Source organism: Balaenoptera ricei, chromosome 8 (assembly GCF_028023285.1).
Source record: "Balaenoptera ricei isolate mBalRic1 chromosome 8, mBalRic1.hap2, whole genome shotgun sequence".
Taxonomy (NCBI): domain Eukaryota; kingdom Metazoa; phylum Chordata; class Mammalia; order Artiodactyla; family Balaenopteridae; genus Balaenoptera; species Balaenoptera ricei.
Genome location: NC_082646.1, coordinates 110,014,516 through 110,085,972, shown reverse-complemented (window position 1 = coordinate 110,085,972; position 71,457 = coordinate 110,014,516). Strand labels below are relative to the sequence as shown.

At 52.6% G+C, this 71,457-nt stretch overlaps 1 protein-coding gene across 1 annotated transcript; it reads right to left on the bottom strand.

Annotated features, from left to right (window-relative positions):
• Window positions 1–48,304: 48,304 nt before the first annotated feature.
• Window positions 48,305–48,460, bottom strand: SMIM38 (small integral membrane protein 38). The gene has a single exon (XM_059929850.1). It carries the CDS (start codon window positions 48,458–48,460, stop codon window positions 48,305–48,307), a length of 156 nt encoding a protein of 51 aa, XP_059785833.1.
• Window positions 48,461–71,457: the final 22,997 nt, after the last annotated feature.

The following is a 71,457-nucleotide window of genomic DNA, read 5'->3' as shown; positions in this document are numbered from 1 at the left end:
AGATAGGGCAAGCAGAGGCGCAGCTGGTGAAGCCTCCCTTGTCACTTTGGCCACACGCACCCCCAGCCCAGATGGGGGCATGCTCTTTGACCCAGCAGCGCCACTTTTATGAATTCAAAGAAGTGCACAGAGGTTTGGCTCTGGGGGCCCAGGCACTGAGCCTTATCTGAAGTGCCAGCAGAAGGAGGACGGCTCCTCCCTGCGGTCTCCAGGCACACGTCTGCCCCTCGGCACAGGCAGCCTGGACTTCCAGGAAGCTGTGGACGTGCGCCTCGCGGATGGAGCGTGCGCTCCTGGTCTGGGGGCCGCAGAGATCTGCGTTAGAAGCAGTGCGTGGCAGCCACGGGGAACAGACCACCCATCAGGACGTGCCTTTAGAAGCAGAGAGCCCGGTCCTGGGGGGACCCGAGCAGAAATGTGTCCAGGCTTCCTTCGAACCCTGGGGCTGCTCCTCAGCACAGGGGCCCTCCCCAAAGCAGACTTGTTCCCCCCAGACCAGGGCTGATCCGCCCAGCTATCCCCGGAGCCCCCCACCCCTGGAACAATGAACTCAAATATCAGAACTGGAAGGTTGCGTGGGGAACGCCCTGGTTGACAGATGGGGAAACTGAGGGCAGATGTTCTCCCAAGGTCGTCCCGGCTCAAACCAGAGCTGGAGCCTAAGAGCCCCAGACCCTCCCCACGCTTCCCAAACTGGGTCACCAGAGGCCACGTGTGTCCCTGCTGTGAACGGGTGAGTCTCAGGCGATGGGCTCCTGCCACAGTGGGGCCCTACCCGTCAGTATGAATGTCACTCAGGACCCCTCTCCTTTGTGTCAGCAAGTCCCCAGCACTGCTGGAGAGCTGGGGACATGCAGGGCAGCCAACAGGCTCCTGCCTGCGGAGAGAAGAGGTGGGAAACGGTGTCTGTGTCCAGGCCGGGGGAGCAGGATAAGGGTCTGTCCTGCTCCAGGAGGTCAGAGAGGCCTTCCCTGGGGAGGGGGTGTGGGGCTGCCTTTGAGGGTCAAGGAGGAAGCAGGTCACGGAGACGAGGGCAGAGCTTCCTGGGAAGACACCTGTGAGCCAAACTCCAGGACCAGGCTTCCACTTTCAGGCGATGCCACCTGGCAGGCTTCCCTGCTCTCCTGCTAAGGGTCCCTGTGCCGACCACCCCAGGAGGAACATCCCTGGTCCTCGAATGGCCAACACTATTGCGTTCTTGCTCTGAGCTGGGCACTAGTGACACCTCAGAGCCTTTATCTTATAAGACTCTCATTAGACCCATTTTACAGAGGAGGAGACTGAGGCACAGAAAGGTAAAGAGGTTTTCAAGGGCCACCAGCTGGTAAGGGGGGGAGTCAGGATGTGTCTGGTTCCAGAGGATGTTCTTACCACCCCGACACCCCCTGCCTCGTGGTCCCTGCCCGCCCCCTGCCAGCCTGAGCCATGGTCTATGGACCATCGTTCCCAGGCTCAGACTGGCCTGGAGTGGGTGTGCACCTAGGCCCTTGATCTTCCCCATCACCTTGCTACATCCTTCCCATGCTCCCAGGCCCAGAGAAGGGGACCCCCTCCAGGAAGCCCATCTGGATGTCAGTCATTTGGGCCCCAAGGGTAGAGCAGGCTGAGGATCACCTGGGGCCTTGGGATGACTCGTGGGTGCCTCACCAACAGGCTTTTGACTTTTCCTGTTGAAGTAATTGAGGAACTTGGCGACCCAGGGAGGGGTGGGGAGGCACAGCCGGGAGGGTGGAGTACAGAAGAGTGAAGCAACTAGGCTTGGGGACACAGTAGGCATTTAATAATGGCTCAGTGATTGACTTGAGATATCATCCTGCCTTAAGACAGGGACACATTCGGGGTGTATGTGAATGCAGAGGCACCAGCTGACCGTCCCCATCAGGTAACCACGAAAGGTGCTCGCCCCCGACCCCTCCCTCGGAGGTCAGGGAGGAGCCCGGCCGAGGCCACAGGGTGGAGGTCAGATCCGAAGGCCAGGCTGTGGCCCCAGCTCCAGGTGCTTGTACACAGAAGGCGCTCAGTCCTTGCTTGTCATATGAACAAGTGTGCTGCCTGCAGCTACCCCGCCTCAGCAGAGGATGGCGGTCTGCTCACCGCTGAATCCCCATCCAGTGCCCAGTGCAGGGCCTGGACACAGTGGGCGCCAAAGCTACCCCTGACGGCTGAAGGGCCCCGCTCAGGAGCCTCTGCGCCCAGACCTGCAGCCACAGGTGAAAGGCCTGGGCCTCGTGTGTAGGAGAGGCCCGCCCCCCGCAGCACCATCCACCCAGACACAGGTCTGTGGAAGAGAGTAGTTATTCTAAAAAACAGCCCTGCCATCAACAGATGAACAAAATGTGGCCCAACCGTACAACATAGTAGTTTGGGGTTGGCCAAAAGGTTCCTTCAGGTTTTCCATCAGATGTTATGGAAAAACCCGAATGAAGCTTTTGGCCAACCCAATATTAGGCCTTATAACGGAAAGAGATTCTGACACAGGCTACAACGAGGATGAACCTTGAGGACAGTGTGCTGAGTAAAATAAGCCAGTCACAAAAGGACAAATCCTGTACGAGTCCACTCAGAGGAGTCAAATTCATAGAGACAGAAAGTAGGACTCTGGGTGCCGGGGGCCGGGGGTAGGTACGTCTTAAGGGGTACAGAGTTTTTGTTGGAGACAATGAACATTTTAGGTCCAGGTAGTGATGATGGTTACGTGATAGTGATGACGTTGTGAATGTATGCTCTGCCACTGAGATGCACACTTACAAATGGTTCAAGTGATAAATATTACATCGTGTTCAATTTTACTACAATTAAAAAAAACCCAACTCTGACCTCAAATGGGCCTCCACCAGCTAGAAGCTGTGTGGCCACGGGCAAGTTACTGGCCCTCTCTGTTTTCTGTGTGTCATGTGAGCATCCCCTAAGCTCCTCCCCTGCAGGGCTCCTGTTACCTGAGCAGGTGGGCACTAAGCGTCCACAAGTGGCATCTAGTCTGATGACCTCGGTGGGCCTTCTCTGCTTCCAGGAAGCGTGGGGTGAACCATACCCCGATCTGGGCTCCCAGGGCAGAGGGGCAGTTCTGACCACCCCTCTGGGGCCTGTCACTCTGTGCCTCTGGGCCTCAGTTTCCTTGACTGTCAAATGGGAAGCTTAGCATCTGTGCCATCAAGGTCACGGGAATGGCAAGAGGTACCGGCCTGCTGCCTTGGGTAAGAAGCTCCAAAACCAGGCCCAGGGCCTCCCTCAGGGTTACAGCTCCCCGCTGCCCAAAGGCAGGGACATTTCCCAGCAGGTCGTGACCTCGCTCTTATCTGTCCGGCCCTCTACCTCCTCCCTCAGGCCAGCAGCTCCTTAAGGACAGGCAGCCTGTCTGACCCACCCCTCTCTCCTAGCTCCTGGCTTACACTTGGTGCTTAATAAATGCTTGTTGCATGAACAAATTCCTCTCTTAGTTCAGCCACCCTGACCCTGACTCAGAAACACTGTGAGGTTCAGGCAGAATCCCAGTGTCCCAGCAAAGCAGGTCCCCTCCCTCAACTGGACGGGGGGCCAGAAGGTGCAGAAAGGAAATGTTTCTTGTGCCCCCAAACCCCCACGATGGTCCAAAAGGAGAGGGCGCCCTGTGCTTGTGTCTCCAGATGCAGATGTGGTCGGTGCCCACTGTGCCTCACTTTCCCGTTCTCCTCAGCACAGAGAAACGACGCTCCAAGAGAATGACCCCCCCAAAAGAAAAAAGAAGCAGAAGGTGGGCAGGGAGGGAGGGAGGGAAGAAAGAAGAAAGGAAGAAAGAGAGAGAGGAAAGAAGGAAGGAAGGAGGGGGAAGGAAAGAAAGGAAGAGAGAAAGAGAGAGGAAGGAAGGAAGGAAGGGAGGGAGGGAAGGGAAGAGAGAAAGAAAGAAAAAGAGAGAGGAAGGAAGGAAGGAAACAAAGAGAAAGAGACAGAGAGAGAAAGAAAGAGAGAAAGAAAGAAAGAAGGAAGGAAAGAAAGAAAGGTAGGTAGGTGGGGAGGGAGGAAGAAGGAAAGAGGAAGAGAGAAAAAAAGAAAAAGAGACAGGAAGGAAGAAAAGAAAGAGAGAAAGAGAAAGGGAGAGAGAGAAAGAAAGAAAAAAAGAAAGAAAGAAGAAAGAAAGAAAGGAAGGAAGGAAGGAAAGAGAGAAAGAGAAAGGGAGAGAGAGAAAGAAAGAAAGAAAGAAAGGGAGGGAGGAAGGAAGGAAGGAAGGGAAGAAAGGGAGAGAAAGAGAGAGTTAAAGAAACCAGAATGAACCCAGGGCCCTCCCATCAACATGTGTTTCCCTGTGTCATTAAAACACTTTGTCTTTACAACTCAGAAAATTAAAAAAACTACCAGACCCAGGCCGTCCACATCAGTATTCATGACATCTGTCTTTTCCTATAAAACGCTCTGAATGAAACCTCCCCAGTAGAAACGACTCTCCTCCCGGCCGGCTCTCTCCTTCCCCCCTTCAAAACAGATTGCGAGACAGATGATTGCATTGTCTGGCCGCATTTCCATCTGAAAACTCCCCTTCGTGTTGGCCACTGGGCGCCCCTATTAAGGCCCCGGCGCCACGGGGCCACGTGGGGTGGCAGAGCTGTGTCTCCCGCTCCCTGGGGCCTTTCCATCGGAAGAGGAAAAAGAACCGGGCAGACAAAGGTGCGGGATATAAATTAAGCCCCGGCTTTTTAAGTTCAAACTGAATTTTCTTTATTTTTCCACAGCTGTCAGAGGAACGGGGTAGAAATCCAGTAATGCATGTTTAATGTATTAAAAAAAGGAGGGAAAAAAAAGCAAGGCGTCCACTCCGAATGTTCCGTCCGCCGACTTGCATTGGGGACATTATTTCGGGCCAGTGAGCTCTGAGCAAGTCAAGTGTGGAGACGTGGACCGCGGCCAGGGACCCCCCACCAGTGGCTGTCATATCTGCTGAAAGCCCACTTGTCATCGGCGGCGGGGGCTGGGGGCCGAGGGGGACAAACGGCTCGCAGAGCAGGGGAGCCGCCACCAGATCACCAGCTTCTCCGGGGCCGGCTGGTTGGCGCTGGCCTGGCCCAGACAGCCTGCGGGGCACGGGGACCTGCCGCCAACCCTGGCCACGCTGCGGTCTGGCCATCCCTTCCGGGCGCTTTCTCGGGCCCATGGGGAGGCAGCCAACCCCTCTTGATCCTGGTTCTGATGAGACAGTAGTGCAGGCCTGGCTTACGAGCTGAAGGTCACAGGCTGCAGCTACAGATGAGGAAACTGCGCCAAGAGGGCCAGGGTTCTTGCCACTGTGCCGCACAGGCCCGGGCTCTTCCTTCATGCCAGGGCACCCCGGCCAGCCGGTCCTCACCAAGCACCCAGCCCACTGGGCCCCAAATTTAGCCTCTTTCCTGGGGACAAAAAACACCACCACTTCAATCATGTGTGTTCACCTCCACGGATGAACACACGGACTCAGGGATCAATCCCTCCCTCCCTACATCACGGTGTAGAAGAGGGGCTCTCTCCCACCACGTCCCAGGCAATTTTCCCCACGCAGACTGGTGTCCCCCACCAACACGGTCAAATGATTCTACTAAGGAGAAGAGGCACCCGTCACATGCCAGCGCCGGGCACAGCGCAGAAAGATTTGCCAGCATAAACCCACTCATGGGCGGTTTTATTATCACCCGTCTTTCAGATGTGGGAGCTGAGACTGGGGAAGCTAAGTGACCACCCATGCAGCTGGGTCTGGACTCCGAGGCCTGAGTCCCTGACCGTTTCCTCTGCTGCACCTTCGGCAAATTAGGCGAAACAATTTGCCCCCAACGTCTGTCTGCACCGTCGGAAGTCAATCAGTCCATCCACTGTCATCCCACCCCACAGGGTCATTACAGTTCTAAGTGAGCAAAGCAGAAGTCACTAGAAAATCATCGTGTGACCCAGGTGCAAAGCAGTGCTGTTCCCCCATGCTGACCCCGGAGCACCAAAGAGCAAAAGTCCGTGCACCCCCAGCTGGGCATCTCCGCCCGGGTTCTAACGCAGCCCTGCCTGCAGCCCCAAGACCCAGACAAGCCCTTTTCTCTGTGTCTCCGAGTCTGTGCAGAGGGGTCATTTCTAATGACCCCTCCAGCTCTAAAATTCTGTTTTCCTGTGATTCCAAACCCACTGGAACCCCCAAAGAAGCCACTTGCCGCTGCCTGGGGTCAGTTCCCATGGGATTTGGGGCCGTGGCTGGTTCTATCCAATTTCTATTATGAGTGAGGCATGGTGGCTTTTACCCTTGGGTTGGTCATCCCTCAAAATGCCCAGTGATCTCATCAAGGAGCTTGGGCCAGCAGCCAAAATGGGCAGAGGGCATCTCAAAGAAAAACGAGGGTGACAAAGAGCCCTTCAAGGGAGCTCTGGCCTCAGTCACAATTCCTGGTATAGGTGCCGACCCTGGGGCCACCCAGCCGTTAGGTAACCCTTGCAGCCAAGCCACATTCCTGGATCACGGAACCAGCAGGGGTGAGGAAGGAAATGGCCTTCTGGGGAGTGGATGTGAAAAAAGACACAGCTGTGAAGTCCCACAGATTTGACTTTGATTTTGGTCGGGTTACATGCCTTTCAGTGGCTCCATCTCTTTGTCTGTAAAGTCAGATAATGGTGCCTTTCCTGGTGGCTTCTTGTAAAGATCAGGTGAATAAATGTTTGTAAAAATCCCCAGCATCTATCGCAATCAAGATACAGAATTATCACTACAAACATCTCTCTTATTCTACCCTTTCTAGTTACACCCACTGGTACCTGCCATCCACAATATCTGGCAAACACTATTCTGTTTTCCGTCTCTGTGATTTTGTCATCCAGAATGGAATGGAAATGGAATCCTACAGTATGGGACCTTTTGAGATTGGTTTGATTCACTCAGACTACCACCTGTGAGAGCTGTCAGGGAGGGGCTGAATTGTGTCCCCCCGAGGTTCATGGGGTAGAGTCCTAAACCCCAGTACCTGATCGTGGCTGTTCGGAGATTGGATCTTTTTTTTTGGCCACGCCACACGGCTTGCGGAATCTTAGTTCCCCAACCAGGGATGGAACCCAGGCCCCCTGCCGTGGAAGCACGGAGTCCTAACCACTGGACCACCAGGGAAGTCCTGAGATAGGGTTGTTCAGGAGGTGACTGAGTGAAAATGAGGCTGTTGGACGGGCCCTGGTCCAGTCTGACTTGTGTCCTTAGAAGAAGAGGAAATTTGGACCCACACAGAGATACCGGGGATGTGTGAGCACAGAGGGGCCGTGTGGAGACAGCGAGAGTGTGGCCACCTGCAGCCCAAGGAGAGAGACCTCAGATGAAAACAACCCTGCCGACACCTTGATCTTGGACTTCCAGCCTCCAGAACTGGGAGAAGATGAATTTCTGTCCTCTGAGCCGCCCAGCCTATGGTGGTTTTATGGCAGCCCAAGCAGATGCATACACGATCAGTTCCAGTTGTGTATGTGGATCGTTTATTCCTTTTTACTGCTGAGTAGTATTTCACAGTTTGGATTATCACGTTCTGTTTATTCACCTATTGAGGAATATTTCAGCTATTTCCAGTTTGGGGCCTTTACAAACAAAGCTGCTATGAATAATCACGGGGAAAAATACCCCAGCACAGCGCATACACACATGCACGCACTTGCACACCGTTGCTGCACCTCCCACGGACGGAGGACCCGTTGATGTGCTCCTGGGCTGCTTTCAGCGTATGCTGCGGTTCGCCTCCCAGGGAAGAAATAGCTGGAAGAGAAGGAACACTGCAGGCTTAGCCCCTCATCCACCGAAGCTGACATTCCTCCGGAAAATTCTGCCTGTGCCCCAACTCAGGAAAGAATGTCAGGTCGAAGCCGGGCATTTCCTACAGCGGGTCTGGTTGTAAAAATCGGACACTCAGAATCCTGGTGCTGTTCAAGGCCAGTTCATTGCTTTTCTGAATGACATTTTTAGAGGCCAAGTCCAGGGCCGGGCAGGGGCTGTCGGGATGAATGGGGCCAAATCGGCTCCTTGGGTCCTCCCCAGAGAACAAGAGGGCCCCCAGCCCCAAGCCTCTGCCACTGCCGAGCTGGGAGACCCCCGGGAGGGCCCCCGTGCCCCGAACAATAGCAGCACCTGCCAGGCCCTGCTCTCCCTGGGGAGTCCCCGGCCCGTGCCAGAGGCCGGGCGCCTGGCATGAGACCCATTGTTTGCCTCCCGCCCTTCAGGGTCTCGTCCATGGAGTAACGGGGCAGCCCCAGAGGTCACCTCCGGGGCGCTCACGGGGGGCTCCTGGGCATCTGTCTCAGGCCGTGGGCAGCAGGAGAGGGGCTGGCCCCGGCCTATTGTTTGGGGCCAAGCGGCCCAGCGGCCCATGCAACAGGACAGGGGCCCATTGTCCCAAGGCAATCTGCCACACTCCCTCCTCCCCATTTCTCCAAGAAAAGGGGGGAGACTGCCCACCACAGCCAAGAATCCTCAGTGAGACGTAACACCAGTGCCCAGGCTGCCCGGGCAGGTGGCAGCCCTTGGTCCCTCGCACGCCGCGTTCATGTTTAGATTTGAATACTAACATCCAAGACTCCTAGCCCTTCACAGGCTTGTGGACGGTGTTCCAGCTTGCGAGCGGGCATTGCTAACCATAAATAGGTTGGGACAGAACCACTGCGAAGTTTCGCCTACTTATTCCCACGTGACATGATGTGACATCTCCACCACCCGGCTCCAGATGACTTCTCTTGCCAGGTGGAAAGGCTCCTGGATGGGAGCAGCAAAGGTTCTTTCCTTGTAAGTCTTTAAAATTCCTTTGCAGACAATAAACAAACAAACCGACCAACTTTCATCTTTTTCACAAATACTGCTAACAAGGAGATTAGCCAATCAAGTGTATTCTCAAATGATATCAAGCCAGACCGTCCTGGGCCAAGGATTAAGGCTTCTGGCCACAGACCCAGTCTGGTGTTTCAAAACCATCCGGAAAGTCTGCCAGCAAGAAAAGCCAAAGTGGGTTATTTCTATTTGCATCCTGGTGGGCCTCCACGGCCTGCATCATCACAGGCAAGTGGAACAGACAAAAGGCCAGCTGTACCTGGACACTTGTATTCCTCCTGATCTGGAATGAGTGTAGCTTAATTAAACACAGCAAGCAGAGAGATGAAAGTTAGCTGATTGGCTGCAGAATTGGTTGGGGGGTTATAAAACAAGGGAAAATCTGCACTCCTGGAATATTAAGAACCAAAAGGCAACTCTTCACCTGGAGGTTTACGTAGTGATTACAGGTCAAGCCCTAAGAACTAGAGGGATGAAGGGACGCAGAGATGGAGAGATGGAGGGATGCAGGGGTGGAGGGATGCTAAGGTAGAGGAATGCAGGGATGGAGGGATGCAGGGACAGAGAGATACAGGGATGGAGGGATGGAGGGATACAGGGATGGAGGGATACAGGGATGGAGGGATGCAGGGACGGAGGGATGCAGGGATGGAGGGATGCAGGGATGGATGGAAAGCGTGCTAAGCTCATACATCACTCATTTGTTCCCCCTCCTTTGAGGAACATCCAACTAAAGGCTAGTCCCATCGGAAGCTCAGCTGCAGAAAGGGCCCACTGCACGCAGCTGGCCATGGTGGTGACCTACCTCCCTGATGGCCTCATTCTACCCAGGTCCCTTGTGTACAAGAACCCTCCTGCAATCACGCTGTACTTGGTGCTCCCACCCACATCATCTAGAAAACTCTGCTGCTTGTCCACGCCAGGGGTGCCCCCTCCCTTCCTTGCCAGTAGAGCCCCGATTTTGTCCAGGTGTTTGTTGCTCTGTGTCTCAGGGGCCCCTCCGCAGCCTAGAGGCTGTTAGTCTTAATCCTGCTGTGGCATTAGCCCCGGGCGTGTGCCACAACCCTGACCCGTGAGACACAGGGAAGGCAGCTGAGGTTGGGGAGTGCTCCTGGAAGTTTCCTCACTTACAAAGGAAAAGGGGGAGGTGCCCCTTCCCCGCTTTGGACGTTGTAATGTAGGGGCATCATGCTAGAAGAGGCTGCCACCATCTTGCATCCGGAGGAGGCAATCAGGTCCCACACCTCGTGGAGCTCTTGGGTTAACTGACCCTGGGGCCATCTTCCTCCAGACCTCCAGACCACAGGCCGGGTCTCTGATACCTGCGGCCATGAGCTGCCCACCTTAGTGCTGACTGGGAAGAGCTCCTGGACCTGCCTCGCTCTGCTCAAGTGTCCCCGTGGGTCAGCCCCACTCTGCCTCCCCTGAAGCCACCCAATCTACAAGGTGCAAACAACGTCCCTGTGAATATGGCTGGACTGTGAAGGCATAATGCAGAGTGAAAGAAGCCAGACTCCAAAGACAGCATATTGTGTGATGCTTTTGACATGACATTCTGGAAAAGGCAAAATGAAGGAGACAGAAAACAGATCTGTGGGAACGGGGCCCGGGGTGGGCAGGAATTTTCAGGGGTGATGGAAATACTCTGTATCTTGATTAGGATGATGGCTTGAGGACTCCACACATCTGTCAAAATGCATCCAACTGTACACCTGGAAAGAATGAATTGCACTGTATGTAAATTACACCTCCATTAACCTGACTTCAGAACAAAAGAGGGTAAGGGCCCCCCTTCACCTGGTCGGGGCTCTGGGGCCTGACGGGAGCACTTCCAGGAAGAATGAGGTCCTCCCCACTCATGGAGGAGTAGTAACCCTGAGGTCAGCAAACTGGTTTTGATCAATGAATCTCTTCCTTAAAATGAACTTATTCGCAAAAACCCAAAGTATAAAGGAGAGCAAAAATGCCTTCTCCTCCAACAGAAGATGCTCCCAAGAACCGTGGAATGCTAGCACCAGGCTGAGAGACGTTCCATGCAGCCCTGCCTGCCGGAGGAGGTGAACCTGCGTGCCTGGGAACCACTCAGCCAGACGCAGGAAGGGGACTACACCGGGGGACCCTGCCAGTAGGGACCACGGTGACACAGGGAGGCACACCACCGAGCTGCGAGCATCATGCCATGAACGGACAGCCCTGTGCCCATCAGCAGCCTCCCAGCCACGGTCCGGACACGTGGCCAAGCACGCAGCCTTCCGACTTAGATGCCACCTGCTGGGCAACACTGGGCGGGTCACTCTGCCATTCTGCGCCCAGGTTCCCTCAAGTGTGAAATGGCAATGGCACCTCCCTCGCTGGGCTTTTGTGACCGATCAATGAGAAGATGCATGTCACAAACCCAGCAGGCATCTAACTGACCATCCAGGCGGCGTGGCGGTGGGGGGGGGGGGGGGGGTGAGCAAGGGGCCACGTGGGCGCCCCTCCCCCTCAGTCCAGCGGTTTCATCTGGTTTGTATCGAGGGGTCTACATGTGATTGGGTGTGAAAGAAGAACTCTGATGCTCAATGAAGTTTGAAAGCCCTGGTCCCCAAGGCCCTCCCATCGTTGGCCTGGGACTCTGACCGCCACTTGCCTCGGGCCTGGAAACAAGCCTAATGCTCTCCAGGCGTGCGGAATCAAAGCCCCTCTGTCGAGCACACATTTTCCAGCATTTGGAGGGTCTGGGAGGTCCTGGGAGGTGGCAAGGATGGAGGTTATAATTGGGCCTCCCCTGGGCCAACACCACCTCTTGAGAAGGGGCCACTCAGCGAGGGTTCAATTTCCCAACACAGGGAGGGCATGTGTTTAATTAAGATCCATAAAATCGTAGCCGGCAAAACGAGAGAACTATTTCATCTTTCACCGTCAATACGGGTGTGTGTCTTACCTGGAAAAAGTGGTTTATGCAGAAAGAATTTCCCAAATGGGTTCCATATGCCTCTTTCCCCCAAGCGGGGCCTTCTGCGGGAAAGGGGGCTGGGGCAGGGGGCTGGGACCGAGCCCCCTCCTCCTAGACGCTCGGCCTCAGTGCACACCCTCCGCCGGCTGCCGCTGTTTAAACAGAAGACGTCATGGCCAATGATATACGGTAGATTCCAAAGATTGTTTCATCCAGGGGAAATTGCTCCTGGAGCCAGCTCGTCTCAGGTAGGCCACGGAGAACTGCTGTGATGTGAACCGGCCGACCCTCCCCAGGGCCCTGACCCACAGACGCCCCTCGTGCTTTCCATTTATTGCCAATCACTCCGTGGCGGGTCCAGGCCGTGAGCACAGGCCCAAGATGCTCGGGATCCCAGAGATGAAAGGGGCCGAGTGAGTGTCTGGCTGCATCCCCCGCCCCCCGACAGGTAGAGATGGGACCACCGAGTCCCAGAGAGGGGACAACAGCTAATCCAAGACCACAGCTCTAGTAAGCCACAAAGAATGTCAGAGATGCAGTTTCCCAGCTGAGGGCCAAAACGGGCCAGAAAGGGCATAGAGGGGAAAAAAGGACGGGGGGCTGTCCTTAACACCTATCCCTCCCACTGCACCCAAATGTCACCTCCTCCAAGGGGCCTGCTGGGGTACCCCGCCCATCACATGGCTCTGTAGCTTGTCCCTTCCACACGATTTTATATATTTATCAGTTTACTCAAATATATATTTCTATTTATGTATTTATCGGTTCACAGGCTGTACCCTCGTCAGGATGGATTCCCAGGAGAGAAGGGACCACGTTTGTCTTGTTCACTGTGGTATCCCTGTGCCTAGGACAGACCTTAGAATATAACAAGTGCTCAGTTCATCACCACCACCATCATCATTACCATCATCATCATCGTCACCATCATTACCACCAACACCACCATCACGACCATCAACATCGTTACCACCGTCATCATTACCATCATCATCATCACCACCATCATCCTCATCACCACCACCATCATCACCACCATCATCATCAATCATCACCACCACCATCATCATCATCATCATCATCACCATCACCACCATCATCATCATCATCACCATCACCACCATCATCATCATCATCACCATCATCACCATCACCACCATCATCATCATCATCACCAGCATCACCATCACCACCACCATCATCACCACCATCATCATCATCACCAGCATCACCATCACCATCACCAGCATCACCATCACCATCATCTCCACCACCACCATCATCATCACCATCGTTACTTCCAACACCATCATTACCACCATCACTATCACCATCATAATACCAGCAACAGTTAACCCACATTGAGCACCAACCAGGCACTGTTCCAGGTGGTTTATGTGGATTAACCCATTGCACAGCTTCCCCAAGCCCTATGAAATAGGACTGTTACTGTCCCATTTCACAGGTGAGAACACTGAGACACAGGATTTTAGAAACTTGCCGAGAGTCAGACAGCTCACAGAGGTCAAAGCTGGGGTGGCCCTGAATTGATGGAAACAGCCCCTGGGCTGATGGACCAGCCTCTCTGCATGGCATGGGGGCAGCCCTCTGTCATGGTACTCCATTTCATCTTTCGGTGTGCAATAAAGCAGCTATGGTTCTACAGAGGAAGAAAGCAAGGCTGGTAAAGGTCTGGCCCACAGTCACCAAATTGCATGAGCTCTTAACCACACAACCCTGGTGACGAGATCCCAGCCACTGTGGTCTTAGGGGAGAGTAGTCAGCTGACCACTCGGGCTTGGGGCCTGGACCTGCTGACCAGCTGCCTCTGGCTGCCCTTCTGCACCCTAGTCCTTCCTTTGTCCTCACTCTCCGCATTCTGTGATCTAACTCCAGCCCTGATGGACCCGATTTCTCTCTGAAGGGAGAAGCCCCACCTGCTTGGCAAATAAACCTGCAGGGCCTCTAGGAGTAAGCTTCCCCCATCAGCCACCCGTTCCTTCATTCACTCGACATTGCACTGTTTACATCCTGTAGACTCAGGAATCATCCAGCAGGACCAAAATATTGGGAGGAATTCTGGCTGACATCCGTAAAGAGGCTCTGACTTCAGAATTTGAGGGAGAGGAGGGAAGGCAAGCACTCAGTGTGGTCTTCACAGAGAGAACCTCAGTTAATATCTGAAGACCTGAACTAGACTGAACTGCATTTTCTCTCCACCCCTGAACTGCCTCCGTTTCCCCATCTGTACAAAGTGGTCCATTTCTACCATCACATAGCACCCACACCCCTCACCCCAGGGACTGGCATCTGCAGTGCATGCCTTCAGATTGATGCTTTTAATTCTCAAATGGTCCCAAGAACCCCTTCAAGTATTTGAAACAGAAATACACGGTGAAGGTGTGTGGCGAGGTTTTAAAAACTGGTCCAGGGTTTCCCTGGTGGCCCAGTGGTTAAGAATCTGCCTGCCAATGCAGGGGACACAGGTTCCAGCCCTGGTTCAGGAAGATCCCACATGCCGTGGAGCAACTAAGCCCGGGCTCCACAATTACTGAGCCTGCGCTCTAGAGCCCGTGAGCCACAACTACTGAGCCCGCGTGCCACAACTTCTGAAGCCCACACGCCTAGAGCCCGCGCTGCACAGCGGGAGAAGCCACCGCAGTGAGAAGCCCATGCACCACAACGAAGAGTAGCCCCTGCTCGCCACAACCAGAGAAAAGCCCGCATGCAGCAACGAAGACCTGATGCAGCCAAAAATAAAATAAATAAAATAAAATAAATAAATTTATTTTTTAAAAAAACTGGTCCACTCTGGTGCCTTTCTTCAGGATTTCTGGGCAGACCGCCAGCTTCTCTTTCCAATTAAACGCCCCATTTGGCCAGCTGGTGGGCCCCTGAGCTGGAAGGGAGAGATGCCTGCTACTGCTGCTGTCTGGATGTAATTTGGGGGACAGGAGATTTCATAAGCCGGGGGAGGGGATACATCTGAGATGTGATCACAGCAGAAGCATCCCCTCACCAGTTGCCCGGAAAGGAAGAGAATCCATATGTCCCAGCCCCCAGCGTGGGGTCTTGGGGAAGGACACACTCCACGAATAACTGGGGCTGGGGGCTGGGGGAGGACTGAGAAGGGTCGATGACAGCATCACCCCAGGAGGGGCAAGGAGAGCGGGGACCCTCCAGCTCCAAGGCACCTCTCCAAGAGCTGCTTTATGTGATGCTGGGATCAAGACTTCAGGAGTGGAAAGTACAACGCCACCATCAGAACAAATAGTACCACGAAGGGCTCACTGCACGCAGAACTCTCCCTGAATGCTTTACGTGGATGCACAAGGACCTGAGGCAGAGGCGCTGCGATGCAGGTGGGGAAACTGAGGTTCAGGAAATTGAACGAACAGACAAGGTCAAAGGCTAGCAGGTGAGGAGGCTGGATCTGAACGGGAACTAGAAGCGCTCCAGGCCTTCATCAGCACTGGACCCCACGGCCTCTACCTGGATGGAGAGTCCAGGACAGCATACAGGCAGCCAGCCGGCCAGGAAGTGCCCCGGGCAGGCCAGGGAAGAAGGCCGTGGAGTGCGTGTGCGCACACACACGTGTGCAAGTGCGTGTGGACATTTGCACATGCATGTACAAGTTGGGAAGAGCCTTCGAAGAAAAACCGTAATGAAATGACTGTGAGCAAAGCCAGGTGTCCAGAAAGGAAGTAGAAGGAAGATGAAAGGCAGGAGCGCCCCCAGCCCTACCACCTCCGGAAGTTTCCACGGGGTGGGAGGCCTCCTGATGGCTCCCATTTGTGGAGGCCGGACCGCTGGAGCCACCGCGACGCTGGGCCCGCGTGGCCGAGGGGACACGCTGAGTGGGGGACTAGTGACCTGAAGGCGGCTATCTCAGCCCGCGATCTGATCACCAGATGGGCCCTCTCTCGCTCGCTAAAAAACAGGAAATCCATATGAAAAGCAAGACAAATGGCCATCCCAGCCTTCTTCCCATCTGCCGTGATATGTGAACACGGCGGCTGTCAGCAGCGGCCACTGATTGATTCTGGGTATTTGTAGCTGGGGGTCTGTTATCAGCTGTGCTATCAAAGGCTTCTCTGGGCTGGGCTGACCCCACCAGCCATTTCAATATGCCACTCCTTTGAGACCTAAGTCTTTAATGCAAGGTGACAGCAATACTATTTCATGTCAGGCCCAAAGAGACCACTTCCTGTTTTGCAAAGGACTTGTGCCTGATTTCAAGGCAAAGTAAAGATAAATCAGAAATGTCACACACACACCCCCACCCCAGACACAGGCCAAGGGTGCTGCAGGCTTCACTCTCTGCTTGGTATTTCACCTCCGAGGCCGCACCTCAGATCAGAAAGCTGTTGGGACAGCTGGCCCATCAGTACCCAGAAGACCGCACAGCGTTGAGAAGCAGGATGCCCGTTCTTGTCCCAGTTTGCCACTAAAGCGCTGTGTGACATTGGCTAAGTCACTTGCCCTCTCTGTTTCCCATGTTCTTCAGCTGCGCCACCAGTTCTTCTGTGCTATGATTTAAAAGTTAAATCTCTTCAGCCTGGTCTTCCAAACCCCCAACAACGCTCTATCTTCTTCTCCTTTGCCCCACACCCCCACTGTCCTGAGCACCTTGCTGGTCTCAGAACCAGGCCCACAGCACGGCCAGCAGCCAGCCCCTTGCAGTGCTGTTTCTCTATCCGCAACGCCGCCCCCTACCGCATTTGCTGAGGGATGACCGCTGGCCAGGTCCTCCCTCGCCGTGCACCCCCATTTTACAGACGGGAGGGCTGTGGCTCAGGAGAATTGAGTGAGAGACTGGTGGTGTCAACGATCAGGTTCAGGCTCTGCTCAGTGGCAGACCCTGAGACCCTCCTGAGGGAGTGGGAGAGACCCCAGAGACAGAGGTGTGGCCATGACAGCATCTCACCCCTGGACGGCCAGACAGAGCACAGTGGAGCACCACGGAGGAGCCCACTGCACCCCTGGACATCACAGAGGAGGTCCCAACCTGCAGGGAACGGCAGGGGCCATTTCCAGGTGGAAACAGGAGATAACGTGAGCCTGGGAGTCAGCCCCTGTGTGGCCACCACCCAGGAACCAGCCCCCTCCCCCTGACGCCCTGGTCTCCAGGTGCTCCCACCAGCCCCTCCACCCCTAACACCCTCCTGCCCCCACCCCGGGGCGTCATTGTGTGGCTAAGAGCATCGTTCACCTCTTTCTTCGCAGATGAAGAAACTGAACCTCAGAAAGGCATTGACACCTTCCCAATGGCACATGGCTGGTCAGGGTTGAGACTCAGCTGAGAACCCAATTCCAAGCCATCTGTGTCCACTGGGAGGGACCCTGGACACCCCCAACCCAACCAGAGTACCCCAATTTTTGTTTGTTTTGTGTTTTCTATAAAATATAGACTCCATTCAATGAAAAGTTTCTATAATACATCAATTTAAATTATTATTTTTGTTTACATCTGCAATGACTGTAAATTTACAAGCTTGCAAACTTACGGTAGTAACAACGAAGGTTCTCATATTGGGTTTGCTGGGTACCTCCTACAAAGGCCAGGAGAATACTCACCTTCTCGGCTCCAGCCGCCACCTCAAAGCCCGTGGAAGGGCCGGGGGTTACACAGGTTACCCACAGATACGCACTCCCCTTGACCACACCCCATCCATCCACAAGCATTTAATGAGCACCTACTATGTGCCAGGTGCTAAGCAGGATGGGGACGGCCTTCCCACATACCTCCCCGCACCCAGCCCGTGCTGGGAGCATCACCACCTCCCGAGACGCCTCTGACATCCAGCATCAAGTCCAGCAGCGGCTGGGTCACTGAATCCTCAGGCAAGACCAGAGGGCAGCCTCTGGCCGCAGTAGTGGGCAGCTACCATCACCGGCCTCTTGCCTTCTTTCCACCTGCCCAGGGCTCAGGGACTTGGAGTCCCAGAGAGGACGTCCCTGGTGGGGTTTAGGCCCATGGAGCCCTGTATCCTGACTCTTGAGCTCTGTACCACCCCCCACCCCCAACCCAAGCTTGGAGGCCTGCTTCCATTCCTGCACGAAAGAGGACGGGACCACAGAGTGCTGAAGCTGGCCAGCGCCACCAAGCTTCGTCACACGCCCTTCACTGCTCAGTACTCTCCAAGTGCTAACTCACAGCCTCCATAAGGCAGATACTACAGTCTCCACTTTACAGATGGGAGCACTGAGGCACAGAGAGGTTGAGTCATCAAGATTACCCAAACCATGGGTGCTGGGGCCAGGATTCAAACCCGGGCGGTGGGCTCCTGTAGTCTTGCGCTGCTTGTCAACAGTGTCTCGTGGGGGAAGACACCAGCTCTCCTCGAGGGAGGCAAATAAAGCAAGAGAGAGAATCCAGAGGGTTGGACCGGTTCGTCCACTGCCAAGATGGCGTTGCCCCACCAGCCCCCAGGGGCTTTGCCCCCATAAGTCCTGCCTTTCCCTCCAGGCCCCGTCCCGCGCCAGCCCTTTGCGTCATGGGAAAGAGGGGCTTGAGAGCTGCTAGAGAAATGCTCTGTCCTGATGGGGCCACGCTCCCGGGGCCTTCTCTGGACAGTCCTCTCTGAAGGGGTTATTTTGCTGATGGTGACGATGACGCTATTAGATGACTACCACTTGGGTCCTGGACCCCAGGTCCACTCGTCCACACAGGAGAGTTCTCCTTCAACGTCCCTCACCTCCTTGTGTTAACACCGGCTTCCCTCGACTGGGCGGTTTCCAAGAGCTCACAGACTCCGCATTAGCTTCCTGCTGCTGCTGCTGTAACAAATTGCTACATAAAGTAACACCCATTTATTATCTTACAGTTCCAAAAGCCGGGAGTCTGCCGTCCACAGGGCTGGTCCTTCCAGAGGCTCCGGGGGGAATCTGTCTCCTTGTTTCCAGCTCCTGGAGGTGCCCACTTGCCTCCATCAGCCCCAGCTCCTTCTTCCCAAGCCCTTCCTCCGACCTGAGAGCCGGTACCCACCCCCCCCACCCCCAGGGCTGCTCCGGGGCTTCCCTCCCAGAGCCACCATCTCCATGCTGGTGACCCCCGTGCCCTCCCCAACCTTGGCTCCTCCCCAGGGCACACTGCCCACCCAACTGCCTTGTCAGCTGGCGGGGGCTTCGGGGGGCGGGGGGTGGAGTGGGCAGGGGGAGAGCATAGCAACTGACCGCAGACCTAAGAGAGTGGAAATTTATTCTCTCACCATCTGGAGAGCAGCGTCTGAGATCAACGTGTGGGCGGGGCCGTAGGGGAGGCTCTTCTTGCCTCTTCCAGCTTCTGGGGCTCCAGGTGCCCCTGGCTTGCGGCCATGTCACCAATGTCTGCTTCCGTCAACACGTGGCCTTCTCCCCTCTAATGTGTTCTCTCCTCTTCTGATTAGAACGCTTGCTGCTGGATTTAGGGCCCAGGGTGATCGCATCTCAAGATCCTTCACTTGATTACACCTGCAAAGACCCTTTCTCTCCAAATCAGGTCACATTCCCAGGTACTCGGACATATCTTTTGCAGGGACTCCAATTCAACGGCGGCCTGGGATTTTCCCTCCGAGAGTTCTGAACCATTTATGATCATGAGTGAGCTCTGCGGACAAAGCACTGAAACGTTGCCGTCACCCCTGATGAAGCTGATTTCAGATCACTTGACACACAGATCCGAGGGAAAGTGGCTGCTTCATACTAACCCCCAGATCTGTACAGGCCTACCCACTCTGTGAGGGTCACACCGGCAAACACACAGGGCGACCCCCACCCAGCACGTGGCAGGTAATTAGCAGAAGGCATGCCCCACCCCCATGACAGATCCCAGAGCAGGGCTGGCACCTGCCCGCAGCTCTCCCCCTGTTAGCTCATCCCTGGGGAGGAGTAGTGAGGAACCCACAGAGGCCTAACAGGTGTCCCTAACATGTGTCCCTTCACCCAGACATTTCCTCCTACCTGCGATTTCCATCTGTCCCGGTAATCACCACTTATTATCTCCCGTGGCTCCTGGGGGTCAGGGATTCAGATGGGCACAGTGGGGACAGTTTGCCTGTGCTCCTCTTCACGTGGGGCCTCAGCTAGGCGGCAGAAGGCTGGGGGTGGAGGCTGGTGTTGTCTGGGGCCTGGGGGGGCATCGGGGGGCAGTCTTCGGCCAGAGGCGCACGTGGCCTCTCTGCTACTTGAGCTTCCTCACAACATGGAGGACAGAGCCCCAGGTGAGCCCAAGAGGGAGAGCCGAGCAGAAGCCAAGTTGCCTTTTTCAACCCAGGCTGGGGAGTCACATGGCCTCCCTTTGGCCGCATGCCCCATGGGAGTTACACAGATCTGCCCAAGTTCTCTGCCCAGGGAGGGAACAAGCCCCCTCCCCTCACACTGTAAGAAGAGCAGGTGGGATGGGTGTCACCCTCTTTGGGAAGTGCCACCTTCCCTAGCATCTCAGACTGAAGCTGGCGCGGGCAGAACGCCTGGGTTTTTCCCCTAACCCGGTCTCCTCTTTCTCATCCCCACGGTACTGCAGGGCAGAAGCCTCACACTGTCCAGCGGGTGGCAGGCCACGCAGGTGGGACCCTGGGAGGGAGCTGGGTTCTCCCCGTAGGAAGCCGCCCCGACCGCAGGGACCCGGGCAAGCCGGCAGGCGCTACAGGTCCTGCAGACGGGAGCCAGCAAGGCAACAATCGTCTCCGCCCGACTGTCTCATCCCCCAAAGGGCTCTGATAAATGGAGAGATAGGACCACTAATTCTTGGGCACCGCCGGGGAAGGACGCCCTGTCACTGCGAAAATGGGCCCAGATTCCTTATCATGCGGCCACTCCGCAAATCACCAAAGACAAGCTGACGTCACCCCCTCGGAGGGGCTTCAGAGGGGCTGCTAATCCTAATGGATTTGCCCAAGTGGAGATAAAGAACCTTCTTATTCCTCCTGTATTGGAGTAATTCATTTTACAAATAGATTCAAGGAAAGTGGTTGAGGCAGGGTGTGGAGCTCACTGGTCAGCCGCACAAAGCACCCAGCCTTCCCGGGAGACCACGTTCTGGAACAGTCCCCACAGGGGCGCTGACAGCGCCCTTCCGGGGAGGCCACGGTCAGGTCCAGCTGGTGAGCCCCTCCTACCTGGTCCAGACACATTCTTTGTGGAGCCCTGTGCAAAATGAAAATAGTGAGCCCTTGTTCAAAATTATGGAGAATTTCACAACAGTGACAGAGCATTAAGCCAAGCGTGGGGCCCCCCCAGGAGCATGGCCCTGTGCTGTGCACAGACTGCACAGGTCACAGTCACTTCGAGGGCATAGAAGAGACTAGAGCCATTAGTAGCCCCGCCTGGGCCGGAAGGTCAGAATGGATGCTGGTGGCCCCAGAGCTCCACTTCCAAGGGCCAGAGTTAGCCTATCAAAACCCAGCTCTCCCTGCCTCTGAGCTGTGCCGCCTTATGTGTATCACTTGACCACTCTGAGCCTCGATTTCCTCACCTGTGAAATGGGGTGATAATTGTATCACCTTCCAGCACAGCCGTGAGGCTGAAACGTGACCCCACAGAAGGCCCATAGGAGGGGATTAATAAATGGTGCCCGTTCCTACTGATGGAGATGTTCGCCTCCTTGGTGACAAACCAGGGAGAACACCGTAGCCCTGGGCTGCAGACAGGGGCTCTGGGGCCAGAGCCCTGGGTTCAAATCCCACTTCTACCGTGTAGTGGCTGAGAAGCTCTGGCAAGTGACTTCATGGGGTCCTGCCTCAAATTCCTCACCTGTAACCTGAGGTGCCCATCATCCCGCCCAGCAGGTTGTTATGGGAACTAAGTGAGGGAGGCATGTGAGGGGTTGACCTGTTTGAGGTGGATAAAGAGGGCAGAGGAGGACGGCGTCCAGTCACGGAGAGGGCCACCCCATCCCGTGGGAGGAAGTGGGACATCCTGGGTGGAACCAAACTCCCCCCCCCAGTAAAGAAGAAACCTTGGGTGGGGGGAGCTGAGGAGGAAGGAGTGAGGCCAGATGCCAAGGTGCCTGGAGGTTAAACAATGAAGGAAAGGGGAGTGATCTTTAAGAAAATGAATACAAAATTGCAAATACAAAACTAGATACACGTGAATGTTGATTTAGAATGAGGAAAGAAACAGCAATTCAAAAGTTACAAAGCTCACAAAGATCTCAAACTCCAGGAAACACAGAAAAGTATCAATGTTCTTATTTCTGAACTGACCCATCTCTGTTAACACCATTTTTCTATATTTTGGGTTGTATACTGTTTTATCACCTCTCAATATGACAATACTTTTGTGATTATATGATTTTTTCTATAAAGAGACTAGAAAGATAACTCCATCTTTTTCTGACATGGGGAAATGAAATTTGTTTATCATTGATGGATAAGCACAGTTTGTTTTTTTTTTAAGATTTTGACTATCAGAGTTTTAGTTTCTACTGTGATATAAGAAGAGGGATTTTGCTATTTTGATATTTTGTCAGCCTGCTTCCTTTTGGTTTATATTTTAGGTTTCCACTAGGATACTCCTTCTCATCGTGTTTATTTTTGAAACCATCAATAACTCTAAAAAATACAGAAATGGTGTGAAATTGACAAATACAAAAGCAATTCAAATGAATTTTTTTCTTCATGTCTTTTTTTATTGTGATAAAATACACGTAACATAAAATCTACCATCTTAACCACTTGTAAGTGTACAGTTCAGTGGGATTAAATCCATTCACTTCATACAGCCGTCACCACCATCCATCCCCATAATTCTCTGTATCTTGTAAAACTGAAACTCTGTACCTGTTAAACACTAGTTCCCCATTCTCCTCCCCCCAGACCCTGGCACCCACTTTTCTACTTTCTGTCACTGTGAATTTCCTCTAGGGAACTTCTGTAAGTGGAATCATAGAGTAATTGTCCTTTAGTGTCTGGTTTATTTCACTAAGCATAATGTCCTCAAGGTTCATCCACACTGCAGCCTGTGTCAGAATCCCCTTCCTTTCCAAGGCTGAATAATATTCCATTATATGGATGGACCACATTTTGCTTATTCATCCATCCATCAATGGACACTTGGTTTGCTTCCACGTTTTAGCTATTATGAATAATGTTGCTATGAACACGGTGTACAAGTATCACTTCGAGACCCTGCTTTCAATTCATTTGGGAAAATAGCCAAAGGTGGAATTGCCGGATCACAGGGTAATTCTATGTTTAATTTTTTAAGGACCCTCCATACTATTTTCCACAGTGGCTGCACCATTTTACATTCCCACCAACAGTGCACAAGGCTTCCAATTTCTCTACGTCCTCACCATCACTTGTTTTCTGTTTTCTTGATAGTAGCCATCCTAACAGGTATGAGATGGTTTCTCACTGTGATTTTGATTTGCGTTTCCCTAACTATTCCAATGCATTTTTCAGTGTGTCGCTACATTGTCCTGAGCTGCATGGTTCTGTAAGCTAGCTTGCCTTCTGCACAATGCATTCAGTTCTCCATGTATCTGTGTAGAAGTTCCGTCCTGGTGTCCTCAGGCCATTGTCCTGCACAGGGGCATTTTCTGTTCCCTATTATCTGGAGCCACCAGACTTTGTCAGGACAAGATGCATCTCACTCTCTAAGAGGTGATCTGGTAGCTTGAGACGCAATAAAGCCTGTTTATTCAGGCACAGATCTGTGTTCTCGCTGTTTGTATGCTCTGCTCTGCAAACCCAGGAATCGGGCTAGGGATTTGCCATGACTCCCACCAAAAAAAAAAAAAAAAAAGGACAAAATGTGTATATGGTCGTGTGGTCTATTTATAATGATATGCCTTGTATTATCAAGTCAATTCCTGAAAGAAGAGACCTTTCATTAGGACTGGATTCATTAAGAACTGAATCCCCCGCTCACAACATGACACTTCGGGCGATTGGATGAACTTTCCACAGACTTGCTTCTGACTCCATGACTGTCATGCTTCATTTCTCCTGCCCACACACACTCAGGGCCAGAGGCCAGAAGATGGGCTCACATCACAGCCCATAAGATGGGCTCAGCCCCACCCTTTTACCGGGCACCAGGGGGTCTTCCCAGCGGACTCAGGTGTTTCCCTGGAAGCCAGCCTGTGCTTGGGGCCAGTGATGACTGGAGTCTATATAAAAGGGACCGGAACCACACAAATCCATCCCACCAAACGCACTATCCCTCACCTGGACCCCAGCGACTTTGGCAGCCTCCCCTGCACCCACACACACAACCTGTCCCCAAGGCGAGGGCAAGTCAGAGGGAAGGGACTGCGGCTTGACCTGCTGCTCCTGTGATATCTCACTTTTGCAGATCTAAAGAGCTATGCACGACCGTGTGAGCACCTGGGCGGGCCCTCGCAGCGGAAGCCCTGGAGCTTGAGTCTCATGATGAACCACCAAGGTCAGAAGCACCCCCAGGTCCGGGGTGGATTCCAGTTGGCTGAGTTCTAGGGTGCCTGCTAGTGAACCAAGTGGGTCTGCTGAGAGGCCAGGAGATCCCTCAGGGATGGCAGGTCCCCATCCCAAGCCTCTCGATGACCCTGGGCCAGACCCCTGAGGGGTCAGCCTCAGTGGGGAGAAGTGTGTGGCAGCAACCCACTCCCACCCATCCTGCGGCCCAAATCCAGGGTCACCCCAGATGCCTCATCTCGGCTTCACCTGTCCCGGCTCAAAAGCCCTCTTCCCCTCGGCCGTCCCAGGACCTTGAACAACTTGAGCCAGAAAGGTCACCAAAGGGACCCCTCAGACTCTTCCGTGGATTCACACTGCCCACATCATCTGGCCCTCGATGACCCCAGCCCTCGGCTGTCACCCCTCCACCTGGTTTCCTGAGACTCCCAGCCGAGCAGCTGGGGGGAGATGGGGTGAGAGCTGTGCTGTACCCCCCACCAGTCCCCAGAGGAAACCCCTTTCCTCCACCCCCCCAAATTGTCGGAAACACAATAAAACCATCAAAATCACTTTTCATCAGCCCCAGGGTTACAAAACTTGGGCCAAGGTTCTCTTTGTTCCGTGGCAGTGTGAAAATAGCGGACTCTTCAGTGAGAGAGACATTGAGACAAAAGTAAATCCATGACGTTGGGTCCAACTCAGCCGGCCTTGACCCTCTAGTGTTCCAGCTCAACCCACCGTGTCTCCACCTTCAAGTATTCCTGCAGAGCCCAGCCTGGCCCAGGAGCAAACTGTAGAGCAACCACCAGCTTCTTTATCATCAGTAATTCATCGGGGTCTATCTGGGGTCAACAAAGATTCAGAGAATACCTTTTCAGTTGGAATCCAGCTCAATTTGAAATTTGAGCAAAAAAGTGGTGGACCATGGCCACCACCATTTCCCCTCCAAGGGCAAAAAGTTCAAGGCACGTTTCGGCCTTGGGAAGACTTTCCTTTCGTTTCTGATGGTTGGAAGGTGACTTTATAAAGAAAGGACATCTTTTCCTGTCCCTGCAGCTCATCATACCGGGAACAAAAATTCAGTTATCGGGAAGAGTCGTCTGCAACCCACGGAGCTTCTCATGACCAAAGAAGCTCTGGAAACGATCAGAAAACATTAAAGAAGCAAAATGCATTTGGCGTTGCTGCAATTTGGGAGTGAGCACCCACTTGGCCGTGAGCCGTGGCAGATAAAGCATCTGCTCATTCAATTAGGTCGAGGAAAATGGAAAATAGCTGAAATTCAGAGTCGAAAATATTTCATTTCTTAGCAAACACTGTTCAGTGTTAAAAGGGGGAAATGGTCTGCTCTGTCTGTGAATAAAGGCAATTTGGGGAGATCCTGGGTACCGGAGGGAAAGATAAAAGGGAAGACAGATTTCGACATATGAGTTCACCAGCTGATTCCTGCAAAAACGCAGAGATTTGCAATGAAGTCATGGGCTAACAAAGATTGAGATGTTGCAGGACATCACGGATGACATGATGTGTCCCTGGCTCCGACGGTAATAGGTAATGAGCCCGCCGATAATGCAATCGGAGACCAGCTGTCGGTCTGGGTGGTGAGATGCTCTTGGAAGACGTCTGCGCAGCCAAATCCAAGCTCCCTCCTGGATCGTGAAGGCTGTAGAGATGACAGGACCCACTTGCTGAGGGTTTGGAGAAAATCGACCTGCAGCAAACTAGGAGCCCCGTGGTCTGAAATTTGAGGTCTCAGTTGGGTAAAGGCCACTGTCAGAGAGACGGCCATGCCGCTAAACAGACTGAAAAGTTCATTGGTGTTTTAATGACGTTGAAGAAGCACAAGCCAACGTCCGTGGTTGCTCCAAGTTGGCACCTGCAGCGTTGGGGTGTCTATGTCACGGAGTCTTGTGAAGAAAGGAAAAAGACTCAAGATGCTTTCAGGGGTGTTGCTTCTTTGTGTCTTGGTGTGTGGCCCTGTGCACAGCCGGGCGACTTTCCCCACCACAGTTAGTGGAGCAAAGACCGACCTGAAGGCTGTTGTGTGGATTATACAGAAACCCTTTGGGCTGTGTGTCAGGACACGGGGGAAGCCAGGCTCCCCTGTGATGGAGAAGGGGCGTAGGTGGGACGTGGCAGGGGTGGCCATGGCAGAGGAAGAAGGAGGGATAAGCAGAGGCCAGGAAGGACCTGAGTATTGGGTGAGCCGTGAGGAGCCAGGCTTGGGGGATGAGGAACATGGCTTGGTCAGGCCCAACATCCCCAGGGCCTGCCCTGCTGGTGGGGTGGTCACTGAGAGGACAAAGGGGAAGTGGAACGCCCCCGATACTGACCCAGGCACCAGGACCCCTGAGTCCTGGCTCAAGAGGACTGGTGTCTCTTCTCATAAGGACACAGATCCCATTGGATCAGGGCCCCATTCACGACTTCATCTTATTTGAATTACCCTCTTATTCCAGGTACAACCACACTGCACCTGAGGCTTCAACAGACGAATTTTTGGAGGACACAGTTATTCAGTCCAGAGCAACCCTTAAATATTTCAGGGTGTATTTTTTAATAGCCAGAACATCTTCTTACACAACCACAGTACAATTATTTTTTTAAGAATGAATAGGAATTTTAATGAGGTTTACCACAGTACAATTATTAAATTCAGAAAATTTACCATTGAAAAAATAATGCATGATGTTTATTCCAATTTTTCCAATTGTCCCCATAATGTTCTTCATAGCATTTTGTTTCCAAATAAGATCCATCATTGCATTTAGCATCATGTCCTTTTAAGTTTCCTTATTCTAGATAATTACTCCTTTCTTTATCTTCATGATGTTAACATTTTGAAGAGGACAGGTCACTCCTCTATTTGTGTCAGTCTGGTGTTTCCTGGGGTTCAGATTTGGGGGGGGGGGGGTCACACGGAACAGAGGCTGTGTCCTTTTGGGAACATGCCATCAGGGGGCACATGATGTCACCTGGTCCCCATATTGGTGATGTTGACTTTTACTGCTTCTCCATTTGTCCCTTTGAATGTAATAAATCATCTGTGGAAGGATATTTTAAGACAACATAAATAACCTGTTTCTCATTAAACTTTCACCCAGCCATCTTCACATCCATCCGTGAGTATGATGTGTGCCTCTTTCACTCATTACTCACTCTGATGGTTGCAAAATTGCAATTTTCTAAGCCTATCATTCCATCAGCATTTGTTAGTTGGCATTCTACTGTAAAGAGCTTTCTCTTGTCTGTCGTTTATTTATCTATCTATCTATGAATTCATTATCAGCACAGACTCACATATTCACATTCTGAGGGTTGGATTACAATCCAACCTCCATCACTGGCATTACACACACCATGATCCTCAAATTCCCCAGCATTGTCCGACGGATGGGAGCCCTTCAAGTGACTCCTGTCTCCTGATGTGCCCCTAGATGGGGTTCTTCATCTCTCCTGTATATGTCGTCTTCAGGGAGCCTGGGAACTGCTTAAAATTATACCCATAAGATTACAGGCCTGCGTGTTTTGTAATGGATGAAGGTCCAATAGCATCCATCAGATTCTGCAAGGCACTGTGGCCTCCCCAAAAAGACAAAGAGACTCTGGGACAGAGACTTGGGTGGACCTGTCCATGTGTCCTAGCCACCTCCAACTCACAAACAAGAACACATTTTGCATACAATGGTGGTTCTGGAGTCCCTTAAGCCTCCTGATAAGCCAGCCTTTCTTCCCCATCTCTGCGCGAAGTCAACAAGATGGCAGAAGGAGGCTCTGTCGGGTCACAGGGGAGCTTCCAGAACTGACCGGCAAGACCAGGGGCCGTCAGTCCCTCTGCATGCTGATGTCCAGAGGACTTCACTGCTGAGACCTTGCCATGACACTCATGACGGCTGTCGTGCGGCTGGTTGTGCTGTGGTGTGTCCAGCTCACTCGGTTCTCACTACAAGCTTGGGTGTGGACTAATATCACACCCCATTTTACGCAGGAGGAAACTGAGGCTCTGTCAAGCTTTGCCCAGGGTCCCACAGCTTGTAAGTGACCCAATGGGCCTTGAACACAAATCCACCATTTCCAGCTCCCAAAGCCCCAACCCCACCCACACTGACAAGCACCCTTCAATCAGGGCAGAGTTCAGCTCGAAGCCCGTAGAAAAGGACCATGGTAGACAACAGCATGGTGCCCATTCTTCACTCTTCCCTGCGTCCATGCCCCTTGCCATGGCACCCAGGGAAATGATATCCTCCCCACTAATGGTAGCCTTGGCCACGTGACTCACTTTGAACAATAGAACATTAGCTGACAGGTACAAACAAAAGCTCAAAAGATGCTTTGAGGACTGGGCTTGTCCCCTACACTTCCACCAGTGCTGTGAGAAGCCCACGCCCATGGGGGCCTGCTGGTCTCTGAATCAGCCAAACCCCAGCCAATCCACAGCCTTGCCCCTTGGAGCAGAGCCACCCCACCAACCAGACACTCGAGCAAGAGATAAAGTCTGATGGTTCTGTGCCAATGAGTTTGAGGAAGCTTTGTTACGTGGCATTATTGGGACAATAGCTGACTGATACAGAGATGGTGCTGGGGAGACCTCACCTCTCATTTCACCCTCACTTTTTAAAATCAGTACAATGGTGACACTAGAAATACATCTTCCTTTCTTTCAATCTGTTGTGTGTGCTTCTGCCTCTAAGTGTGAAGCTTCATGGTCTTTTATGGTGGTCCGGGGAGAGTTTGGGGGAAACAACTGGGTGAAAATCTCACCAGTGGAAGAAAGGATGCTCTTCCTCTCTGAGTAACATGTGATTCTGTTTCAGAGCCTGAGGACAGGTTTTCACAGGCGCTGGCAGAGGAAGGGAAGCAGAAGGAGTTGGGCCAGGGAGGGCACGAGTCAGGGGCCCTCCCTGATACATCTTCTATGAAAGCAGCAACCCTGGGCCCGACGTGCAGTAACCGGTGCAGCTGCGGGAGCTGGCCGAGGTGGCTGGGCCTGTTTGTTGGTCTGACTCTAATCGGAGGTCTGGCGGGAAAGTGAGAAGAGAATAGGACAGAAACCCCTGGAACCCTTCTGCCTCTCCTGCTTCCCCTGGAAGGAACTCTTTCCACAGGTCCAGGCCCCATGGGAGGAAGCCAGGACCCTGGCACCAGGCAGACCCAGCTCCAAGCTGCAGCCTCCTGGCACTCGGCAAGACGCTTCTCCTATGAGCCGGAGGTTCTCACTCACAAAAAGTGGGTGGTGGGGTGACACTGCAGCACCAGTGAAGGTCGGACGGGCTGGTCCGTGGACACTCACCCCGTTAGCGTTGCCCTTCTCCATCTCCAGGGGGACTGACTCTAAGTGCAAGTGGGAGTGCTGCCGTGGGCTCTCCTTGGGGTGCCTTGGCTGCCACGCCCCTGCACCGCTCCTCCCTCCTTCAGAGCATGCTCAGTAATGAGGAAGGGTCATGGGCTCACACCGGGGCACGAGTGGCCCTCACCCCAGGGACACTGTGACCTGGGCACCCACGTTGGCCTCCTTGGCATCATGTGGCCACTTTTCAACTCGGGCACCAGAGGGACCATCACACAGGGCTTCTGGTCAACCCCCAACAGGGTGATTCCTAACCATCCACCCATCATTGTTGTGTGCGCCCTACCCCACACCAAGCCCCCTGGGCCTCAGCTCCACAGACCCTGGTGATTCAGGGAAAGATGGTTCAGGCTGAGCCAATGGGACCAACACGCCCAACTCGGAGCCTTGGGAGAAAAATCTTCCTCTCCGAGAGGTCCCAAAATGGCCAGGGGTTTGGATGCGAGGGGAACCCCAGGCCCACAGGGATGGCTGCGAGAGGCAGGGGAGCTGTGATCCGGGCCTGTCGGAGTCTCCTGACCCAGAGCCCGGTGGGAATTCCCAGCCCAGGCCGGCCCTTTGTCTAGAGGATTCTTATCAGCAAAGGCAGACGGCTCTTTTCACAGACATCTGCCAACCCTTGTCCCAGTCTGGAGCTTGGGTTTCCACGGGGAGGCGAAGGCCCGTGTCGGGAGACAGGGCCACGCCAGAGGGGCCAGGCTCTGTTTACACACAGCAGTGGTGGGCGCTGGGTCCCACGGGATCGTGTGTCTCTGTGCACAGGTGGCGGGAGGGCCGCGCTCTGCTCTTGCAGCGCCCGCCTCCCTGCCTCCCTCCTTCCTTCCTTCTTTTCTTCCAGCAGATATTTGGGTGCCTTTTCTGCTCCACACCTGTGTTGTGCAACAGGATTTTAACAGTTAATAAGACTCCCTTCCAGCCCCACAGGCAGCTCCCAGGCCAGAGGGAGGCTCAAACAGGCAATCGCAACGCACAACAGACGATGCAACTGGAGGAGGTACAGGGGCCGTGGGAGCCCATGGGGGGCACCTGACCCAACCCAGGGCCAGGGGCTCCTGGAAGGGTCACCTGTAGGGCCCAATAGCATCCTGGTCACTGCCCTTCCTGAGATGGAGTTACGGCCAGAAGTGCTCCAGAAGCACTGTGGCCTGGCGGGCCCTGGGTCTTTACACCCAGGCCTGGGGATTGACTGCAGTTACGCTTGTATATCCCCAAACATCCCAAACTATTTGACCCCAGAACAACTTTCATCCTTGGCCAACATTTCACGGAACACACTTTTGGAAAGAAAAGTCTCCTTTGTTGTGTCACCATGAAAGTCATCGTTGTGAAAAGCAGACAGTGAGACGAGAAAACAATGTTAAAGGGGGAAAAACAAAAGGTGCTCCTGAAGGCAGGTGACTGATGGGTGTCTAATTCTGCTCCTTCCCAGTACATGACCAATGCCACGGTAAAGGGATTTTGAAGACATAAACACACAAAGATGCAGAGAATGGAAAAGGCACTACAGCAACCATATTTTAGAGGGAGGACAGAAGACTAGGGAGTGAACACTGACTTAGCAGAATGACTTTTAAAAGCTGGGTCCTATGGGTGGCCCCTGGGAAAGTCAAGGAGTCGGGGAAGAGCTGATTTCCACAGCAGAATCCTCCCAGAATCCCTTCTGGAACTGGGATGAAGAGGTCGCCATGATGAAGAGGACTAGGTGAGAGATTCTGAGATACAGTTGGAGCCCCAGACCCCTTCCCAATCCCCACAAGTGGGAGGACCCCCCCCCCCCGCAATTCTGGAAGAAGAATTTTATTTTCTGGACAAATTAATACAGAGGCTTCCAGGCTGGAGGATGCCAGCCCAGTCAAGGGCCTTGATTACCTTGCCAAGACCAGGGAGGCAGGTTGAATGACCCTTTGCATCCTCCCCCTTTACCAACTAGGTTCCAGAACACCAGCAGTCAGACCTTGCCCTCCATGAGACCTGATCCAGCCCAAGAGGAAAGGTCTAAAGGTTCTGACATCAGGGGATCTTCAAAAAACCACAGTGAAGCTTATGTGGCTTCAAGAGTGGTCAAGCTCCACTCTTGAACTTCCAATGATTCTGTGCCCGCCCCGCCCCCGCTACTTAGTCATGAATTGACAGCCAAAGGCTATCAGACATCTGCTAACAGTCTCTTACATGGGAGACAGAAACCAAAACAACCAACAGAAAAATGCAACTCAGAGAAAACTGAGACTGTTCAAGGGAAAGAAAGCTTTCACAACTGTATCAACAACAAGAAGCTGTCTTCAACATCCTCAGAGAGGTAGGACATCACACCCAAGAACAAGAACAGGGTGCTATCAAAAAGGACCATTCAGAGGACAAAAAGGAAAGAGCTTCCAAATTTAAAAATAAAAATCACAGCAGAAGTGATAACTCAATAAAAGAGTTTAAAAATGAAGTGGAGAAGATATCCCAGGAAGTAAAATAAAAAGAGAAGGGGAGGGAAGAAGAAAACAAGAGAGAGGATAAGAAGGATAAAAATATAGAAGATCCAACATCCAAATAGCAGGCACTACAGATGTATCTGAGAGGAACAACAGAAAATACCATCAATGAAATCATTCAAGACAGTTCCCAGCACTGAAGGGCTTTGTTTCCAGATTGAAGAGTCCCATGAAATACCCAGCATAGAAAATAAATATAGACCTGCACCATAGCACATCGTTGTGAAATTTTAGTACACTTGGGACAAAAAGAAGTTTCTACAAGCTTTGGTGGGGGGGGGGGGGGAAGCCGATTACATACAAAAGATCAGTTCTCAGAGTGGTTTCAAGATTCTCAACAGAATTTCTTGGGTGCAAGAAAACAGTGGAGCAATGCCTTCAAAATCCTAAAGGAAAATTATTTCCTATCCAAAATCCTACGGCCAGCCAATGTATCCATCAAGTATAATGATGGAATAAAAACCATTTCAGACATGCAAGGTCTCAAAAAAATTTGCCTGCGAGTTAACAATTTCTCAAGAAGCTACTGAAAGATGTGCTACCCCAATGTGAGAAAATAAACCAAGAAGGAGACTGGAGATGGAAGAGGTAGTTCGTCCACCACGGGTGAGGGGTGAAGGAGGTCCCGGGAAACCTATGAAGGGAGATCCTGGGATAGCAGGGATGCTCTCAGAGTACTGCTGGTCCAGGTGACAGCCACGTGACTCAAGATTTCTGTTGCCACTGTACCACTTTCACCCGAGGCAGGTTGCTGGAGTGAGAATCTTGTCCACTGGCTTATCTTGACCAAATGCTAATGATGTTCCTTCCCTTTCTCCTGCCCAGCAGCCTTCATCAGTCGAGAACTTACGCTTCATCCCCCAGAAGTGTTCTACTCTGACCTATTCCTGAGAGCGGGAAGTTGGCCACAGCAAGCATAGGAGCAGATGGTACAAAGCAATCCACTCTCTCTACCATCCCTTCTACGGTGACCAGACACCCCGGCCGCAGTGAGCCCTGTGCCTACCCCATCCTCGAGGTCAGAAAGGATTTGGGCACACTCAGGCCAGCAAGCAGGCTCTGACCCCAGAGGTTCCCTTCAGCTTGCCATCATATTGTGTATTTTCCTGGGAGCCTTCAACTCTTGGTGAAAATATTGCCTTTTCCTTCCACCATTTGGTTTGTACCTCCTACTCCATTTTTCAGAACTAAACAATGTATTATTGAGGGATTGTGGCAGACACTGGGCAGATGGTCACCACGCCTGTTTCTCCTTCCTTCTGGAGGCCCGCCTAGACCACACACATCACCCAGCCTCCCTCGCAGATAGGTTCAAGTACATCACTGAGCACCACCCAATGATGTACAGCACCTCCAGGCCTGGCCAGAAAAGTCTCCTGCTCCTTTTCTCTGTGTATCCTCTGCCAGCCCAACAAAGGGCACCAAAAGGAGGCTTCCCAGGTTCTGGGGGATGGTACAATCTCTGGGAGGGAGGGTCCTGGGTCCCTGCATGACGGCATGGAGCAGAGCCCCAGCCCAACCTGCACTGCAATGTCATAAATAAGAAATACACATTGTTTGGATTAGGCCACTGTAATTGGGGGGAGGGGGGTGAGGGGTTGGTGGTTACAGCAATTAACATACCCTGATTAATGAGGGACATTTACATAGGTGGTAAAACTGGAGAGAAAAATCTAAGAAAGATTTGTAAGAGCACCGTTTCTGACACAAAGTAGGTAGGTACTTAGTAAACTTTTGCTCAGCGAATCAATGAACAAACAAGTCTGTTCTCTGAAAGGTGGTCTCTGCGTCCTGTCTGCACAGGCGTGCGGCCCAGAGGGAGCATGAAAAGTTTACAGCTGATTTGTTGGTGTGGTGGGGATGTGGGTGATATTTCTCCTGTTATTCTTAGGATAAGATTGTTTTGCAATAAACATGTAGGGAATGTGGGCCCAGCCTCTCCCACATTATATACAGCGTGCGTAAAAACATCTATGCGCACAGCTCTCCAGACAGCTGTTTCTTTGCAAGCAAGAGCTCATTTCTCCTCCAAGCAGGCAGGATCCAGCCACTGGACATCCCCCTTCCAGCAACCCGGCTTTCCAAACCCACCCTCCACTGGCCCCAACACACAAGGTCCGCAGCCCTGCCTTCCCCTAGAAAGCACCCCCTTCCAAACATCCTCTACAGCTTTCGAGGCTGAGTCCAGGTGTCCCCAGGCTGGGACTCCTCACCCCTCCTGTGTCCCCCCAGGACTCTCTGCAGTGGCATTTGTCCACCCACAGTGCCCAGAGAACAGCATGCCAAGGGTAAGGGGCTGGGGCCCACTGTAGTCAGACCGCCTCTGCCCACAGCCCGGATGCTCACTTGCCAAAGGGGTGGGGGGGGCAAATTGCTTCGAGGCCCAGGGATGGTGACAGCTCCTGCCCCAGCGGAGGTTTGTGAAAAATACATGAAAGGATGCACAGAATGTTGTTAGGAAGGTGACTAGCCCCTGTGGGTCATTCAATAAGCCTTGGCCCTGACGTAGAGGCTGCATCTTCGTCCAGCTCCTGCAGTGGCCCCTTAACCCCTCAAGGGCAACACTCACACCCTCCTCGCCGGTAAATGGCCCCATGGGCCATGGGGACAGACCTGCAGGCTTGTCCAGCATCCGAGGAGTGGAGATGAAGCCGTGCCTGCTGATGGAAGCTGCAAGGCTAGAGGCAGGAAGCCCTTGACACTGGCCCCTCCATCGGTCCAGCCTCTCCCAGTTGGCTGGACCAGGAGGGGCTGCGGAACAGGCACCAGCCAGAAGCCAGGCCCCAGGGGGGGATGGATGAAGGAATGGGGACGTGTAGCCAGAGGAGAGTATACGCAGAAGAGCCAGTCAACCCCGAAACGGGGGCTAAGCACCGACTAGGCGCCAGGCGCCATCCTCAAGTGAGCAAAACAGTGACACAGGCAGGCCAACCCCTGCCCTCCGGGGCTTGCACTCCAGACAATCCATTAAATGAAAAGAGGACCCAGAGAAGACAATTAATACATAGAGCAGCATCAGCTGGTCCCAAGTTCTATGGCAGAAAAAGAGGCAGGTAAGCAAGGAGATAGGATGCTGAGTGGGCCAGGGGGGTGGGGGAGTGTCAGGGGAGGCTTTCTCCGTGTGTGACACTCCAGCAGACACTCGCATGAGCCTTATGGGTTTCTGAGTGGTTTGCTCTCAGATCCATTGCAGTCCTGCCCGGGCTCTGTAGGAAACGGGACTACATTTCCCAGAGTCCTTTGCCCTCAGGGTCTGGGTGGCTCGGCCAATGGAGGCCCCAGTGGAGGAGTGGAGGGCGGGATGAGTGAGAGGCTGAGGTACTTCTTCCCTCTCTCCCTCCTCCCTGTTCCCAGCGCCCGCCAGGTGAGCCCCAACATGGCTTGGGGTCTGCTGGATGCCTGCACCTCTGCGCTCTGGTGACATGGCCTCCTGCCTGTGTCCCACCAGCCCTAGGGACACCAGCTCCCTGCTGTTGCTGGTCTCCAGCAAGAGTGACAGAGGAGTGTTTCCCCCATAACCATAACACAAGTGCTGTAAGGGAAAGCAAACTACCATTTCTCCTTGGCTATTTCTTCTTTTCTCTCCTTCCTGAATCTGGGTGGCTTTTTTTCCCCCAGCCTCCTTCTCCTTTGCTCCCTTTGCTCCTTTAAGTGAGAGGCAGCTTTTTGGCTGATCAGGGAAGCTGCCATTTCCCCATCGGCATTTGCCCAAAGCTGTGCCCTTGAAATCACTCTTATCACCGGGTCCTCACGCATCTGACAACCTCATTTGCTTCTTTTCCAAACTTGACACCTCTGGTTAAAACAATAAATCGATGGCAATGTCTCATGTCCGCCTGGTCAACAGTCTAGTTGGAGAATCTCAGATGTCCCTAAGATGCACACCAGCCCTGGAGATGGACTGTGGCCAAGGGGAAGTGGGCTTATCCCTCCTCCATGAGAACCGTGCCATGACCCCCTTGAGTGCTTTCTTGAGTTGCACCTGGTGGCCCTGCCCAATCAGTACACGACTGCACTTGTAGAGATGGGGGACAACGCTGACCGTCATCGGGATGGTTAATTTTATGTGTCAACTTGGCTGGACCACAGGGTGCTCGGATAATTGATCAAACATTATTCTGGATGTGTCTGGGAGGGTGTTTTTAGATGGGGATAACATGTGAGTTGGTAGACCCCATTATGGACCACACTACCGGTGTGGTGGGCCTCGTCCAATCAGTTGAAGACCTGACTAGAAGAAAAAGCCCAGCCTCCTCTGAGCAAGAGAGCCTTCTCCAGCAGACGGCCTTCAGGCTTCATCTGCAAAATCAGCTCTTCCTGGTTCTACAGCAGACTGTTTTCAGACTCTAACTGAACATTGGGACTTCTGGGTCTCCAGCCTGGAAAGTCTGTATTTGCCAGCCTCCATAATCATGTGAGCCAATTCCGTATAATAAATCTCTTTTTATATATATACACACCCTGTTGGTTCTGTTTGTCCGGAAAACCTTGGCTAATACAATCACCAAATGTCCCAGTAATGTTTAGGTGAAGCCCCTTGTGACAAATTTCTTTTACAAATAAGTGCTAGGGAACATTTACTGTTCCTGAGGAGTGGCATATTTTCTCCAATGGCCGTGCAAATTCTAAACCTTTCACTCTTTCCCTGCTCCCTTTGGCTGCCAGGAATTTGTAGCTTGGCCACAGCAACCACAGAGGGAGCCTGTTTCCTACCCCACCTCGTCCTTGGATTCACCTTCCTTGTTTAACGTCTATTTTCCCATGATCCTCACTTCTCATTTTTGGTGTGTGTTACTCTTCCATTGCTTGTTCTTCCTACAAAGTGCTGGGAGCTGAGGATGGATCGAAGTGTTTTCTTTCCCTCTCCGCTGGTCCCTGCCCAATCCGCTGGGAAGGAGTGGGTTGTCAGGCATGTGCTCAGGGTGGGGTGAGACCACAATCAGACAGCTGTCCACACCGCTGTGGTGAGCGCTCACCAGATACCTTGGGGGCCCCGGGGATGTGGGTGAAGACAGCCGGGGAAGGGGGGGAAGAGCTCCCATGGGCATCTTGCGGAAACTGCCATTGACAGACCATCCATCTGCCTGCCTATCCCCAAGATCAGCTAGAGACAGCTCACTCAATCCCAAGACCTTGGGGCTCTAAGAAAACGTCCTCACCTGCCCCCAGCCCACAGCAGTTCCAGAAATGGACGAGCCCACCTCGGCCGGCTTCAAATTCCCAAAGCACAAGGCTTTGCCAAACAGATTCCAAAATGTGAGGCTACCCACCACACACCAAATCCAGAAGATCCCAGCACATACTCCTGCCAAGGCTGCCCCCATCGTTATCAAAGGTGAGAAGAAGCGGGTGGGAGAGGGTGGCCGTTTCTCTCTGATTCTCCTGCTAATTTCTGTCTCTCTGAGGTCATGACAAGAATAGCTGACATCCAAAGGGTTTGTTCTCCTGACAGGCAGCAAATGCTTCTTAGGAGGATGAAAATGGGGCATCGTGTTAGGCCATCGTCATGGGTCCTGGCCTCAAAGGCTTACAGGGAAGTGAAGAGAAGGCAAGCCTTAGAGAAAAGGGCAGCACAAAGGTGTTCTGTGTGTCCTGACACTTCCTGGCCCTCTGTGCTGTAGGCCAGGCAGTCAGGGTCTCTTTTACGAATGAGGAGGTTGAATGTAGCAGGTTTACTGAAAGGGTGTACCAGTTAGGATATGGACCAAGCTGTATAACTAACAGCCCCAGAACAGACAATAGCTTTGTCTCCCTCCATCCACGCCTTCACACATGCCCAGTGACCTCTCCTTCACCATCCCTTCCTGATGTTTCGAGTATGATCCCCAGAGCTTGTCAGTCATTTTCTTGTATGAGACCATAATTATGATTCATTCTGTCATTAAGACTCATTTTGGGGGTATCAATGAATCCAATCAAGTCCAAATCAGCTCCGTGTTCTCACATCTAATTCAACATTCTTTTACCTTGTCTCCCCTAAGTTCAGCCCTGTCCCATGGCTCAGGTAGTGGGGGGGATCTCAATCTGTCCCTTTTCTCTCCTTTCCATCTCCCCCTCTCTAGGAATTGGGGGCTGAAAGGAGGGGTGGGGGCAGAGGAGACATTTCTACCTGATTGGGATGATTATAATCCAGCCCATGTGGCAAAAGCAAGATGCTGGCCCTCCGTCTGGAACCTCTGTGGGTTCTTTGGGGACGCACGTGAGTGCTGTCTGGCTGACCTCTTGTGACCTTCCAAGCCCTCCTCATCTCCTGCCCCCAAATGTCTACCCCACAGACTCTAACTTCTGGGGGTCGTCTCCTCCAGCAGGCTGCCTGCAGGAGCGGTGTCCCTGAAGGTTGGCTCCAGCCTTCCACCCACTGCCTTCCTCAGTTTCCCTTGGTCCACAAGGAAGTTGTCATCCCTGTTGTATTAGTCAGGGCACAGGCAAAGCTGCTGTAACAAAGAGCCCCAAAATACAACAGCACACATAAGATGGACTTTCAACTCTCTTGTGACAATCTAGAGTTTGAGGGTGGTCCAAGACAGGCCAGGTGCTCCACGCTATGAGGCTGCCCAAGGAACTGGGTTCATTCCATTGCGTCGCTCATCCACACCCAAGGGAATCACTTCCTTTTCAAGAGTGTAGCTGACAGCTTCATCCATCCCTTTCTTGCACGTCCTGTTGACCACAACCCAATCTCATGGCATACCTGCCACAAGGAGAGCTGGGGAAGTGGCCTCTAGCTGGTGACCCTGCTCAGCTGAGCCTCAGGGGTCCTATCAGTAAGGATGATGGGGGCAATGACTCAACCCTACGGGAAAATTCAGAGTCTCTGCCACACTTACCCATAACTAAGGGGTTCCGTGCAGGTGGCCCCACTGCCTCTCTCTTCATTCTGCCCCGGGGGCAGCTCCAGCCAGCCTCCAGTCCCCTGAGTCTACAGGAGAGAAGCAGGTACCAGTGACTACGTTCATGTGTGACCCCCAGGTCCAGGGAATCCCAGACGAGCTCTCCCAGCCTTTACCCTCCCACCACTTTCTGAGCCCCCAGCGACCCTCAGCCACGATCCCACATCACAGAAATCATCACCCTTTGCTCCCTGCAGGCGCCCCAGGCTCTGAGTAGTTTTATGGGGACCTCCCAACTTTGGCTTGGCCAGAAGAGACAGAATCACCTGCAATGCCATGGCACCCACTAACCGATGACCCCCAGGCACCCATTTTCCAGCCCCATTTAAGCTGGAGGTGGGTGATGGGGTTGACAGCTGGGGACATTCTATTCTTTCTGTCAGACGGGACAAAGAGCCTCGCACCTCTCAAGAACACAGGGCTCTTATCACCTTATCAGCTTCGTGGCTTCAGCCAAATTCCTGAGACAATGAGAAAAGTCCCATCCGACACACTGATACACACAGCCCCGGGGAAGCTTCTGGGCTTTCCTGCAATCTGACATGGACAGGCTCTGTGCATTGCCTCTGCTCTGAGAGCTTTGCAGAAGACAGTTGTCCTGTCCCTGTCTTGCAGACAGGAACCTGGTCCTCATGAGGGTCAAACTTGTGCCCAGGTCACGTGCGGAGAGAAGATAAGGGATTCAAACCCAGGTGACCGGTGGCTCAGAACGTAGCCCTGGATGGCCACCTCCCCACGGGTGGATCCGTGCAGAACTCCCTCCCGCACCTCTGCCCTATAATCCCTCCTGGCACCTCCAGCACCAGGTGCTGATGTTCTCTCCGAGGATTTCCCCGAACGCCCCTCAGTCCTCCCTCCCCGTTCTTTGCCCCTGACCCCTGGGCATCTCCAGAAACCCTCCGCCCCTGGCTTCTGTGGTCCAGCACTCAGCTCTCCTCCGCCTCCCCCTCTTCCTCCTCCTCCTCCTCCAATGATGATGACAAGCACGTAACCCCCCGTAACTTCTAACTCTGCACATGCTTCCCCAGTGACCATCACAGGGGTCTCCCTGAGCCCCCGGAGGTTAGGGAAGCGGCCCAAGTCCTGTCCCTGCTATGTCTCAGACCTCCGACCCTTCCTCTCACATCGTTTCCATGGTCCAGACCCCCTGACCTCTGCCCAAGCTTCTGTCCCCTCCCCATCCGCTGGATCTCCTACCCCATTAATCCATCACCCTCATTGCTCCCAGGAACCATCCTCAAGCGCAGATCCAGGATCATTACTCCCTTGAAGGCTACCTCCTGTTTGTATGCTAAAGTCCTAACTCCTAGGTAAAAGTCAAAGCCCTCACACTTTGGACACAACCTACCCTGCACTGTACATCTTCACTCCCTCCTCTACACATCCAGCACCCAGACCAGTGGATCTCAACTTGAGGAGCATGGGAATCACCTGGGGTAGCTTGTTAGCCCTATTCCTGGGTCCCACTCTCAGAGATTTAAAGCCAGCTGGTCTGGGGGGGGGGGGGGTGCCAGGAATCTGCATGTGTACCCAGGTGATCTGAGCAGTCCTGATGAGGATCCTAAATGTGCCACGAGCATCCAGCCTCCCAGCCCTTGCTCACACTGTTCCTTCTGCCTGGAACACCACCCCTGCCCTATGTGCCTATCAGAGTAGGCCAAGTCTTACTTCCAGTGACACCTCCTCCAGGAAGCTTTCCCCAGGCCCTGAGAGCGAATTAACGCCCCTTCCCTGTGTGTATGTCCGTGACGCTCTGCCCCGTGGTTAGAGCCCTTAGGGCCATCTGCCCGATGTGGGCATTATTCACACGTCATCTATTTTCCCCACTCAACCAACAGCCACTGAGGCAGGGATCACCTCATCCGTCTATCCCGCCCGTGTGCCGAGCCCGTGCAGGTGCTAACACCTGTGGCGGGTGTGAGCGAGTGAAAGAGAGTCTCCGATGGCCCGAGGCTCCAGGCAGTGCTGAGGGCTCCTGGCGCTCCCTGCCGTACCACACTGCTGGGGATCCCTTGGCAGACACATCTGGCTTAAAAAGGAAATACACTGTTTCATGACTTAACTCTTTTTATTTTTAGAACGAGTGATTCATCTCCACCACAGGGGCTCCGCGGGCTGCTCTCGGGGGAGTGGGTTGAGGCCAAGTGGCTGCTCTCAGACCAAGCCAGGCCGGGTAGGGGGCCCGGGGCTGGGCTGCCCTGCCCGCACCCGGGGGCCGATGGCTGGCTGAGTGGTGAGCTGGTCACTCCCACCCGCCTGCTCCTCCAGAACAAAGCGTCTCAGGATGCCCGGGACGCACCTGCAAAAGAGGCAGCTGGGCAGAGGGTGGCACCTGTCATGTCCCACCTGGGGGGAATGAGGCGGGGATGAAGGAGTTGTTTCTTGAGGTCTCAGCACCCTGTCCTGTTCCCCCCACACACAGACCGGCTGCAGGGGACTGCCCTGGTGCTCCTGCACCAACCTAGCTATGTCGTCCTCGCTACCCCTCCTCCTCCGGGGGAAGAACCTGGTGTCCGCCCCCCGCCTGTCTCCTCCATCTCTGGGGTCGGAAGAAGTACCTGCTCCCCGGCTACGCAGCCTTTCGGTAGGGAGGTAGGGAGGGCAGTTTTAGTGATGCCGTTGGTGCACAGACGGAGGGACCACACCCCCTTTGCCCTGCTTCCCCCCCTCCAGGGGCCCCTTCCCTGCTCACCCCACTCTAAACACACAAGGCAACATCTGCTCCCTAAACGCCCCCCAGACCCTCATCCCTTGGCGCCCCCCTTGCTTCACTTTTCCAAGATGTATAACCCACCCATTTCTTCATTTGTTTCTTAACACATATATGGTCATTAGAGAAAAAAATAGAAAATTCACAAAAACTGATGCAGGATAATAGGAAGAATATAAGGAACGTGTTGCCAGTTATGGCGAAAGAGGGGGTGACGGGCGGGAGAAGACATCTGTATTTGTTCAGAAGCACTCAGAATAGCTCCAGACCAGACACAAGAAACCCAGTACAGTGGATGCATTTCGGGAGGGGGTCAGATAGCTGGGGGGGAGAGGTGAGAGGCAGACTCGCTTTTCACAGGATGCCCTTCTGTACTTTTCAAGGAGGAGGGAGGAGAAGGAAGATGCAAAAGCCAGGATGAGTCCCCAAGACCACCCTCACTTCTGACCCCAATTGCAGGTTTGGAGGGATCCCCCGGTTCTCAGTTTCCATCATTTGTTAGAAAGATTCCAAACTCAATGAAAGCTGTTATACTCATGGTTATGGTTTATTACAGCAAAAGGGTACAGATTAAAATCAGCCACGGGCAGAGATGCACGAGGCAGCGTCCAGGAAAGCTCCATGCATGCAGGTCTGGTCATCCTCCCCCGTGGAGTTAAGGATGGCGCCAGCTCTTCCCAGCAACACACTCGGAGTATCGCCAACCAGGGAGGCCCCCTGAGCCTTGGTCTGCAGAGTTTTCACTGGCCTCCATGCCCCAGACACACTGGACCACCCACAGGTCTGGCCTTCAGTCCCCAGCCCTTCCGGAGGTAGAACAGACACTGCATGGCCCAAAGCCCCCATCTCAAGTCACATCCTTAGACTGTCTAATGTGGCCCCAGGTCCCAGGTAAACAAAGACACTCTTATCAGGCAGAACATTCCAAGGACCTGGAAATCCCTTCCCAGAAGCTGAGGGCAAAGACCAGAACTCTCTCTGGGTAGGTTAATTCTTTACTACCCAGAAGGTCTTAGAAATAGGATGACCAGCCATCCCAGTTTGCCCAAGACCTTCTGGTTTTAGCGCTGAAATCTCATGTGCCCTGGAGCCCCCAGATCCCTTAGTCCTAAGACAATTAGCCACCCTGCATGTAAGCACCCCTCCACCCTCCCCACAAAAAGGTGGTGGCTGTGTTCTGTGCTGTCTTGGCTAAGATGCCAGTGTGCCAGCCCAGGAGGCCACTCCAGAGGAGCCATCAGATTTTGTGCCGTGAAGGTCCACGTGCAGCCCCAGGTGCCACAGTGGTCCTGGCCTCTCTAAGCCCCAGGCCACAAGCGTGGGCAGCAACGTGGCAAAGGTGCCAGCTTCTCCTGAAGGTCACTGGGCATCAAGGTAGGAAGCGAGAGAGATGGGCGTGGTGGGATTTGTCCCGGAGGGTCAGGTCTGAGCTTCCTCGGCCCAGGCCTCTTCCTTCCTGATGGCCAGCCTCGGGCCTCATGTCCACAATAAATCTCACCTTGGGCACCTAAGGAAATAACAGAAACAGAAAAAAGGAAATAACTTGACCACCTACAGTGGCTAACATGTTGTCATGAAATTTGCTCCTAGATATTTTGTTCTTTATGTTGCTGTTATAAATGGGATTTTTCATGCCATCACGTCTCCTGATAAATTGCTGTATGTGTGGTTTCTGCATATTGATTCAGACCCACCCACTTTACTGAATTCTGTTATCAATTGTTTTCATTGATTTTCCTTCGTTTTTCCAAGAAAGGCAGCCATCTCCCTATAAATAATGATGCATCCTCTCCTTTCCAGTGTTCATACCTCTAATTTCTTCCTCTTTGTAATTGTGCTGGCTGTGCTTCCAGAACAAATTCAGACAATCGTGGACATCTTCCTCCTGACTCCAGGGTTTGACAGAAAAGCTGCTGGTATTTCCCTGTTAATCATGATGTTACTTTTCCTGTTAAGAGAGAACTATTTTTTCAGGTTAAAAACATATCAGTATTTTACCTATTTCTGTTTTATTCAGAGTTTGAGATTGGATGTGAATGTTATCCAGATACCTTTGGAAATATATCAAAGGAAGTTATCAAAAATTTTTTTCTCTTTGGAGCTATTAATAATGTAAATTACATTAATTGATTTTCTTTTTTTTTAAATTTATTTATTTATTTTATTTTATTTTTGGCTGTGTTGGGTCTTCGTTTCTGTGCGAGAGCTTTCTCTAGCTGCGGCGAGCGGGGGCCACTCTTCATCGCGCTGCACGGGCCTCTCACTATCGCAGCCTCTCTTGTTGCGGAGCACAGGCTCCAGACGCACAGGCTCAGTAGTTGTGGCTCACGGGCCCAGTTGCTCCGCGGCATGTGGGATCTTCCCAGACCAGGGCTCGAACCCGTGTCCCCTGCATTGGCAGGCAGATTCTCAACCACTGCGCCACCAGGGAAGCCCCATTAATTGATTTTCTGATGTTCAACCATCCTTGCATTCCTGGAATGCTCTCCACTTGGTCACCATGTTTTATCCCTTTAATATGATGCTTAATTCAATGGTTTATATTTTTTCATCAATATTCTTAAGTGACACTGGTATGCGTTTTCTCTTTCTGTACTACCTTTGGTGGATTTGGGCATCAATGAATGCTTACTACATTAAAAAGAAATGGGAACTGTCCTTCTTTTATGTGCTAGAGCAGTTTAAGTAGTGTTGTATCACCTGTTCTTTTTTGGCGTGATAAGGGGTCTTCCTCTGAAACATTCTGGACCTCTATGCTTTTTTTTTTTAAGGAGGGTAGACTTGGACAACTTCTTGTTTCTCCAAGGGTAATCCATTTGTGTAGATATTACATCTCTTTGGGGGTCATTTTTTATAAATTGTGTTCCCTATGTTTTCAACTTCTCAAAACCCTTCAAATACGCCAGAACCTTTTTCCTGGGAATTGAGTTTTCCATGTCTCTGTAGTTGTTTCCCCATAGGCTTTTTAATTTTGTGTGTGTTTCCTTCTCCTTTTTTCTTGATTGGGTTGGTTAATAATGTCCCTTTTATTGTTGGGTGTCTTCCCCTCAAAAACACCACTTAAAAATGGCTAAGATGGTAAATTTTATGTCGTGTATTTTAACACAATGAGGAAGAAGAAGAAGAGGAAGAAGAAGAAGGAGGAGAAGAAGGAGGAGGAGGAGGAGAAGAAAAGGAATGCAGAAGAAATGTTTTAAAAAAAAGAAAGAAATCCAGGATTTGGATACATTAGTTAATTCTATCAGTGTTAATACATTAATTTCCTCTCTTACCTTTACTTCTGCCTTCTGTCTTTCTTAGCTTTGTTCCATTGTTCTTTTTTAAATTTATTGAGTCATATGCTTAATCCATCAATTTTTATTCATGTTTATTAATAAAGGCATTTAAGTCCATAACTTTTCCTCCGAGAACTGCTTTAGCTGCATCTCATAGGTTCTAGTATGCTGTAGTTACATTATCACTTAAGACCCCTCCTCCAGGAAGCTCCCTTCTGTGTTCCTATAACACACAATCCACTCACACACCATAGCACTTTCACTACACTATGAAGGCCTGCTGCAGTGCTGTGCAATATAAAAAAAAAAAAAAAATGTGAGCTACATATGTAATTTTAAATTTTCTAGTAGCCACACTAAAATGCATTAAGAGAAACAGGTGAGATTAATTGTAATATTTTATTTAACCCAAGGTGTCCAAAATATTATCATTTCAATGTATAATCAGTAGAAAACCATTATTAATTAGATTTTACAGTATTTTCTGTGCCAAGCCTTCAAAATCTGGTGTGTGTTTTACACTTTTAGGACAACTTAATTCACACTGGCCACAGTCTTAGTGGTTAATAGCCTCGTGTGCCTTGTGCAGGTCTAATACTCGTTTCTAGTCTAGCTGCCCATTTCTTGCCTCCCAGACTGCAAGCTACCTGAAGAGCAGGCACTTCACTTTCAACATCGTATCCATGATGCTTCCCACGTTGTGAGGTTGCCAGCGCCCAGTGAGGCTTCCTGAGTTAACGACTAGCACTACTCCTCCATTTACCCATCTGCGGCTCATCACTGTCATTCACTTAGCCATCAACTATTCACAGCCTACCCTCCATGTGCTGCAGTCTTTGTCCGTTGCCACCAGGTGTGAGTAAAGAAGCATCTCCATGTATCTCTAAGAAGGAATAAGTCCCTTTCATCCTTAGACTGTCTTACTGGAACAAATTCTTAGGAACCCCAAGGAACCATGAGAAGTTCCACCCTCTGACTCCAGGCTGGAGCTGCCAAGGACAGGTGAACACAGCTGATATTTCTAAATGGCAGACAAGGGCAAAGCTGGCACATAAGGATGCCACTAAAGACACACAAATATCCAAGATAGTGTCCTGGATAAAGACTGCAATGACAAAGAATGGCCAAGGAACCATGTCTCAGCATCTAGGGATGCCATGTGACATAATTCTAGTTTATGGCATATAAATTTAAGGGTTTCTGGGAAGCTTTGCTTCCCTGATACAGATATCTCTCCCTCTCTATCACCCTTTTCTTTCTCTTCCTGCCTGGAATTCACTCAAGATGCCTGGAGTAGCTGCCGCCTTTTTGTAACCATGAAGACCAAAGCTTCATGCTAAGGATGGCAGAGCAGAAATATGGAAGGATCTGGGTCCTTGATGATATCATGGAGCTGCCATACCACAACCTGGGAATGTCAAATGCCAGACTTCTTGCTACATGTAAAAGAAAAATGAAAAAAAGAAGAAAAAAAAAAAAACTTCTCTTGTTTAAGTCACTGTTTGTCTACGTGTCTGTTACTTGCAGCTGAATACAACCTCTGCCTATGTGGGACCAGGACACAGCCTCTCTTGACTCAGCCGCAGTGTTTCGAGTGCCTACACTGAGTCAGACATGTGTCAGGAGGCTATAGACGGTTGATGTGTGGATGCAGAGGGCTTGTACTCTGATGAGTGATTCTGACAAAATTCTGACTAGAAATTTCATCAGTTGCAAGTGACAGAAACCAATGTAAACTGGCTTAAGGAAAAGGAAAAAAAAATCTATTGGTCAATGTAACTGGAAAGGGGTTCAAATAACATTGGCAGAATCCCGTCTTCTCCCATGGTTCCAGGTTCGTTGGCCACCTCCATCCCCTCTGCTGGACAACCCCAACAGGAGAGTGTGTCCCCTCCCCAATTCCAGCAAGAGCCCCCGGATTCTAGCTCGTGGACCAAATGGTGAACCTCAAATCTACATGCCCATGTGGACACGCAGGTCACACACACTCAGCAATGGGCCAGACTTGAGTGTGTCATGTGAGCCTCTGACTTCTCCCTCCATCCAAGGGGCTGCTTTGCCCAGGACAGGGGGGTTTCTCAGGTCGTGGGACTTTTAGTTTTAAAACCTGGCAATACCAGGCAAACCTCCCTCTACTAGTACACGCTCATGACAGCAAATGTGATTTCTCTTCCTTAGAGAGATCAGCAAAATCATACGTGGTCATTTTAAAGAAAATCGGATGACATTTTCCCTAAAGAGAATGAGAACACCCCCTCCCCGAACCCGGCGAACAAGAGCCCTCAGGACCCCGTGGCCAGTTGTCCTTAGACAGGGGGACACGAGTTCTGCTCGGCCACTGGCTATCACAACTGCCCAGAGGATAGCCACGCACCAGGCCTCAACGAATCACGCCCGTGGTCCCTTCTGCCAAGATGCTGCAAGGCGGACGGCTCCCGGCTAAGGGGGTCCAAGTGCCTGCTCACCAACTCCAGCCCCTTAACGGCCACCTAAGACTCCAGGCTGACCCAAGTCCTTTTGGAATTCATGGCGTCACCAGGCTCCAGCCTCCCAGGAACGTCTTGAATCAGCTGATGCTTCTCGGTCTGCGGGACTTGGCCACTGGTGTTGTCAAAATCTCCCGGGTGATTCAGATCTGCTGCCAGGTCGAGAAGCACCGAGCCACCACGTGCTGCCCCTTAAGTCAGGTGTGAACCGGCTGGTGTGACAGGAGGGGGCACAGGGGGTGCCGGATTCTTGGGCACCCGTCGAGCTTCCCTGCCTGTCCGTCTTCTCAGGGGTGTCTCAGCCGCACACTTAAAAGCACCAAGGAACAGAGGGCCCTGGGTCCTGTGACTTCTCCATTAAATTGTCCTCCACATGTCCTGTGGTTTGCATATTGGGGGGGGGATGGCTCACCCCACCCCTTACCTGACCCTCCTGATAACCTTCGGTGGGGGCTGGGGGCAGGGACTATTGCGTCCATTTAAGAGATGGGGAAAGAGAGCTTGCCCACGGTCAGCCAGAGCTGGACTTGAACTCAGAGTCTCATGTCTGTCTTGAGACCCTCCCAGTGGTCTGCTCTGGGGAAACCAGGGCACTGTCTGCGCTTACTTATCCCTGCAGGAGACTGAGTCAGGGGGTGGCTTTTGGTGGCAGGGCTGGCTTGTGATGTGGTCACATCTGTCCTTGCAACCCCTCCACCCAGCCCCTCTGGCTCACACCCGCCTCTTCCTGCAAACACGTTTATAAAGCATTGGAAGCAGGGAAAGTATGAAAGCAAGACCCACTCCCAGGATCACTCACTTCAACACAGGACACCAGACCTGGTGGAGAGACGGGCAGGGCCCCCCCCCATCCCCTGATGGGGGACGTGACCAGGACAGCCCTGGTCAGTCCAGGTGGGGCCGGTCCCTCTCTGCCCCGTGGGCGGGATGCAGGGGTCGGTGTGCCCACTCTGCTCCCCCCTCCCTGTGCCCACCCTCAGCCCCAGGACAGGCCGTCTCTGGGACAGCGCCCTCCTAGAGGGACGGCCCTTCGGCGCCTGGAGCTTGAGGCCCTAGTCTTCCTTGGGTTTGCGGGGCCGCCGCCGGGCCAGTCTATAATCGATGTAGGTGCCAAGGCAGGACCACAGGATGAAGCGCGCCAGCAGGATGACGACCAGCAGGAGAATGAGCGGGTCGGGGCCGGTGCTCCCCCCGAACCAGGAGGCCATGCCGAGGGCAGGCGCCCCCCAGAGCGGCCGCCCCCCACTGCGTGGTCCGTGTGTGGACCGGCCGAGCACCGGCTTCCAGGTCCAGGTCTGCCAGGTGCCAGCCGTGCGGCCAGGAGCCTGGGCCGCGTGCTCAGTCCAGCCGGGGGTCTCCCGCTCTAACCGACCCCGTCCGCTCTGAGCCCCAAGCCAGGGGCCTCCCCGGCGGGAGAGGACAGATCGGGGACGGCGAGCAGCCTCCTTGGAGAAGAGGCCCCGCGCCATTCATCCCGAGCGGGCGGCTCTCGGGGCCGACAAGGGCCGCATTGTCAGGGCCCAGGCGGGAGGCTCCCCCTGCCCGGCGCTGACGTAATCTCCAAACGTCTCCGGCGGCAGCTGCTGGGCGAAGCTGGCCACCTTCTCCGGGTGCTTTCAGCCGCCCACGCCCGCTCTTCCGGCCCGCCAGACAATCGGGCCCTTTCTCTGCCCAATTAGCTATCACTTCTGGAGGCCGGCGCTGTCCAGCGGCTGCGGGCCCGTCGGGAGGGGCCGGGGAGCCCGGCAGGAGGGCAGGCGGGAGCTGGGCGGATGAAAGGGGAGGAGAGGGGAGAGAAGGTGAGATCAGTCGCTCGGAGCCCAGAGGCGACCCCAGGCGCGGCTCAATTAGCACACGGGCCGCCAGCATCTCAAAGACCCACACTGCCCGCGGGGGTGGGCGGCGCGGGGCTGGGGGCGGGGGCAGCGCCGGCGGCCCAGGAGGGGAACCTGCTTAATCGCCCAGGAAGGGCAGCACCGACCCCCCGGATCACCGCCCCCACCAGCCCACCAAGAGACCTTGGAGGACACCCACAGCCCAGGCTGGACGGGTCAGTCCTGCGGGCCTCCCCTCACACCCCTCATGGCCTCAAGCCGGGGCCCACCAGGGACCCTCGGAGTGACCGGCTCACCTTTGGGGCCACAGACCTCATCAGAAAGGGAGGCAAGTGACAATTCTGCTTTGAAGGGCCACGATGAGGCCCAAGGGACAAGTGTCCACATGGGACCAGCAAGGTGCCTGGGCGGGGAGTCACCGGCTGCCTTCCTGTCCCCCGAGAGGACGCCCTCAGACATGTCCCCACTGCACTGCTGAAATACCAGCGTCTGCCCGCCACACACACCCACACACACACACCAGAACACGTGTACACACATACACACACGCCTGCACGTATAACATACACATGCACGTGTCCGTGCCCCGTGCACACACACGCGTGTGCACACACCAGGGCACACACACTTCTGCAGGCGCTGCCCACCCCCAAGTCCATCTCTGGCCTTTCCCAGGCAAGTTTCCCTTGGGTGAAGAGACAGCCCCTCCTCCAACCCCAGTTCCCCGGTACTGCAGCGCAAAGGGGTGCAAGCTGGAGGTCAGGTCCTCGGATGCTGCAGGAGGCCAGCCGAGTTCTCAGCGGGAAATGGTCCACCCCCAGGTACCCGAGCCAGGGAGAAAGCTGAGCGGCCTCCAGGGCTGCGGGCCACCTGAAGCCAGTTCCTGAATTTCTCCTTCATCTACAAAATGAGAATGTGCTCCCACCCAGCCTTTCCAGAAGGTTCTAGCTAAGGAGTGAATGCAAAGCCTTTGACAGGGAGCCCAGCGTCAGATGGACAGTGGGAAGACGGCGTTCGCTCGCGGTTTCCTAACGATCCAGTGAACGTGTGTGGACGCTCCCCGTGGGCCAGACCCAAGGTGAGCCCCCGACCTGCACCCTCCCCCAGCCCTCACCCCTGGAGCTCGGGCATCACCCCGACCAGCAAAAGCTGTCTCGAAAGTGTCCAGTGCCATACTGTGCCCTCTGGGGGGCAAACACCCCTTTCCACCTCCATCCACAGAGAGAGCCGCCAGCCGGTGGCCTGGCCAGGCGTCCGGCGTGTCTGCGGAATAGACTCTCAGGTAACATTCAGCCCTGGGCTTATTTGCCCTGACAGAGGATTGAAGACCACTTCAAGCACACGTGGGAATTCAGATCGTAGGAGCCCGACATGGAGTCAGTAATCAAACAGATCCAGGACATGGCAACTGGATAAGGGCTTCCAGAATGTTGCAGAAAGTCCCCAGGAGCGTTCACAAGTGCCCACCCACCCAGCCACCGAGAACCCACCTGCGTGAGGAGTGAAGGTCCCAGGGGAGAGCGGCCGAGAGTGGGGAGGGAGAAGAAGACTTTTCCTCGAGTTTCTCTTACCTGGAAGGTCAGCGTCTCCCAGTGGGCATCCTGGGGTGGCCGCAGGCAGGGGCGCACGCCAGGCAGGGCCCGTCCTCCTGGTCTCAGCCTCCCACCCCGCAGCCCCTGACCCAGCAGTGGGGACAAGGTGGCCTTGGATAAACGTCTCTGTTTGCAAGCACACAATCGACACACAAAGTCAACATTGCCCCGGTCATGTGGCGTCCACACACAGAGACTCTCCAGGGTCACGGACGCCTCCCCCTTCCTGCTCAGACGTCCCCAGGCCCCTGGAACTGGGGAGGCCAAGGTCAGCGCGCCCTTCGGGAGAGGGAGCGAATAGCCCCCCTCCTCCTGGACGGTGTGCAGCTGACCCAGGGCCGCCTTCTCTTGGGAAAGGTCTACCTGACGCAGGTGCAGAGGACGCTAGAGGGACAAGGTGGCCGTCACCCACAAGGGGAAAGTAATAAGCTGATAATAAATATGCAGCGCCCACAGCCTCCCGTGGAGTGGGTGCTGGGGTCCCCACTCACAGGGAAGCAACCATGTCACCCCACGATTAACAGTGACAGTGAGCTACACCCCGCCCCTGGGTCCCTTTCTCCTGTCTCCATGCACTCTGTCTCTGGCTCCCATGTCCTTTTGCTCCTGACTCTTCTCCAGGGACATCCTTGGCTATAGGAGCTGCCCCAGCGCCCAGGGGTTTACATCCCCCCAGGCCACCCTTCACCAAGGACTGACCATGGGGGGATGAAAGCCCAGCTCCCCTGCTGGGCGTCAGGACAAACTCAAAGGTCACACAGCCCCCAGAATTCCCCCTTGAGATCACAGTGAGCTTGGGACGGTACCCAAAGTCACAGCTCTCCTTGGCTTCTTCCCTCCCTCCTCCCGCCATCCCCATGCCTCCCAGCTCCTCCCTCCCGTTTCCCCAGGGTGCATCTCCTCTTAAATCACCTGCCCAGGAATGCCATGGCAGGATGAGCGTCCCATCCCTGGGAGCTGGAGTTTGCCACGACTCCCGAGCCCAGCAGGTGGAAGCTTCTACCTGGGTCGCCGAGGACGGACTGGGGGACCTGGGTTATTTTCAGGACTGCCAGTGGCCAGGGAATCTTCCTGCACCCAATGTCCAAGCATTGAAGCAGCAACTGGCAAATCCTCCCTCATCGCTCCCTTAACAATACCTAGCAGATGACCCCGGCCCCCAGGTGAGGTCTGTGCAGGAGGGCTGGGAGTGGAGGGGCACAGCTGTGTCCCCACCCAGGACCTGCTCTCCCTGGAGGTCACGGCCTGGAATGAGCCCCAAGTGTTCCACTCAAGTTGCTTGCCCTAAACAAACTGTGTCGCCATCAAGGTGTTCCAGCAGTGCTCTGGGCCTCAGTTTCCTCCTCCGTAAAATGGGACAATAGCCCCTCTCCCATGTTCTGCAAGCAAGGCCGGGGATCAGAGTACTTTGCAGGTGGTAAAAGCACCGCTCAAATGTCATAAAGACCCAGTGGACTTCCCCGACTCAAAGGCAGGGCCCCATGAGAGAAGCTGAGTCCTCATACACAGGCACCACCCGCATCTCACCCTGGTGTTTGGTTGGTTAGTTTTGTTTGTTACTTTCATCACAGACCTAACATGCTCTGAAATCTTGTCTGTGTTTCTAGAATGTGAGCTCCCACCACATCCCCCAGGGCTGAGTTCCTGCATCTAGAAGGCCCACAGTAGGAGTTTCTTCACAGGCTGGTGTCAAGAAGTGAAATTAAAGGAAGCCCATGTCTTATTAGACTGGATTCTGCCAAAATTGTCAAAGCCCCAGCTACAACGGGGCCGAGAGTGAGATTCTCCAAAGCGTTGGAGTCTTATTGAAAATCATTATTCATTTTTTCTTTTGGCAAAAGCAAGACACACTTGTTATTACCAAAATAATAAAAATAAAAAAGCAAACACTGCATACATGTGTGAGTTAGAGAGTGAATGTCAACTCCTATTTCTGCCAAGATGGAGCGAAAGATGCCGGAGGTCCCTAGGCTGGATGGAGACCCTGGAGTTAACATCCTAAGGAGGTTTGTGGTCGACTTACTTCTTCCCCTGAGAATATTGCATCTCAAAACCCAGCCGGCATGGGCAGCTGAAATCAACAGAACATGCATTGCAAACCGGCTCTCCACTGAAACGCTCCCTACTTGCAGACAGGGAGAAAATTAATTTTCTTTCTTCCTGCTCCACAAAAGCAGCTTAGAATCCCAAACAGTGGGACGAGTGGGGAAAAGTGGAAAGCTTCCTCATTGAGGGAGACCCCTGCGCGGGCCGGGTTTTCTCCCTAACAAGGGACGGCCCCCGCCGTTTGAAACGTCCCCCTGCAAACATAAAGCCAGGCCCAGGAGAACGCACTTGAGAAAAATCACGCCACTGCCCTTCCAGCAGTTGAAAGCTGGTATGTAACTTTGCTTGGGGTGATCAAACAGCTAGTCAAGGACGCTGTCAGGAACAGAATGAAATTCCAAATAAATTAGCCATGTCCGAGAAGCCAATACAACACCGGATTAAGGCTCACAAAGAAAACACAATTTATTCAGCCTACCTTGTCAGAATTCTTAATAACCTTCCTTCGTTTTTCTCACCTCGGGCCCAGAGTCCCCGGCCAGGAAGGGACAAAGTGAACCCCTCTTGGATCCTGGGGCTGCAGAGACATGCCTGCATGATAGATGCTTACGTCTGGGTGAGCCCTGAGTGTTTATAAAATTGTGCTTTCACAAACATTTCAGCAGAGACCATCCATGTCGCCCAGAGGCGGCAAGCTGTCACCAAGCCCCAGATGCACATACGGCTTGCTCACTTCTGAATGAGAGTTCATACATTAGAATAAGGGACGAGGGGGCCAAAGAGAGGAGTATTAACCGTCGGGACTTAACTCTTTGGGGTTTGGGGAGAAGTAGCATCCTGCCTGCCGGCCTCTTCAATGAAGTATGCTCTGACAAGGGGGCGGGAAGGGGGGGGGGGTCTCTACCCAATCATTTCATCTTTTAAGGCAACAAGTAGGTGAAAGGGAACTCAGCCCTCTGCAAATACTGACCATCCCCTGATACAACCTGTTAATACAAAACAGCCCTAAAAACAATAACTTTTTTTTCTTTTTTTCTTTTTTTATTGAAGTGTAGTTGATTCACAATGTTGTGCCAGTCTCTGCTGTACAACAAAGTGACTCAGTTATACACATAGAGACATTCTTTTTTTGGTAGACGCAAACTATTACATTTAGAATGGATAAACAACAAGGTCCTAACGTATAGCACAGGGAACTATAGTCAATATCCTGTGATAAACCATAATGGAAAAGAATATAAAGAACAATACCTTTTTTATCAATGAACCCAGACAGCTTTCACACACCAACAAACGTTCTTTGAAAGAGTTAACAGGCAGAGGTTGGTGCGGCCCAGATGAGGCACCTTTGAAGGCACTGGGGGACGTATCTGGGTTGCCTGAGGACCTCACTGAGAGCCGGGGGCCTTTTCTTTTTCACAGAGAGGGGGGTGGAGAGACAGAGTTGGGGGGGCGGGATTTGCTTTGCAGCACTAAGGCATTTGCAAGAGATAAAACCAGCAGGAATTTTGAGAGGGGCTGGAAGGAAGTGATCCGGCCATTAGTCTCAGACGGAATGTCAAGATGCTTGAGAAATACACAAAATGAAGATTTTTCCCAGAAATAGAAAAAAAGGAGAGCGGGGGGGTTGGGGGGGGGGAGATGACCTAATGGTATTAATTTTTTTTTAAGATAAAAGAAATGTACTGAGTAGAAGGGGAAAAAAAATCTCAGCAGTTTCCCAAGCGTGACCTGGCCTAGATTCTCTCTCTTGATTTCTAAATTTTAAAAGAAAGGGAAATGATAGGGGACAAGGATCAGGGAGGTCCGCTGCACAAAATGATTTTTGATGTGAGTGTGTGTCCCTCACAACAGGCCTTGTGCTGGGGGCGGAAGGCGTGGGGACTTGGGGACGATCATGGGCTCTCGAAGTTGGATTGAGCCACAAGATAGTGCCCCATTGGCACCCCGTGTGTGGCCTCAGGGAAGATTGCCTGTCCCCTCAGAAATACCACATTCTCACAACCATCGGAGGGGCTCACGTCCACACACCTCCCACGTCTCCATTGTCACCGGTGGGTGACAGTGTCAGTTATCAGGGACAGGAGGCTGCTCAGGCATGTCCCCTGGCCATGAGCCAGCTCAGGTGTGTTCTCTGGCCTTGGGCTAGTTCAGGTGTATCATCAGGCCATGGGCTAGCTCAGGTGCGTTCCCTGGCTGTGGGCTGGCCCAGTGTGTCCCCTGGCCATGGGCTGGCCCAGGTGTATCATCAGGCCATGGGCTAGCTCAGGTGTGTTCCCTGGCCATGGGCTGGCCCAGCATGTCCCCTGGCTGTGGGCTGGCTCAGGAGTGTCCCCTGGCCATGGGCCGGCTCAGGTGTGTCCCCGGGCTGTGGGCTGGCTCATGGAAGATGGAATGGAACTCTGTCAGGAAGCACAGCTGCTGGGTCTCACCTCCACCTAAGGCCACATATCCTCCAAGGCGAGGTGTGTCCAGCTTCTTGCACATCCTCTCTCCCTCCTCACTGGCCTCCTCTGCTCTGCTTGGTCTGCCCCATGATGACTGAGGAAGAGAGCGGGAGGTGAAATGCAGGCCATAGAATGAGAAGACAGAATAAAGGCTGTATCTGAAGGGAAAATAGCTGAGAAAGTTCAGAGCTGATGAAAGACGTCAATCCACAGATCCAGGCATCCTAAAGAATCCAAGGTAGGACAAGTGAATTCAAGTGTACCTGGATTTTGTTTTAATCAGGTATGTTAAGATAGATGATCTTATTTGCAAAGCAGAAATAGAGACACAGACGTAGAGAACAAACGTATGGATGCCAAGGGGGAAATGGGGGGTGGGATGAATTGGGAGATGGGGATTGACATATATACACAATTGATAATACGTATAAAATAGAAAACTGAGAACCTACTGTATAGCACAGGGAACTCTACTCAGTGCTCTGTGGTGACCTTTATAGGAAGGAAATCAAAAAAAGAGGGGATATATGTATACATATAGCTGATTCACTTTGCTGTACAGCAGAAACTAACACAACATTGCAAAGCAACTATACTCCAATAAAAATTAATTTTAAAAAAAGATGGCAAACACAGAGACTACTGCCTCAAAGAAGAATTTATGATTTATAGTTCCCAAAAAGGAGGAGAGGAGGGCATATCACACCAGGCAGGGCCACATGAGGAGGCAGGAGGAGGGAGGGGAAAGCATGGGTGAGAGCCTTCGTTACTATAGTGATGGGAAGTTCTGGCAGGAGGGTGTCCCTATTGGGTAGGAAGCAGAACACAGAGGTTGGGCTTTGTGGAGGGTTTGTAATGTGACTTTCACTCACCCATGATAACACAGGGATGGTATGGATGTAAGCAACTTTGGCCATGAGTTTGGCTCATGATTTCAAGAATCCAAACCATCGATTACAGAACATCAGGAATGGTTATTCCAGAAGAGAACGTCTTAGAAGCCGCTGGAGAGGCAAGGTGGGGTTGAAGAGACATGAGACCCACACCTGACTTCCCAACAATAGTGAGGAAGCAGAATGTGGTGGAATCACATCTTCAAGACATTAGAGTAAAATGACTACCTAAAGTTATGTATTCAATGAAAAATGTTTAAATAAAGACATATGCTAGAGTTTTCTTTGGGGACCATATCTGTGAATGCATGTGCTTGGTTAAAGGGAACATGTATCTTTAACTTCATGATAAAAATGCCTATTTGTTTTCCAAAGTGGTGGCACCAGGTTCCACCCCCAGCTGCTGCTTTTTAATGTTTGCCCATCTGATGGATGAGAAATGATGTCTTATTGTATTTTTTTGTCTTATTGTAGTTTTAATTTGCACCTGTGTTTTTATTTCTCATACTGTGTTTCCTCTCCTATGAAGTTACAGTTGAGTCTTTTGCCTACTGGGCAGTTTCTCTTTCTTATTGATTTTTCAGGCGTTCTTCATCGTATTAACCATGTCCTTTGTTCTCTGTATTCTGATGCTTTGACATTTGGGTCTTCCTGACCCTAGAGGGACTGCCACTCCCAGGGTTACCAATTCCTAGGGAAGACAAATAACTCACCCGTGAACACGCTTCTCAAATACAGACCAACCATGCAGAGCCTAAAACCTGACCACCTTCTTTATTGGTCTCTCACTCTCAGGGCCACTATCCCCTGCCCTAATCATCCCAGAGCATGTACCAGGCAACTGGGGACAGCCCCTGTGCCCCAGAGTCCACTGAAATCATTCCACCCAGCCAATGCTCAGCCTGCTTCCCCTGTTTCACCTGTTCCTTCCCACGGAACCCACAATAAAGATTCTTACCCTTGTTCTCCCCTCCTGACCAGCACTGGTGCTTCACGGTGTGGCTCCCATGGGGTGGTGGCCTTCTCTTGGGATCTGTGAGCAACAAACTCTCCTTCCAATGGCAGTCGTCTCCTGGTCTGTTGGTCTTGCCATACCTAAGTCGTAATAAAACCTACATTAAAACATTCCTTTTCTTCATACAAATTCTTTGTCAGTTCCATGCATTGCAATATCTCCTCTAAGTTTGCAGTTTGTCCTTACGTGATTTTTACGGTGTTTTGATGAATATAAGTTCTAAATGTAATGAGGTCAAATTGATCAATTGTACTAAAGGCCCTAACTGGGACAGTGAGGCAAGAAAAATAAGTTGAACACATAAAGATTGGAAAAGAAGACATAAGGCTGTCAGTACTCCCCAGTTACAGAGGCAGAGGGAGGACCTCGTGACACATCACAAATGGCTCTTAAAGCTTCTCTCAGGAAGTGGCATGTGATGGGAGAGATGCCCCACTCCCCACACATCACTAGCCAAAGCAAGTCACGTGTTTGTGGCCAACACAAATGTGACACGATAGTCACTCCCACAGATAGGTAGGTTGTGCCCTACAAGACTGTTGGAGCAGGGAGGAGTGAGATGCTCCTGTTGGCTTTGAAGAAGTGAGCTGCCATGTTGTGGGGAGTAAGAGGGGGGCACATGGCTAGGACCTGAGGGCAGCCTCTAGGAGCCGAGAAAGACAGTGGCCCCTGGCTGATGGCCAGTAAGAAAACAGGGAAAATGCAGTCCTACAACTGCAAAGAACTGAATTCTATCAGCAACCACATGAGCTTGGAAGTGGACTCCTCCCCAGAGCCTCCAGGTGAAACCATAACACGTTCTCTTATGAGAACGTGAGCAGAGAATGCACCCAAACCCACCTGGACTTTTGCTTAAAAGAACCATGAATTTATAAGCAGAAGCTGCTTCAAGCCATGTTGGTGGTGATTTGTTACACAGCATAGATACCTGATACACATCTCTGTGGGGACTTGCAGTCCCACCATGTGCCTGAAATAGTTAGACCCCTAAAGAACACTAATGATCACCACAGACCCCTACCTCACACCTCACACAAAAATCAGCTCCAGGTGGATTAACGATCCAATGTGAGACGCAAATCTATAAAATTTTCAGAGAACAATATAGAGTAACATTTTCATAGCCTCAGGGCAGGGCCATCTTAAAAACACACAAAAAGTACAAACCATGAAAGAAAAGGTTGATCAATTTATTTTTAGACAAGTAAAAATGTAGATGTTTGCCACTAATAGACTGCCAGTAAAAATGATCCCAGAGGACATATTCTAGCCAAAGGAAAATAATCGCTGAAGGGAGATTGAAAATGCAAGAAAAAATCATGAGCAAAGTGCATGGGGAATATTTGGGTAAATCTAAACAAACATTGACTGCATAAAACAAGAAAAACCGGGTCTAACTTGGGGAATTTAAAATTAGAATAAAACATATGACACAATCACATGTAAGTCAGAAGAGAGGTGATGTATTCTGAGGTCTTGTTTCATTTGGAAGGAGTATAAAATATTGATTAACTTAGGTACTGCAAAGTTTGCTACACCTGGTAAAAGTCTCCAGGGTCACTGCTAAATGAATAGAAATTGAATCTATAAGCTCCAAAGTAGTCGAGGAAGACAGAATAAAATGAGAAGAAAAATAAACAACCTAAAGGAAGCTACAAAAAGAGAAAAAAAACCAGCCACTTGGCAGCTCAAAATAAAGGGCAGAGATAAATCTCATCACCCTGAGGTTATGCTGAATGAAACAGTGTCCACTCTGAACTTGACCTTGAAAAAAGATGCCACTGAGCCCTGCACAGCTTTCATGGCCATCCCCTCTTCCACCTTCAGGTTCTGGCTTTAATTTCTCCTTCTCAGAGAGGCCTCCACTGACTGCCCTGTCCAGGGTCGGTCTCCAAGCTGCCCCTTCTTCCTCTTTTGCAGCTGAGGTCCCGTTTGGTAAGTACAGCCCATCCTCATTATCCACGGATTCCATATTTGCGAATTCACCTACTCGCTGAAATTTCCTCGTGTCCCCAAAATCAATGCTCAACAAAACCAGTTCTTTCATGGATGCCTGCAGACATGTGCAGAGCGATGAAGCATCTGAGTTGCCCAATGCACACGTTCCCAGCCGAGGTCCAGCAAAGCCACGATCTGCCTTCTGGTTCCCACTCTCACACTGTAAATGAGCATGCTTTTTGTGGTCTACTTAGTGGCCCATTTTTGCATTTTTGTTCTTTCTGTTGGCGATGTCACTGTTTAAAACGGCCCCCCTAGGGACTTCCCTGGTGGTCCAGTGGCTAAGACTCCACGCTCCCAATGCAGGGAACCTGGGCTCGATCCCTGGTCAGGGAGCTAAATCCCACATGCAGCAACTAAAGATCCCACATGCAGCAACTAAAGATCCCGCATGCCGCAACTAAGACCCAGCGCAGCCAAATAAATAAATATTAAAAAACAGAAAAAAAACGCCCCCAGGGCTTGGTGCTGAGATGCTGAGCACAGGGAGACTGTGAGGTACCTTAGGGAGAAAACAACGCGGGAGGTAACAGTCGTTCAGGCAGGAGTTACAGCCCTGTTTGGCCATGAGTTTCATGCTAACAAATCAATGATAGGGTATATATTCAAACAGGTGCCTTTAAACAGAAGCACACAACAAACAAAGTTGTGTATTGATCGGTGGATGCAAATGTTATGAGCGGAAGCTCTCGGGAATGCAACCCTGCGTCTCTCCCAGGATCAGTGGTTCAGTATCCACGCATTCAGTGTCTACAGTGAGTTTATGCCACAGAACTACCACTCAGTGACACCTGCTAAAGGATGAGTAAAAGGGCTCCTGAACCCACATTCATACCCTCAAGTTTCCAGAACCTGGACCCAGGAACCCAGGTCTTGTTTCAGGCAGAGAGCATTGGAAAGGGCACTGATCTGAGCACCCAGTGTGCTGGGTTTAAGAGCCAGTCACCCCTTTATTGGACATGTTACTGCAAGTGACTTCCTCTCTCTGGGCCTCAGTGGCCTGAAAAAGGGTAAGGGTGGTTTTGGCTTTTATTGAGAATCTACTATATGCCAAACACTGTATGTATCAGTCAGAGGGAGTCTGAAACTGCCTACAGAGGCTTAACCCATGGGGTTTAATTTTCTCCACTAACAAGGGCTGGAACAGCATGCCATCAATGTCCAAATGCCTCTGACTCCAACATCCTGAGGATGTTGTCTCATTCTCATGGCCCAAAATGGCTGCTGCACCTCCAGCCCTTAACACAAACTCCAAGAAGAAGAAAAGGGCACAGGAGGAGGCGGTGATGCCTGTATGAAGAAAGCAAAAGCTGACTGGGAAATCCCCAGCTGACTCCTGTTTACATACTTTTGGCAAGAATAGTGTCACGTGGCCCTGGATTCCAAGATAGCCAGGAAGTCGGGAATCCTGGCTAGGCACATCTCCATCGAATCTACCTCTGGGGTTTTCTTAGAAAGGGAGGTCGGCAGCTGACCGTGATCGGCACTTTGCAAATGGCATTTTGATTCCTATGAGGTGGGTATTTTTAACAAACTACAGCACATAGAAGCCCATCTGAACCCACCCAAGGGGTCTCCACACTCTTTCTCGAAACCACTGGCCCCTGCTCTGCCAACTTCTCCAAGGAGGGGTTTGATGTTGCTTTTACATTTCCTCTTAAATCATCCAGCAAAACAGCCACCCTGTCCCCAGCTTACCTTGGGGGAGCCCATTGACCTGAGAGCAACCGCTTCAAGGGAGTTAAATCACTGCCTGGAAGAAGCCCCCTCCTGGTCCAGCCCACAGGCTTGGGCACCACGAGTCACGGCCCTGTGCAACCTGGAGGACGAGTCACACATTGTCACTGGCTGTCCCTTTCCCCAGAACATAGTGTGACTGCAGGCGATGTGGCAGGAAGGATGTTCACACAAATACAGTCACAAATATGAACAAACATGGTGTGAGACAAGTCACCGTGGTAGTTTGGGAATCTGGCCATCGCTGGCGAGGACGCCGGCCAAGGGGAGTTGTGCTTCCCTACCCACCCACCCCCCGCAAGCCCCCACCTCATTTCCGACATTTCTCACCACGTAATCTGAACTCACACGTTGTCAGTGAGGCTAAGCTTGGGTGAAGCGTCTAGTGTTTCCCAGTAAATCGGTGCGTTAAGATGCTGGTCCGTGGCTGGGGGCACGGGACAATGAGGGCTCCCCAGCCAAGCCACGTTGCATAAGGCCCAAAGGATTGTTTTCCTCTCTCAGGAAATGAACCTCTTTGGTCACAATGGAAAGTTTATGAAGCCCAGGGTGCTTCCGGGTCCAAAAATCTCTTTGTTTGTGTATGTGTGTCTGGGGGTGGGTGTGCATTCTAAGATTTATTTCAGGATCAGGAGAGCAGCCAGGAGGAGAAGCAAAGGAAACCAGGGATTAAGATAACCCTCGACAGGGCAGCCCATCTCTCCAGTGATATTTCCTGCCGAGCAAACACCTGGGTTCCAACCCAACACTGGGCAGCTCTTACCACAAGTGCATCAGCCCTAAACCTACCAGGGCTCGTGGCCCACCTGGGCGCTGGGCCTGAGGAAGAGTGGGCAGGAGGTCACAGGGGCCTGAAGAGTCTGGGCGACACCACACCCCCAAAGCTGGAGGCACCAACAGCAAGTGGGGAGAGGGCTGGGCAGAGCAGTGACCCTCGGTCCCCAGCCACCTCTTTGGAGGACATGCCGGCTGAGGACAGACCAAGGCTTAGACCTGCAGGTCCCAACGGAGGGATGGCAGGACCACCGGGAGTGCTTCCTTCCCCCCTGAGGTCCCATCCACTTGGGACCCTCCATGCCACACTAAGAACCACCAACTGGGCTCGGCATCCATCCCCTTCTCCTTCGGATGGGCTTGTTGAGAAACGCTGTGCTGGACAGCCTCACACAGGCAGAGGTGCTGTTACTGCCACTGATTTTTAAAAGATCACCAAGCGCGTCTGATTCTTCTTCCTTCCCAACCCTTGAAACCCGGGCACCTGGTGGGTGGGTCTTCGCCCTACAATCTCTCTCCTTTTTTTTTTCTTTAATTTATTTATTTATTTTTGGCTGCGTTGGGTCTTTGTTGCTGTGCGTGGGCTTTCTCTAGTTGCAGCGAGCAGGGGATACTCTTCGTTGAGGTGCACGGGCTTCTCATTGCAGTGGCTTCTCTTGTTACAGAGCATGGGCTCTAGGTGTGCGGGCTTCAGTAGTTGTGGCGTGCGGGCACAGTAGTTGTGGCTCACGGGCTCTAGAGTGCAGGCTCAGTAGTTGTGGCGCACGGGCTTAGTTGCTCCGCGGCATGTGGGATCTTCCCAGACCAGGGCTTGAACCTGTGTCCCCTGCATTGGCAGGCGGATTCTTAACCACTGCGCCACCAGGGAAGTCCCCACCACCACCACAGTCTCTTTGAATGACGCTGCCAGGCTAATCATCCCAAAACACCATGCACGCGAACCACACACACACACACACACACACACACACACACACACAGAGTTCCTGTCTCCAAACCCTTCAAGACTAACCCTGAGCACTGTCCATTTTATAAGGTCTTTTGCAAAGCACCTTACTCACCTTATTGCACTGAATCTTCCTGACAACCTCATACAGCATTGCTATCCCCATTTTGCAGATGAGAAAACTGAGGCTTAGAGAGATTAAGGAACTCCCCAGACCCTCCACAGCTGGAGAGTGGCACCACCTCCCTAATCAGTGAAGCTAGGAGGAAAACACAGGTCTGTGCAACACGTCTTGGCCACTCTGTCTCCCTCAGGCCCACAGGATCAAGGCTGGCCTTCGAGGTCTCTCTATATATGGCCATTCTATACTTTGTCCTTTTTTATGCTGCACCCGAGAACGGACTGTGAGCCAATAGGATTTGCAGAAATGACAGTGTGTGATTTCTGAGGCTGGGTCATAAAAGACACTGTGGCTTCCTTGGGGATTACCCACCATGGAGGCCACCACATTGTGAGGACTCGAGCAGCCTGTGGAAAGGCCCACATGGTAAGGAGCTGAGGCCTCCAGCCAACAGCCAGCACCAGTTGCCAAATACACGAGAAGCTGCCTTGGGAGAAAGTCCTCCAGCCTCAGTCGAGCCTTCAGATGACGCAGCCTTAGCCAACACCTTGCCTGCAACACCATGAGAGATCCTGAGCCAGGACCACCTGGCTAAGCAGCTCCCAAATTCCTGACCCACAGAAACGCTGAGATAATAAAGTTTATTGTTGTTCTAAGTCATTACGTTTTAGGAAAGTGTGTTGTGCAGTAAGAGGTAACTGCCACTCCTCCTCTGTTTTTCTGAGTCCCTCTCACTGGGGTCAAGCCTGCTCTCGTTCCCATGCTGGGAAGCCTGCCCTGGCATTCTGCCCATGGATTTTACCCTCCCCTGTGCCCCACCCAGAAAACCTAGATCTACACTTTGATGTCCATACAAGGGCCTCCACAGCCAGACGGGAGCCCTGAGGATGAGACCCTGCTTACTCCCTGGTGCCCCATGCCTGGACCACGTCATGTCCAGGTACGGACATGATGTTAATGAGAAAAGTATTTCAGCTGTCAAGAGAAATTCCGGAGCGCAGATAGCATCATGATTCATTGGCAGGAGGCGACTAACTTTTCGAGTGACTCTGAGTCCCCCTCGGATCAGGCACCTGTTGGATGGAGGTAGGTCCATGGCACAGACTGCTCATGGCAGCTCTTGGAGGGAGTGTCATTGTCATTCCCATCGTGCAGATGAACTGCCCAGTCACGCAGCTGGGACGTGTCTGAGCCAGGACTCAACCCTCTGTCCAGCCCCACCGTCCTCCCAGCCCAGCCTGACCCTCCCTCCCCGCCCCACTGCCCCTCACGCCTTCACTCCGTGCATCCGAAGCCGGCCTCTCGCGCACACTGCCAGCAGACACTCGGCACCCGCACCGGCCCCCACGTCAGAACTCAGAAGTCACCAGGCCCCCAGGGCCAGGAAAAGAGACCATGTCAGCCAGCAACATGCCACAGACAAGGGCCATGCTATCCACACTGGATCCTAAGCCACCAAGAAGGTTAAGGTAGGAGGAACCAGGGCAGAGTTGGGGAAGTGAGGCCAGCCCAGAATCTATCCCTTTGTTCATCCTTCACACGCTAATGGTTCCCGAGCACCCGCTGTGCCAGGCACAGCTGAGCCCTGAAACCCGCCAGGGGATGCAACAAGCTCTTGGGGGCCTAAGGTCCAGCTGGGAGAGGCTTGGAGCCCATCGAGCCCAGCTCTCCCGTCGCCTTTCTGTCGCCCTTGAGGCGGCCACTGGCTTCTCTTGGGCCTGTTTCCTCCTCTGTGAAGTGAGGGTAATTTGAAGCAGTGGGTCTCACGCAGGGGTGACCTGCCCACCAAAGCCCACTTGGTGCTCTCTGAAGACGTTTTGGGTTGTCACGTTGAGTTGGGGGTTGGTAACTGGCATCCAGGGGTGCTGTTCTGTACCCTATATGTACAGGATGCCTCCCATAGCCCCCAACCTGCAAAGAATAATTCACCCCACGTGTCAACAGGGTCACAGTGGAGAAACCCTGATTTCAAAGATTCGGGGAGACTGCCCATGGAGAGGTCCCAGCACGCAGCCAGACATGTGGACAGCCTGTGCACGGTGGGTCCCCTAATCTTCCCCTTCTTGGGGTTCCTGCTGAGACCAGGGGTCCCCAAACCCTCCAGGGCCCCCAGCAGTTGGCCCAGCTGATGTGTGTCTGTCACCCAAGCACCAGGGGAGGAACACGTCACTGCTGGACGTACAACCAGTTCACGGAGCGGGAGGTGAGCAGCCTGAGGCTCTCCTTAGCCACGCCGGCCCGGGGCTCACAGGTCTCCCCTCGGCCAGGTCACACCCATGCTGCGTTCAGCCGGCATCTCCTGGGCTCCTCCGTCGCTGCCCACCCTCGCCTCCCTGGCCTTCCCAGCTGACGGCAGGGTCTGCCCTGGGGGGTTGGGTGGCCCGAGGCAAATGTCCTCCTTTCCAGGACAGGGTTCCCCTTACTCCAGGGTCTATAACAACTCCAGCCCTGACTTGGGTCACTGACCGTGTTTGGGGTGCGGAGGGGAGCGACAGGGACACAGGTGAAGAGCACCCCGGCTCAAACCCAGGAACCCCAACTCTGGTACTTCACGTGATCCCAACCCTGGAGAAAACAAAATGGGTGATCGACGTGCGTTTTCTGCGGAGAGATCTCTGTGAGCGTCAGACACAGCGGCCCCAGCAGGACACCTGCCCGTGGACCTGAGGCCAAGAGTCCGCTCTGAGCTCTTGTCTCCTGCCCTGTTACCCGCCAGGGCTCTTGGCCTCCTTAATCAGTAGAAATGGATCAGAGGCCAGACAAGAAATTCAGGCAAGGCTTTACTGGGGCCCCTGCTGCAGCCGGGGGGAGGAGAACAAGTAAGAGGTTCCCGTGCTCACTTCCCGAGGTGGGGGGCGAGCTGGTTCCTTCTATGGGGTGAGGGTAGGGGTGCGTCCTGGGGTCGGGCTGGAGGGGTGACTTAGGGGGTTCGCCCAGCCCTTTGGTGGTGTTGAGTGCAGCGGGCATGCACAGTACCTTGCTTTTGTTTCTGGCTCTTCAGAAGTAGCAGTTGGGTTTTTGGTCTTTTTGTATCTTGTTGTCCATAATTTGCCCCAACTGCGCATGCACGCAGTTATTTTTAGTCCCTTATAGTTTCTTTGTATCTTGTTGCTCAAGGAGATGTTTGTCCAGGTGCCAGCACTGCAGCAAAGGGTCCAGGTCCTTGCCTGTTTCAGCCCCATCCCCAAGATGGAAGTCTGCCCCCAGGCAGCTCCTGCTGGAGGCCCCTTGTCACCTCCAAGAGCCTGCGATGGACAGAAGTCTTGAGCTCCACCAGGCCCCATCCCAGCGCAATCCCATCTTTATTGGCAACTAAACCTCTCAACTGCAGAGAGCCTTGGCCAGGGCCCTGAGCCAGCTAGCCCCCGCTCCTCCTAGGGTCATTTCCCATAGAGCAGAGGGGTTGGCCAAGCCAACCTGGGTTCCAAGACGTTTCTGTGAGCAGCAGGTCCCCAAGTTCCAGGCCCAGCCCCAAAGGCTCTTGTCACGTCCCCTCTAGATGCCAACCCAAGAACCTGGACAGCCCAGAAAACACACCACTCAAGTCTTGACTGGGCTTAGACACTCAGTCTTGACCTTGATTTTCATGATCCATTGGGTTTTGTTATAATTGATGATATTCACTGGGTAGATGACTCCAAGTTCATTCATTCACACTACAAACATTTACTGAGTGCCTACTGTATACTAAACACGGTGCAACGGGATGCTGTGATTCCCAAATCCATCAGTGGCCTGGCCAGTCTACCCACCACCCTGAGGATCTTTGTGGGGAGCTGATGCCGCGTTTAAAAGACTCATGTACAGGCTGAGTCTCACATTCAGGTGTCTCTTTGTGAAATGCTCCTGGGCATACGAGGCCGCGTTTTGTGGGAAGAGACACAAAATGTTAGAAATCCTTGGGCAGAAGAAGGGAGCACCCTCACCCTGAAAGAACCGTGTGCCAACCCCCCCTGGATAGATCATCCCCAGGTGTCCACGTGGATGGGTTCACAACAGCCCGAAGTAGAGAGGACGGACCCGGGAAGCAACGTGGTGTCAAGGGAAACTACCAAGTTCTGGTTCAGTTCCCAGCTCTGCATACATAGACAGATAGATTAATTCCCTTAAACTCAGTTTCTCCCTCCGAGAAATGGGGCCAGTAACTCCTCGAGGGTGAAGGGAGTTGGTGGAGTATAATAAAGATGTCGACGTCTGGGTCAGGTGTCTGAGTTCACCACGCTGATGAGAAAGGTGCCCTGGTGTCACAGGGAGGAGGGTAGAGGTACCCTGGGGCCCACAGAGGCAGCAGCTTCCCCGAGTGGCAAAGGAAGGCAGAGTCCTAGCCGTTACATCTTCTGAGCAGTGGGCAGGAGTCCAGCTTGGGGTCCCCTTGGCAGAGGCCACCCCCAGTCCAGAGGATAAACAGGCTGGGCAGATGTTGGCACCAGCCCTGCCAGCCTCAGGGCAGCTCAAGGGCTTTTCATCCAGTGACCAAGGTGGCAGAGCAGCCTTGGCCAGCAGCCCCCCATGTAGACAAAAGTAATCAGGACAGGAAAGGCCAGGCCAGCTGTTGGGTGGCCATGTGGGGTGGGCACTGGGAGACACCATAGACAAAGGTCAACTCAGGCAAAGGTCAACTCAAAATGGATCATAGGCTTAAACGTAAAACCTACAACTGTAAAACGTCTAGAAGAAACTCTTTGTGACTTTGGGTTAGGCAAAGACTTCTTAAGATGCAAAAAACCACAAAGCTAATTTTGAAAGTTATACATCGGACTTCATGGAAATAAAAACTCGGGCTCCTCCAAAGACACTGTTAATAAAATGAAAACACAAGCCACAGTCTGGGAGAAAATACTGGAAAAGTATATAACTGATAAAGGTCTTATGTCAGAATACAGAAAGAACTCTTACAGCTCAATGATAAGACAAAACAGCCCAAATTTTTTAATGCAAAATTTGAACAGATGCTTCACCAGAAAAGAAAACTAGGCCTCAGCTAAGCAAGTGAATGGTGAATGAAAAGAGGGTCGGCGTCATTAGACAGGACTATACACTTAGTAAAATGGCTAAAATTTTAAACTGACAACACCAAGTGTTGCCACAGGTGCAGAGCACCCAGCACTCTCATACATTGTTGGTGGGAACGCAATATGGTGTCGCCGTGTTGGAAAGAGTCTACTAGTTTCTTTTAAAGTTAAATATACACTTAACATACAATCCAGCAATCCCACTTCTAGTACGTATCCAAGAGGAATGAAAGCATGTCCACACAAAACCTGGATCCAGATGTTATAGCAGCTTTATTCATATTAGCCACAAATGGAAACAACTCGAATGTCCATTACCTGGTGGATGGAAAAGCAAATTGTAGTCTATTCATACAACTTGACATTCATGCTCTAATCATGTAATATTCAGCAATAAGAAGGAACTAATTACAGACATGTTAGTCAACATGGGTGGACCTCAAATGCATTAGGCTAAGTGATAGAGCCAGACCCAAGAGGCTGCATGCTGCATGATTCCACTTAAACATTCTGGAAAAGGCAAAACCATGGGGACAAAAACAAGATCTGTGGTTTCCAGAAGCTGGGGTGGGAGAAGGTGTTGCCTGCCAAGAGCCAGCAGGTAGGACCTTTGGGGGTGATGGGACAGTTCTATGCCTTGATTGTGGTACTGGTTGCATGCCCTGAATACCTTTATCAAAAGGCATCAAACTGTCAACACTTCCTGCATGGTAATTATACCTCAATAACTTCCCCTCCCAAAATAAATGTCTTCTCACTGAAATTAATAAAGCAGGAAGAAGAGGACAAGCATGTCCTGTGTAGCAGATGCTACCATCCATATGCAGTGTCCCTTCTGCCCAGGTATCCAATGGGTCCTGTGTTCTCTCCATTTTACAGATAAGCAAACTGAGGCCTAGAGAATTGAAGTCACCCAGCATCACCCAGCAAGGATGTGACGGAGTCTGGACTTCTATGCAGACCTGACTCCGTCATCCACACCCTGGACCACCAAGGTCGTCCTGGGGCTGACCCCCAGGGATTGCCAAGCCAGCTGCCACCTTCACCTGCTTTCCAAAGGGAGGCCTCTGGGGAACTGACCCGCCCAGGCTCACAAGGAGAGGAGTAGAATCAGGAGGGAACCAGGTCTCATTGACCAACAAACACTCACCCCTCCTACAACAATGTTGAGAATAGAAAAGGCCCCAAGACATGAGCACAAACAAGGCGTGGATGCCCTGAGCAGGGCCCTGCCCTCAGGAAGCTCACAGCTTCACCTGGCCCCAAGGTCATGTCCTAGACCAGTGCATGTGGCTGCCCGGTTCCTCCTGAGAACCACCCATCGGGGCCCAGAGGTGATGGAGGCCAGCATTCCCCCTGTCCCGAGGGGGCTAAGGTTTAGAGGAGGGAAGGAAGGAGGGGACTCAGGACCTCATCTCAGGCCCGTCCAGGAGGGATTTGGTCCCGGGGAGAGGCGGAGGAGAGGGGTGCTTTGTTCCCAAGCTGGAGAATTGGTGCGTCCACACTGCGTTTCGCAGCGTGAGGAAGGGGTCTGCAGGAAGGGGCTAAAGCCTTGCACCCACCCCGTCCTGACCCACCGTTCCAGCAGCCAGGAAGCTCGGGGGCAGACACCTCGGCCCATGAACACCCAGCTCAGGGTTCCACGCTGTGGGAGCAGCACGTGCAGAACGCCCCACCTAGAGGCAGGAACGCAGCCCTGAGTCCCGGGGCCACTGCAGGCTCTGCAGCGTCCAGACAGGTCCGGACACCTCGGGGAGAGCGCTACTCCTTCCCTGCTCCCTCTGAGTGGCCTCTGCCCGGACTTCACATCCTAGCTGTGCCACCTGTAGCCACCCGTTCTGTGCCTCTGTTCCCCACTCTGTAAGGTGAGGATTGAAATCCTCTCTACACCCCAGTCTCTCCAAGTGGCTTAATGGCCATGATATATGCCAAGCGCGGCGATGTAGGCCTGGCAGGCGGCAAGTGCATCAGTGCCCGGACCCCACCACCTGGACGTCTGGAGGTTCTGAGACTGGCCGGGCATCTCCCTTTGAAGGCCAGGCAGCCCGTGCCAAGACACCAAGTTATCCCAGGGTAGGAGCCTTCCTGAAGCACCCTGGCGGCTGGGACGGTCCTGGGGCCTCATCCAGCTCATGCTGTGGTCCAACCGGCCTTTGCCCGCACTGTTTGCTCGGGTCCCACTGCTAGCAGTTTGGGGGGCCTCAGACCTGAGCTCAGAGCACTCCAGAGGAAGGGCCCTCTGGGTGGGAGAAGCAGGGGGTGGCCTCCTGGGCCTCCGTCAAGGACTGGCCTGGTGCTGAGCTGACCATGAGGACGAGAACCTACAGAGACAAAGACCCCAGGCTCGATGGAAGGACACACATTCAGACCCACAGTGGAGGGAGGGCCAGCTCTTTCCAAACCTGGATGCAACACTCCCCGAGGCAGGAGTGTGCCTCTTCTGATTACCCCGGCTCCTCTGCCATGGTTAGGTGGTGTACACGGCCACAGGCCCCACCCCCTGGGCTCTGAAACCCTTGCTTCTGCAGAAGGATGACCATGGGTACAGTAACGGGGGTCAGATGGCACCTTACCCTCTGAAGGAGATGCTAACAGACAAGGGCACAGGCTTAAGGAAGTCACGCCCCTCCTCAAGGTCACACAGTCAGGAAACGGCAGAGCCAGAGCGGAGCCCAAGATTCTCCCTCCAGGGCCCCACCCCCGCCCCTCAACCTCACCCCTGCTCTGTGTCTGTCCATTCCATCAAGGATCTCCCGTGGCCACCCAGCACGGCACCCAGTTCCTGGAAGAAGGGCCAGTCTCGTTCACCTTGACTTAAGACTTTCATGGGCCTTAGGGACGTTTGCTTTCAAGGGTTCCTTCTTTCATTAAAAAAAAATAGTAATAATTTATGTTTACAACTTCACTGGACTAAAAGCAAATTAATATTATACACTGCATTACTTTTCTAGGGCTGCCACGATGAATTACTACAAGCCAGAGATTTATTCTCTCACAGTCTGGAGGCCAGAAGTCTAAAATCGAGGTGTCCGCAGGGCCTCGCTCCCTCTAAAGGCTCTGGGGGAGGACCCTTCCTGTCTCTTCCAGCTTCTGGGGGCTCCAGGTGTCCCTGGGCTTGTGGCTACATCCCTCCAATCTGCCTCACGTGAGCTCCTGTGTGTCTGTGTGTTTTCTCCTCTTATAAAGACACCGGTCGTTGGATCAGGGTCCACCCTACTCCAGTATAAACTTATCTTCACTCATCACCTCTGCAAAGACCCTGTTTCCAAATAACATCCTATTCTGAAGTTCTGGGCAGATATGAATTTTGCAAAGACACTATTCAACCCATTACATATATTAAAACATTTTCTTCAGCTTAGAGGTTCATTTTTTAAATTCTGATTTTAAAAGAAATGGAAACTTTTTCATGCACCCTGGCACTGTGCCCCCTGGAGACATCACCCTAGTATCTCCCCCCGCCTCTCCCCGCCCAGCACCTGGCACGTAGTAGGTCCCGGACCAGCCCTCTGCCCGGGCCGCCTGGTCTCAGCAGCTGCTGCGGGGTCAGGCCCGGCCCAAGCTTTCTGTTCTCGCCGGCTATTTGCCTCTCCCTGCTCCCAAGCGGTGGGTGGATAATATTCTTTGCTGTAATCTGTTCCGTCCCGGGGCGCCTTCCCACTGGCCGCCCTGCACAAACAGCCTCGCTCGGGCCGCCACCCGCCCGGCTCCAGGCTCCCGATATGAATGCGGAGGTGAGATTGTCTTGACACCGCTTTAATTTTTCAAATAGCAATCCAGTTACCAAGC

Excerpts from the sequence above, each read along its gene's own strand:
- SMIM38 (XM_059929850.1), bottom strand. The coding sequence starts at position 48,460 with ATGGCCTCCTGGTTCGGGGGGAGCACCGGCCCCGACCCGCTCATTCTC.